The following is a 72089-nucleotide window of genomic DNA, read 5'->3' as shown; positions in this document are numbered from 1 at the left end:
ATGAATTGGACAGTTGTGGCTTATTATAATATACATTTTTCATAAATTGGACAATTGTGCCGGATCAAATTTGTTGACTATGCATTTTTAACTTATAAAATTTTCTAGTCAAATTTTAATAAACAACCCGAAACGTGGGAACGTTATTCACGTTGTTTGAGTATGATAAGGTTTCTTTGTTATTACATATAACTCGAGCGGTAAATGCAGAAGCGTCTCCATGAATTCTAGGGGCAGATATTTATTACATTTGATTGATCCGTTCAGGAGGAACGCCAAAACCCGGTGTTCGCTACCTACATTTGATGAACGGATTTTAGAAAACAATAAAGCTATGGAAGGTGGACTGGAGAATACTCATTCTCTACAAACCAAGAAGGAAATAAACATGAGTAAAGCTTAAGCCAAAAAAAATAATGATCGGAATGCTGACATACACAAAAGGATTAGCCAACTACAATGGCTCTGAGTGGCTTTGAAAAAGGAAGTTCTTCAACTAAGAAACTAAAGAAAGAGAAAAATGGGCATACTAACTATAAACCTAAAGATTGTAGTCATAAAGAAAAAGACGTTACACCAGAAAGAAAGCAGGTGAGGCAAATCTTATACGCCTACTCAGCAGATGAGGAAGAACTAGCCAGAGAAATAGATTGGATCCTAAAGCAAAAGAGATCATCTCGGGAAGGGGTCCAGGTGACGATCAACGCTGAGAAAGCGGATGTTCCTGATTCTAAGAATCGAGGCGATGTCACGAAAAACTCTAGGCATCCAGTAGTCATAAGTAATGTGGTTGATTATAATCAAAAAAAGTCAACATTAAAAAAAAAGGACGTCAATTATAAGGTTAAATAAGGTCAATTATAAAGTTATGATGAATAACAATCAATTTAAGGTCAATGTAAATTCCGAAATGAATTATAGAAACCATACCAGGACCATGAATACCTATGAAAACAAACAGGCCATGATCAATAAAGGTAATGGCAAGAAATCTTCAAGCTGTAAACCGGAAGATATAAAAGAAGACTTAAGCTCTAATAAAATTTTAGGTGTACTGTGGCTCTACCGTTGTTCGTGTTTACGTTCTGAAATGACAAGGAGATGAAAAAACTTTATGAAATCGATCACATAAACAGGATAAAAGTTAAATAGGGACACTTCGGAAAGATAAGACCATTCCGCAGTGTAAAAGGCCTCAAAAATTTTGCCAGAGAGAACCAAATTGTGTTAAATATGGAGGTAGGCACTTAGCCGCAGATTGCAGAAAGCCAAGGAGTACTGCAACAAAGTGTTTCATTTGCTTGGAGGCCCACCTCCCGGCCGGCCGCCGATGACGTTCTGACCGGCCACCGATGACAGTGGCACAAGCAATAAAGCAAGGGCTAGTGACCTAAGTGTTTTGTATAAAATGCAAAATATGATGCAAAGCATGCTAGATATAGGACAAAATTTCACAGAGGTTGAACATTTTGGAGAGCAAAAGAAAAAAATCGAATACCAAAAAACATAGTAAATGATGGTATGAGATTATTTTAAAATAGCGGCATGAATTTGCAATGGTATTGCAAATAAAAAGGACATGCTTGAAATTTTTCTACATACACAGAGTATAAACGTATGCCTCGTAACTCAAACACATATTACTTTAAGAAGCAGGATTTAGTTTCTAGGTTGTAGAATTTACAACTCGAACGGCCAGCGATAATAATAAAAGAAAATATATTTTATTGTGATATGCACCAGATGCAAGTCGAGGGAACGTAAATGACGGCGGTCTAGATCACTTTGACTAAGCAAAGTTCAGAGTGGCTGCATTGTTACCCCATATTTAAAATAACGATAGAAATGTTTCAAAGTATTCTGGGCGACCCAGGCGATATTTTGGGGTGATTTTAACGCCAAACACACTGATTGGTGTTTAAGGCATACTTCAACTGGAGGAAGAGATCTGAGACAGCAATTGGCGGCCTTTTTCACTATACTGCGAAACTAATGTATTGGCCAATCGATGTTAATAAGTGTTCAGATTTAACAGATTTCTTTATAACAAAACGGATTGCGAAAAACTTCTTTGAGGCACATGACAACTAAGATCTGAACTCCGATCATTCGGTGGTTATTCTTAAACTTAACGGAAATTTTGTAATGAAAAGAGCGAAATCTTCGCTGACAAATGGAACTACAGATTGGTCGAGATTTCATTTGAAGATTGAACGACAAATGGATCTAAGGAAAAGAATAGGAACGACTCAGCAGATAAATTAGGGGGATTAATTTGACGGCGTGTGAGAAAACCAATTACTCACTGTGGAGGGCAACAAAGAAAATGAAGCAACCTATCAAACATCTTGCTAAGAAAATAATTAAAAATAAAGATGGAACTTGGGCAAAAACTGAGAAAGAAAAGGAAAAGGTACTTGCGGATCATTTGACCGATATACTCTGTGCGCATGACAGTCAAGGCGTGCTTTAATGGCCGATAATTTGAAAAAGTACCTAAAAGAGGTATTACGATGCTTGCGCACCTAATAAATGCGTGTATGAGGTTTAATAACGTGCCTAATATTTGGAAAGTTGCAGAGACAATTATGCTGCGCAAACCTGGCAAACTTATAGACAAGGCGACTTCTTATAGACCGATCTCATTGTTGCTGACAAATTCCAAATTGCTACAAAAATTTTTATTTAGAAGGCTTCAGCCAATAATTAAAAGTAAAAAGTTAATCCCGAATCATCAATTTAGTTTTCGCCAGAATCACTCAACCATAAATCAGATTCATTGAATAATTGACCTAATAGAAAATTCACTGGAAGAAAAATCAATATGTTCTATAATATTTTTGGACGTAGTCCAGGCCTTCGATAAGGTTATTATTGTGGTAATAAATAAATATAAACTTCGATAAATTGTGGATTAATAAAAAAACTAAGAAAATTACTACCAAGGCAGTATGTTATTCTGCTCGAATCCTACCTGATTAACAGGGTATTGCGAGTTAAGCAGGAAGAGAAGTACTCTTCGCTTAAGGATATCAGATCGGGGGTACCATAAGGGAGTATATTCGGCCAGATATTACAAGTTATACAAGTGTGGTATTCCTGAATCGGGAAAGGAGTGACAACAGTTACATTTGCGGATGATACAGTAGCTATCGCAATAGGACGAAATGAAAATGAATCTACACAAAAATTACAAAAGCCCAGTGAGGAGATCTCAAAATGGACTAGAAAGTTGAAGATAAAACTTAACGGGGTGAAATTTCACTAATAGGAAAATTGACAATTTATTTTCAGTACGGATAAATGGCGTCTTGATTCCGTTCGCAAACACGGCAATGTATTTGGTAATGACGTTGGACACGAAGCTCAGATGGAAGGAGCACATAAATAAAAATAGAGCTCAACTCGAGGAGGAATACAGGAAGATTAAATGGCTTTTGGAAAGGCGTTCCTCGTTATAAAGTGATATATAATCAAATATTTAAGCCTGTCTGGCCTTACGATATTCAATTATGGGGCTTCCCTGTGCAGACTCATATTCAATCTATTCAAAGATTTTAAAATAAAGTGTTACGGGACATTGTAAACACCCCCTGGTGTGCCCGTAATGCCGATATAAACAGAGATCTCACAATTCTAAGTGTCACAGATGAAATTAAAGAGCAAGCAACTAATCATAAAATGCGTTTATCCAATCATGTCAACATTGATGCAGCTTGAGTGGTTGACAATCAAAACTCTGTTAGGAGACTAAAACGTACGAGAGCTCTCGAGTTAGTTTAATGTTTTTTATTTGGAACAATGAGTACTTAGTTCGCTTATTTGTCAGATCAAAAACTGGTTAGTAACCAAAAGAGTTTTACAAAATTAATAGTTAGTCACTTCCGACTAATTTTATAATTTATTTTTTGGGGAGGCTGTTTTTTAGTGGATTGAAGTTCCATACTATTGCCTTTCGTCTGGCAGTGTCTTTCGAGATTTTGCACCCTTCCTCCCGATAAAAAAAAAATCTGATGTGGTCAGCACATAACCGACCGCATTGTGCATTGTCTAGTTAAGTGAAAGTGTTACAGAATATTATAAAAATGCCTGTTAATTACCTCTTTCCAATTTTTAGGACATTAATAAGCTTATAGTTAACATACCTATAAAAATGTAAATTTGGCTCTTAGTAGAGTTTCGCTTTGTGCCACCCGAATTCCCTGAAATGCTCGTCAATTAGTTTCGGTAACAACCAGAACTCAAATATCAAATTTCAAGAAATTCTATCAATTAGTTCCGTAGATATAGTGAAAAATGTAAAATCGGCCCGCAGATCAGTTTTCGAGCCCTGATCTTTCCAAAAAATTTATATGTTCATTATTTTAATACGAGGAATTCATATATTAAATTTCAATGAAATCGGTTGATTATTTCTCTTTATATACACAAAAATGTATATTTGGCCCGTAGTAAACGTCCAGTTGCCGATGCCTGATTTCTTCCAAAACATAGGAATTTTCCCGGCCGGTCAAGCGAAGCTTATATATGAAATTTCAAGCAAATCGGTTGAATAGTTTCTTTAAAATGGTGAAAAATGTAAAACCGGCCCGCTAAAAAGTGCAGTTCCCGAGGCCTGATATATCCCAAAAGTTGATCGATCCGTGCCATGGTGGAAATAAACTTACATATAAAATTTCATAAAAATCGGTTCAGTAGAACTTGAGATACACGCGTGCACACACAGACCGACAGACCGACAGACCGACAGGTTGCTAAAAATAGTTTATTTACACTTCCCTACTATGGAGAAGTGCATTCCCACCGAAAACTCGATATGCAAAATTTGTTGCCATCACATAACCTACCTATTGTATACACAATACGGTCGGTAAAAAGAAATATAAAGGTATTTAAATTTCGCTGAAAATATTTACATTCGTTTAATTCGACTCCTATTTCATTTCCTCAAAATGTATTTCAGTTTTACTTAAATTTTAATTGTAATATATTGATATTGAAAAGAAAAAAAGAGAAAAGAAAAATATTGCACGTAAAAATAATACATATAAGACATATAAGTTGTTTTGTAACTTTCAATTTCAAATGAAGAAATTTAAGATTTTATCGAAATATACGAACGATATTTTCAAAACCCTAAAAAAATATAGTTAAATAATTAAGCAAAAAAGAATAGAAATGCATTTATGGATCTATAATAAACTTGACATTTTTCTTCAAGGAAATAACACCATGTGACGTAATATATAGTTTGTAGATCTACATATAAATATAGTATATAAATATAATTCATAAATTATTATATAATTTTTGTAAAATGAAATTAATCTAAACAAAAAGAAAAAAAAAAAAAAAAACAAAAATGCAAAATCGATTTACCTTACAAATCTAAATTATCTATATTATATGCATTTTTATATAAATAAAAAAAAAAATCTGATGTGGCCAGCAAATAAACGACCGCATTGTGTATTGACTAGTTAAGTGAAAGTGTTACAGAATATTATAAAAATATCTGTTAAATACTTTTTAATATCTGTTAAATTTTTAGGAAATTAGTAACCTTATAGTTAACTTACCTAGAATAATGTAAATTTTCCTCTTAGTAGAGTTTCGCAATTTGCTACCCGAATTCCCTGAAATGCTCGCCAGTTAGTTCGGATAACAACCAGAACTCGAATATCAGATAACAAGAAATTCATTATTATTAACATTATTAAACAAAACGGGTTTACTTTATATCACGATTCTTCTTGAATGCATAATTGTATTACTTTTCATTTTGTGTATACAAATGTATCATAATAAGTTTCAATTAATTAATGAAAAATGATATATAAAATGTTCAAAATGATTATGAATTATTAAAAACAAAACAGGTCCTTCAAAAGGCTGCAATGTTCTTCGGAATTCGATTGTAAAAATGAACTAAATATTTGTTTTGTAATAAACTTTTTTTAATATTTAAACAAACTTCAGTTTCAAAAGTATAAAATAACACAAACTCTTTATTCCACAATAATAATTTTTTTAAAATTAATTTTAATTTCAAAACAATTTCTAATTTTAATTTCTAATTATTAAGATTAATCTTAATTTCTAATTTTATAAAAATTACAAATTTTTAAATTAGAAATAATAGATTTTAATAAAAATTATTATTGGGACTGCCAAGTCTCATGAATCTGACTTTATTAAATATTTAAAATATGTTTTTGGATAAGTTTTTGTATGATAACTAGTCGAACCCATTGTCCGAAGTGGTCCAATTACAATAGCAACCGTCCTTGGGTGAAAAGAAACAACTTTAACCATGTGAAAGTTTGGTGTGAAGTGCATTATTCATTTTTGAGTTATCGTGCGATCGGACTTCCGAACATGTCTAAATCAATGTAAAATTTTGCGCTGAGCAAGAATATATATACGTGTCCATACCGAAGACGGCTCATTCAAGTGCTTACAAACTCCATACCAAAGTTATACCAAATATACCCTTCACGAAGGTTCACGAATAAAAAAGGTTTTAAAAGCCTAATTCGAAGAAGAACGTGAAAATTTTTACGATTTTCACGTTCTTCTTCGACGCTGAAATCTGGATCCTTTTGTATATCGTCCAAATCAAACTCATCTTTAAAAAAATGTTTTTTCATTTAACAAAAAATGTCAATGGCTTTAATATATTCGTATTTATCCAGTAATACTAACCATTAGATCTTGAACTTAGTTCAATTTCTTTACCCATTCTGAATAAAAGAATGTGAAATTGAAGTTAAATTGAATTAACTTGAATCATTGTCATGTGGTGATACCACAGCACAACAACAATTTCAAACACGTACAACAAAATGTATGCTCTGTCGGGCTATTATTATTATGTTGTATACAATACTATTTCTATGCAAGTACAAGACAATAAAAGTTAATAAATTTAATATTATTATGTTGTTTATTAACGTACGTTAAAATATCTGCTTAAATTTAAAACGCTATTTTTATATGAAATTTTTGTTGTACATCCATAAATTTAGATACAACAGAATAACACAAGTTCAACGTACTCATCTTATCTTTACGACAAAAAGACGCAAAAATATCTGAGACACGCATAGAGTTAGGACCGCGAGAGCGGCAGGGATGGATGGAGTTTCAAAAAATATTAAAGGTGGCATTTTTATTTTTTCTCATTTTGCGTTGTACGACAGTATAATTGCGGGGTGACGATATGGTGCGATAGGAAAATATACATAAGAGGACCACACATAAATGTTTATGCAATAGTGTAAACTTGAAAACAAATGAACGAAATAATTAAATAAATAAAATTTATACAAATTCAATAGAGAAAAGAAAAAATTCCTTTTTATTTAAAATATGTAAAATAATAATTTACTATTAAAAAGTGCTTATTAATTTTACTCTGTCCGTCCGTCCGTCCGTCAATCCGTGTGTCTGTTTAAAAAACATCTATTCCCTTGAAGATGAAAACCTGAAATTTTATTTGTACATAGATCTTTACTAAAACTAATTTTCGTAGAACATAATTTTTATGTGTTTCCCCCTTTCTAAAAATTATACCCCCCTAAAACCCTAAAAATGTCATTTTTTAACTATTTATTGCAGTGAAACAATAATTTTAATATTTTGAAAACGCAAAAAGGAGGTAGCTGGCTTCTTCTACTGCAGCTAACTATATTTGAACTTTAAAAAAATAAAATGACCGTTAAAATTTACCGCTATATAAAATCCGATTTTTTCAAATTTTTGATGTCGTTTTTCTCCTAAACCCCAAGTTGTAAAAGTCTGAAATAGATTTTAATGAATACTTCATTTCGTTAGAAGAGAGTGTTTTTCCATCTCCACCCCTTCTCAAGCTATGAAATTTGTGAAATTTGAATATTTGGCACCTTACGTGTTTAAGCAAAACCGCAAGGTTTTCAAATTTTTATGAATGCAGAGAGGTAATGGTAAATTCTATGTTATTAAAAAATGTAATTATTTTTCTTAATTTACACAATAAAATCGAGTATTATGTTAACTCCTCTTAAAATTAATTACTGCTTTATTCCAAAGACTACATAAACGTTCATCCTAAATATATGCAATTCTTGAAAGAGTTTCGTTTATGAATAAAAATAATTTTTAATAGTGTGCGCAATGGCAAACTGAAGTTCTTACTGTTCAGACGTATAATCAGTGTTATAAAAAAAAAAATTTTTTTAACCAGTGAAAACCAAAGAAAAAAAAAATAAATTGGCAATCCTTTTTTTTTTTTTCATTGTAAAAAAAACGAGGTGTATCCTTCGAGCAATCATGCCGCCAAAAAAAGAAAAACAGAAGGCAATGCTAAAACACACAATCAGCGAAAAGCTCTGCAATCTAATTGACGATAGTGTTATATCTAAAAAACGCAAAATAAATGCGGAAGATGACGACTTGAAAAAAGAATTACTTAAACTTAAAAAATAAAATGAGGAGCTAAAAGAATTATTAAAAAAGTTCTTGCCATCTACATCACAGAAAAATTCTAATGAAAATGAAAATTACTTTTCACCACTAATGGATTTAACCAACACAGAAGATGATATGACTGATGTGGATACTATTGATAATATAAACAGTGAATTAGACCCGTACAATATAAAAAAAACCTTCAAAAAGCAACAAAGAAAACAAAAACACAACTCAACACGAAACAAGTATTTCAGTCCACGTGGTATCATCAGACAGAACAAACAAAATACAAAAAAAATGCCCCCTATAAATTTATTCAACACTGAAATCAATAAATTAAAAAATCTAATTAAAAATAAGTTAAGTATAACAAACTTTCTTGTTAAGGAGCACAATGATACACATGCTACTGTGTGCACATATAATATTGAAGAGTTTAACAAAACACTTCCTAAAATATTCCCTAAAAAGTGATACAAAGCTACCACATTATATAGTCCAAGCTGCACCAGGCAGTTTGGTTAACGAAATAGAAAAAATACGTGGCATTGATTATCAAGCCGTTAATTGTTCTATGCAATTTCGTTGCGTAAAATGCGGAAAAAATCATCCAATTGGACAATGCGAAGTTAAACCAAATGACCCAAGAGAAAAACTATATTGTGTCTTATGCGAAAATTATGGCCACCCCGCTTCTTACAGGAACTGTCCCATACTTAAAAAGAAAATTGAAATCCAACAAAAAATAATTCAAAATATGCAGCAAAAAATTGTAAGTAAATACAATATGACACAAAATTTTATTAATAAGAACGTTTCATTTGCTAATACTGTAAAATCTAACTTAATTAATGCTAACACTTCTACACAGGATAAAAATAATTTTTTTAATAATAATATTACTAACAACGATTTATATAATAATGATGTACCTAAACAATGTTTACAATTTGACGTCAATCAATGTCGATTCTCTTATCTCCAACAGCAAAAGACTTTCTCTTACCCACTTTCTCAATAATAATGAACCTGACTTTTTATGTGTAAGCGAGGCAAAGCTAAAACAAAATAATAATGTTATTTTTGATAATTATAATGTATTGAACCATGTGTACTATTTTTGGAATTGAGAGGCAACAAAAAGTTATATATAATTTCAATTTATGCACCAAACCAAAATTCTTGCAATTTTTTCTATGAATTAGATAAAATTTTTGAAACATTAAATCTTGCCGCTGAAAATAATTTTTTTATAGTAAGTGGTGATTTCAATGCCAAACACCGTAATTGGTGCAATTTGTACAATGATTACAGAGGAATACAATTAAATAATTGGCTAAAAAACAAATGCACTCCGTACAGGTTACAATTGCACAATACAGATGGACCTACATCTACAAGGTCTGACGCATACATTGACCTTATGTTTAGCGATAAAAGGTTATATGTAAAATATCCGAATGTTGATAACAAATTGGTAACAATAATACCTTATGATAGCGACCACAATGCCATTAAAATCGAATTATCTTTAACAAATAATGATATACTCTTAAGAGAATTGCCAGATAACAATAACTTTATGTTTAAATGTACAAATTGGAAAAAATTTAAAAGAAAATTAGATCAAAATTTTGAGCTACAATATTTAAATGATAACAACAAAATATTTGACAATCTTAATCTTAGTAGAGAAAATATTGAATACCACTTAGAAAAAATAGATAGTATAATTATAAAAACAGTGAAAGAAGTGGTCTCAAAAAGGGAAATTCGAAATAATGTCGCTAAATTTTATTCCACGACTCTAAAGAAACTGTTAAAGAAAAAAAGTAGTTTGATGAATGACAAACAAAAAATTAGAAAGAGAAATTTAAATTTCTCGCCACAACAAGTTTAGCTCCTAAAAAGTCTTTTAAATATTGTTAATATTTTGATAAAAGAACAATTAAAAAATGAAACTAATAAATATTGGCAAAATAGACTAAGCAAAATATCACCAAAAAACTCTAACATGTTCCTAGAAATAAATAAAATATTCAAACCAAAAAACCTTTCAAACATAAATAAAACATAATTTACATGTGGATTCTTATGCAATTGTAACAGCTAACGGTATCGACCATTCTATGTTAAAAAAACTAATGATAACAAATATATTATAAAAAATCAGAAAGACATGTACAATATACTTAGTTCATACATTGAGAACACACATGCCTTACCACCGTGCCTTACAACAGTTTTCATATAAGAGTAAAAAACAGAATTAATGAATTTACAAATCGCACCGAAACAAGTAATGCATACACTCTCACAAACTTTAATGAAAATAATAAGGCTTCTCAACAAAATAATACAAATAGCTACTTCACACATTTAAAAAAGATCAAAAATATAACAAAAAACCTCAAAAATAAAACATCATTTGGAGCAAACGGTATTCCTAATATAGTAATAAAAAACTTAAGTAACAAGATCATAAATAAATATGTAATAATTTTTAACAATGTGCTTAAACACTCGTCTTTCCAAATCTGTGGAAAAAAACGTGAGTTATATTGATTAAAAAGCCAGGTAAGGATCCCACCGATCCTAACAGCTACCGTCCAATAAGCTTATTGCCAAGTATACACGAAATTATAATCAATGAAAAAATTAATAACTTCATCATTGAGAACAATATAATGCCCGAAAACCAATTTGGCTCTAGGCATAAGCATAGTACAAAACATGCAATCACAAAAGTGACCTCTGACATATGTTGGTATATCAACGACGATTTTGCTGTTGGATGCAACTTCCAACCTGGAAAAAGCTTTTAACTCTGTGTGGATTGATGGTTTGATTTATAAGTTGCTAAAATTGCATTTTCCTCAACATTTAATAAGTTTAATACATAGTATGACAGAAAACAACATATTTTTCATATCATCAAATAATAAAGAAAACGTTTCTAATAAGAAAAACGTATCCAACGGCCTAAAACAAGGAGCAGTGAATTCTCCAATATTGTTTTCGATCTATATATTGGAACTACTAGAATTATATATAACGAAAGGTGCAAACTATACAGTTGCTTTTGCTGATGATATAATAATATATTCGGCAAACGATAAATTGCAAGATATACAATCAAACATTCAAAAAATGCTAAATATAATCATAGATTATTGTAAAATCTGGCTTCTCAAAATAAATTATGAAAAATGTCAAACGATTCTCTTTCGTAATACCTACGACCATTTAAACTCCAACTTAAAAATAATTGGAAAAACTTTAAAATAAAGTGTCCAAATGACATAACAATAAAAAATGAAGAAACTGTAAAATATCTGGGTGTTTACTTACAAAGAAATTTAAAGTACATTGAGCACGTCAGTAGTAATGGGGTCACCTGAGCATGGGAAAATAATTATGCAAATGAGGCGCGTGCCACCTAGGTGCATGGCCTTTTTATTGCATATTTAATTATGACTGCATTTTTGCATGCTTGAATAGTTATTTATAACTGGATTCCTGCATATTAAACGAGATGAATGACTTAACAGCCGGTGGCGTCAGGTGCACATGCATGACCCCGGAAGTGCACATGGTATATAAATGACTAAATGCAATGATTCAGATGAATGAATGAATAATTGCACATATGAGGTCACGACATAGGAAGGTCATCCAGATGCAAGAGCGCACACCTAAGCCGGTTTGTTTTTGTTTGTTATTGCACGAAAGCTTTTTTTTTACCTGTTATTGTTATAATAGAATAGTGGTTATTTTCAAGTGTAAGAAGAAAATATGTACATACATGTGTACATGTTTTAAAGCTTTTTTTTATTGAGAAAGAAAAATCAAGTTCAAGAATAAGAACTCAGGTGTGGTATGTTAAGATTAATTTTTATTTTTCTAATAAAAATGAAATACAAATAAAATGACACGATTTATGTAAATTTGTCTACTGGTGCAAATAATATTTCAGAAGAAAAATTAAATTGTACAATATAAATTGAAGACGTGGGGGCAAAAACGAGATAACTAACAATTTTTAAATTTTTCAGGAGAGACAAAAAACTATTTTAAAAAGTAACCCATAATATTTATTGGAAAATGTGTCAATATATTTTGAAATGCTAATAAAACTCAATATTTTTTATAACGAAAAGATAAATAAATCGTTTATTCAAACATAAAAAAACAAAAACAAAAAAATCCATTGTCTGGTTCTTGCACAAAAATTAAAAATTTGAGGTGACATACTAATAAAATGTTAATCAAATTCATTTTTAATCGCCAAATTCACTAGATGTGGATTGAGCAGAAGATTTTAAATTTAAATAAAATTCCATATCATCTCGGGGAACATATTTTTCTGCTAATTGCATCACATCTGTGTACTTCTTTGAGTTGATTGGCAAGGTTTCTTCACGTAATAGTAGCGGTGAAAATGGGTTTCCATTAATGTTAACTAGTTTTGCTAGCTGGAAGTAAATAGCATCTGCACCAGAATGGCTAATAGAAGCTGTAACACCACGAGGTTCCTTTTTGGAATAAGCAAAAACTCTATATTTAGAAATAGTCCATTTTTCTTTTTTATCTGCTCTATACACTTTATTGTAATACATATCCAAAGTCGATTTAAAATCGTACAAATCGTTTATCTTCACATTGATTACTTTAAATTTTGTGGAACACTTTGCCACCATAGTTTGCCAATGCGAAGGTAAATACAGTCTTTCAACTTTCCGCTTTTGTTTTTCTATCACTCCGAAAGATCGATCGCAAGGCATATAGCTATGACCCGGTTCTGGCAAATGGTGAACTACACGATCTAGTTGACCAAATCTTACGAGTGAGTTCAAATATTGAACCATAACATTGTTTTTATTTTGTGCGCTGCAGTTATCCGAAAAAATGTAAAGTTCTTTTACGTTTTTTCCTAGAATATTATTTACAAAATGATGCAGACAGCTTATTACTTCATTTTGACCTTTTCTGCCGATGGTTTCGTCGTACATATACATATGACTAGTAGAGTTGCTGCATTGGTAAATACAAAAATTAAATACCCATAGTTGCCTTTTATAAAATACGTCACTTGATGGCACATGAGGTAAAGGCATATTTTGTTGAAAATCAAAGGTAATGCATTCTATTGTTGTGTCAGTTTTAGATTTATCAGCCTTATCTTTAAGATCAGTGTAGAATGCTTTGGCTTTCTTTTCATGCAAGTCTAGTTCCAATTTAAAATTTTTTTTCTCATCCTCTATTTTACAGCCTTCAATATTTTTAGCCAATTGGTCACACTTTGAACAAGTATCTGATTTTGGTGTAGCAAAAGAAAGTTTGAAATTCTTTAAGAAAAAATTTCTATAAAAGTGATATGACACTAAAGGTTTTATAGTCTTATCTGTCAATAGTTTGTTGAAAACAGATCCTTCAAATTTTTCCAAGTAAAGTTCATACATCTTTTTCATATTTAATTCTGAACTTAAATATTTGCAATCAGAATGACTGTAATGCGCAGATCGGCAAGGGAAACTTTGTATATGCTTTCGAATTTGTTCGATAATATTTTCAGGAATTTTGTTAGGTCTATGAGCATGACGACCTCGCATATCAACTGGAAATGTTACATTTTTGCCAATAAAAGATGCTAAACGTTCAGTTCGACTCTTATTTATACCATGTACAGCACAAAATGTTTTTTTACATACCTGAACGATGGTTAATGATGTTGTTTTAACATAATATTTATTCGACTGTTTCCTAACAGGTCCAGTTTTTAAACAACTTCGTTTTATTTCTTCAGCTTTCATTAACCCGCAAAGATAAGCGTCTTGTTTTTCTTTATCACCTATTTTATTGAATTCTTGGAAAATTAATTTTCTATCACTCTCATTTAACGTAGTACAGCATTTTAAACGATATTTTGCTTCTTCACAAAAATTTCCCATCATACGTTTAGAAACAGTATTCCCTTTGTAGTTAACATATGCCTTGCCTTCTGCTTTCTTTCTCTTTCTAATATTTCTTTGCCATTGCTTCTTATTACGTATTTTTCTTTTGCCTTATAAATATTATTAAATCTAGTATTAGTATCATTAAGTCTAGTATTCAACACTGTTTCAAATAGTTCAATAAAATAAATACTTTACCTTTCTGCACCTGTAAATTAGATAATATATCACTTTCCTCTGATGATTTAGAGGGCTCATATTCAGATTCTGAAACACTAAAATCGTCAAGTTCACTCATAATCTATGTTCATACATTAAAAACATAACACAAAACCAACATTAGATGTTATTACATCGAAAAACCACCTGCAACTGATCATTTACTACAAAAACATTATTAAGAATATGTTTCAAAACAGACAACGCAAAAACATGTAGTGACATGTCTTTAGTGTATAAATAAGACAATTGCACATTTTATCTGGTTTTTGCAGTAAAAGTATTAGGCAGACAACTACAAAATTGATAGAAAACATGTAAGAATTCACATTTTATGTCTGGTTTTAGCTTAGAACGATGGGTTATTTTATTTTTATTCTAAATAATCGAAAAAAGCAATTGCGCTAAATTCGTAGTTATCTGGTTTTTGCCCCCACGTCTTCAATTTCCAATTCAATCAAGGAAGTCGAGATTTGCAAAATGTATAAAATACTATTGCAAATAAATTATTAATAGAGTTCTTACTACTTTGTGTGATGCAAATTATATACATTAAATAAATAATAAAAATAAAACAAAATTTACAATATATCATTTTTATTTATTAAGTTATTTTTTTATTTCAAAATAGACATTTTATATTATTCTTTGTATACTTTTTTTATATCAAAACGGAAAAGAACTATAATTTTCAAAAAATTTCCGTTTTTCTGACACTTGCCTGTATGTTTTTATTTGTGGAGCTGTTATAACGTTGTGTTGATTATTTCTTACGAAATTTGAAGTTATAATTTTGACACCTTCCTTATCATTATTTAAAACAAGATCTTTAATTTTTTCAAAGTTAATAATTTCAGAATTTTCGTAAGTCATTTTTATTCCTTTAACTTTACATGTTGCTACCTGACTTTGACTTTTTGTTGAATACACTGCGTACTCGTAATTTTTTGGTCCTCCAGAAGCAAATTCAGTTATAAAACTACCATCGCCATATGACGTGAGCTCATCTGTCATGTCCCCGATGAAGTTACCTAACCGTGGTTCGTATTCACCTTCTTTTGAAATAAATATAATAGAATCAGTATCGTAATACAACACTCGGTTTTCCAGCTTTTCTAAATAACTATAGAGCTTCAATCGTGCTTGTGCAGTGGTGTAGCTTGCTACGCATACATTTACAGTTTTCAATGGTTTTATTTCATCATGCTCAAACTTCCAATTAACAACCAAAGTCTCATCGTTTATAATCAATATATGATGAACTTCTTTGTTTGGATCAGTCATTAGTGTATAAAATACATGTTTTAAAGCTTTTTTTTTATTGAGAAAGAAAAATCAAGTTCAAGAATAAGAACTCAGGTGTGGTATGTTAAGATTAATTTTTATTTTTCTAATAAAAATGAAATACAAATAAAATGACACGATTTATGTAAATTTGTCTACTGGTGCAAATAATATTTCAGAAGAAAAATTAAATTGTACAATGTAAATTTCCAATTCAATCAAGGAAGTCGAGATTTGCAAAATGTATAAAATACTATTGCAAATAAATTATTAATAGAGTTCTTACTACTTTGTGTGATGCAAATTATATACATTAAATAAATAATAAAAATAAAACAAAATTTACAATATATCATTTTTATTTATTAAGTTATTTTTTTATTTCAAAATAGACATTTTATATTCTTTGTATACTTTTTTTATATCCAAACGGAAAAGAACTATAATTTTCAAAAAATTTCCGTTTTTCTGACACTTGCCTGTATGTTTTTATTTGTGGAGCTGTTATAACGTTGTGTTGATTATTTCTTACGAAATTTGAAGTTATAATTTTGACACCTTCCTTATCATTATTTAAAACAAGATCTTTAATTTTTTCAAAGTTAATAATTTCAGAATTTTCGTAAGTCATTTTTATTCCTTTAACTTTACATGTTGCTACCTGACTTTGACTTTTTGTTGAATACACTGCGTACCCGTAATTTTTTGGTCCTCCAGAAGCAAATTCAGTTATAAAACTACCATCGCCATATGACGTGAGCTCATCTGTCATGTCCCCGATGAAGTTACCTAACGGTGGTTCGTATTCACCTTCTTTTGAAATAAATATAATAGAATCAGTATCGTAATACAACACTCGGTTTTCCAGCTTTTCTAAATAACTATAGAGCTTCAATCGTGCTTGTGCAGTGGTGTAGCTTGCTACGCATACATTTACAGTTTTCAATGGTTTTATTCATCATGCTTAAACTTCCAATTAACAACCAAAGTCTCATCGTTTATAATCAATATATGATGAACTTCCTTGTTTGGATCAGTCATTAGTGTATAAAAATTAGCTGGAGTCTTAATTATTTCTGTCTGTGTTTGGTTTTCTTTTTGTCCAAATTTACCCCAAAATGAATTTAATATAAGTTTTGCAACTGATCTTTTTCCAGGATTTGCACATATTTTATTTTCGTCTAATTTTATGTTTTCCCTTTCGAAGAAGTCTTCTATGTATTGCTGTTTCAATTCTTTATTAACACACGTTTTAGGCCAGTCTGATGATTCTTGTTTTATTTTTAAAAATTTATCCATTATATCAGTAAATAACCCAGGTTTAGATGAAGTTTTATCATATTGCTGGACTGAATATTTCCAAATCTCGTGAATTTCTATTATTTTGTATCCCTTTGTTAAAGCTTTCACCACTTCATCTATAACCCAAGTACCATTCAATGTCCTTTTGTTGTCAGCATGTGTACAATCGTCCATATTTTTTTCTTCACTACATGTAAAGCAAAGAGTAAAGATTAGTTTATTGTTTTGTTTTATTGGAAGTACTGGGATAAATAAGTCTGTTGGAGGAAGAATGGAGCACTTTATTAATCCGTCTGTAGTTTTCAAATTTTGTTTCATGCATTCATCGTTTCCAACAATAAACTCTGGGTGTCCGATGGGAAATTTACCATATTTACAAACATAAGGATAAAGAGAACAAACGTCAATATATTTAATTTTTTCATTTTCCATAGCTTTGTAGTAAGTAACTATATTTTCAGTTCGTCCACCAAAGAAAGAGTCCCGAGGATCAAGTTTAAGATTTATTAAAATAGGATGATCGTTTAAATAAAACATATCTGGGTTATCAATCAATTGTTCTCTAAATTCGCACTCCCATTTTTCAATGACTTCATAAACAAATAAACGCAGTCGGGCTGACTTTGAAATTGTAGCTTCATATCTTGAATTTAGCTTTGATCACTTTCCAAAAACACTTTGGATGTCCATGATAGTAGCATCCATGAAATTCAAAAACTTGATTGGTCTCTTCACAAAATCCATCTACTTTTAAATTATTTATGATAGCTTCTTTTTGTTTACCGGCATGTTGGATATTAATTTTTCGCTGGTCTTCTTCCCAAATTAACCATTGTAAAGCTATTTTTGATTGGATATCTGTAAATCTATATCCATTTTTTGGTATTAGTCCTATTGTTTCAGCTTTAAGAAAGTTCCGTCGAAAAATCAAATTGCAAGTTGATGCAATGGTTGTAGCCTCAGTAAACGGACATACATTGTTATCTTTTAGCATAATATTTCTAAACTTTAAACAAGCTTTCGTTAAAATAATTACGTCGTTTTTACAGTATTCTACAATCTCCTTTCGCATGTTAAATTCGGTATTTTTATTTTCATCGTACCATTTAAAGAAAATTAATCGTTCTGGTTTTGACATTAAGTTTGGATTGTAGTATTCATGTGGTGGTAATGGTCCAACGTATTCTTTGTTTTTTTCTGTATTGAATAAGTGAGGAAAATATCCTTTCTTTAAATTAACAAAATTATCTATGTTAGGTTTTTGTTTGTTAACTGTAATGTAGCAAACATGATTTTGTTCTACTTGTTTTAGGCAATTCTTGCATACTTTTGTGTTGCATTTATGTGTTCCATATTTAGTAGAATAATTCTTAAAGCATGTTAAGCATTTACGCAAATTTATACAAATATTTTTAGTTACATGATTTTCAAAACATCTTAAACCTTTAAATGTCCGTTTACATGTTAAACAGGATATATTTTCAATAACGTTTTTGCAAGCAGGTGATTGCTGACAACATTTACAGCGTCCTCCACACATATGTCTATCTATAGTGTTATATCCGATATTACATTTTTCACAATAATAAGTTCTACAAAAAGCTGAGGTAAGAGAGGTAATGACGTTGTAATGCCTATTATAATAAAGAAGATTTATTCGTTTGCCCTCAGTTTTTCCTTCAAATATTATATTTTTGTTGTTGCTATAGTCATAAACCACTATGTTGTATTTATCACCAAAGTAATCTTGAATTTTCTTCAATTCAGGTATTCCAGAGCCACTTTCTTTGATATTTAAATTAGTATCTTTGGCAAGTGTTAAAGCCAATTGTTTTTGAATTTTTTTGACGTCCATGCAAATTTTTTTATAATTGGGCTCTTTGTCAACAAAAGCTTTTCCTACCATAATAGCACGTGGTAGGCAAAGACTGTCTTTATTTTTTATGGTAGCAATGCCTTTTCGTTTTAGACATTCTTCTTCAAAAGTAAGATATTTTTTTACCCTTCCTTTTCCTGAAGGTAAGCGAACAGTTGTAATTGTTATTTCGAAAGAATCAGGGTTAATTCCTTCTGTATTGCTTTGAAATATTTTGAATATCAGTTCCCAGATATCGTCAAACTTTACTTCACTTGCCTCTTTAAAGTTCATCCATCCTGGTATACGCTCTTGAAAGTTGTTGCCGTAAAACGTTATCCCAATTAGGTCCGTTGGAAGAACGTTTTTTACTGCATATTCAATTACTTCATTGACTCCTTCTTTGATTTTTAACAAACAATCTTCTTCTTCTGGTGAAGCTTTTAATTTGAAAATAACTTTGTTTGCCGTTACACCAAATTTTTTGATATATTGAGTTTTTTCAGCAATTATATCAAATTTTGGGGTGTTTTCTTTTAAAAATTTATTTAACATCATTTTTTTTGCCATGTTGTTAGTTACTTTAAAGTTATAATTATTCTAATAATATTTTAAAACATTATCAATTTTATATGTTAAAAAATACTTTGTGGAATGCGGATCTTGTTTATATTTTTATTAATCTAGATAACTGCAGCTATAATTGCAAGATCAGGTGTTTCCATTTTTATAAAATTTACATAAAAAATTAAAACACAATTAAAAATTCTTAGTATAACACTTTTTTGGAATGCGGATCCTTGTCTTATAAAACATTATCAATTTATATATGGTTCTCTGTGAAGTGGAGAGTCCGGACGATAATTCTCGGTGCACCATATTCATGCCGGACAGGTTTTCAAAAAAAGTAAGAAATCAAGAAGAATTAGATTACTTGAATACCAACCCTATGAACATCAAGTATATTGGTCGAGACGCCGACCGATGGAATATGCTTTTATTCGAGCTTATTCCTGTACTGCACTGTACTGAACAAAAACCAGCAAAAATACGAAAAGTTTAAATAAAAACAAAAAAAATAAAAATGTTTTTTTCTTTGCCATTGTTAAATTACAGCATTCTTCTTCTTTCATATGACTACAAAAAAGGCGCCGCCTCGGGCCGAGCGGCGTACGCGCGTAAGCGATGCGAGCCGGAAGGAACCTGGCCGCTTAAGTTTTAGCCTTCTAGCCGCTCAAGTTTTCACCCTCTGGCCACTTAAGGCCCGGCTCGCATCGCTTACGCGCGTACGCCGCTCGGCCCGAGGCGGCGCCTTTTTTGTAGTCATATGAAAGAAGAAGAATGCTGTAATTTAACAATGGCAAAGAAAAAAACATTTTTATTTTTTTTGTTTTTATTTAAACTTTTCGTATTTTTGCTGGTTTTTGTTCAGTACAGTGCAGTACAGGAATAAGCTCGAATAAAAGCATATTCCATCGGTCGGCGTCTCGACCAATATACTTGATGTTCATAGGGTTGGTATTCAAGTAATCTAATTCTTCTTGATTTCTTACTTTTTTTGAAAACCTGTCCGGCATGAATATGGTGCACCGAGAATTATCGTCCGGACTCTCCACTTCACAGAGAACCATATATAAATTGATAATGTTTTATAAGACAAGGATCCGCATTCCAAAAAAGTGTTATACTAAGAATTTTTAATTGTGTTTTAATTTTTTATGTAAATTTTATAAAAATGGAAACACCTGATCTTGCAATTATAGCTGCAGTTATCTAGATTAATAAAAATATAAACAAGATCCGCATTCCACAAAGTATTTTTTAACATATAAAATTGATAATGTTTTAAAATATTATTAGAATAATTATAACTTTAAAGTAACTAACAACATGGCAAAAAAAATGATGTTAAATAAATTTTTAAAAGAAAACACCCCAAAATTTGATATAATTGCTGAAAAAACTCAATATATCAAAAAATTTGGTGTAACGGCAAACAAAGTTATTTTCAAATTAAAAGCTTCACCAGAAGAAGAAGATTGTTTGTTAAAAATCAAAGAAGGAGTCAATGAAGTAATTGAATATGCAGTAAAAAACGTTCTTCCAACGGACCTAATTGGGATAACGTTTTACGGCAACAACTTTCAATAGCGTATACCAGGATGGATGAACTTTAAAGAGGCAAGTGAAGTAAAGTTTGACGATATCTGGGAACTGATATTCAAAATATTTCAAAGCAATACAGAAGGAATTAACCCTGATTCTTTCGAAATAACAATTACAACTGTTCGCTTACCTTCAGGAAAAGGAAGGGTAAAAAAATATCTTACTTTTGAAGAAGAATGTCTAAAACGAAAAGGCATTGTTACCATAAAAAATAAAGACAGTCTTTGCCTACCACGTGCTATTATGGTAGGAAAAGCTTTTGTTGACAAAGAGCCCAATTATAAAAAAATTTGCATGGACGTCAAAAAAATTCAAAAACAATTGGCTTTAACACTTGTCAAGGATACTAATTTAAATATCAAAGAAAGTGGCTCTGGAATACCTGAATTGAAGAAAATTCAAGATTACTTTGGTGATAAATACAACATAGTGGTTTATGACTATAGCAACAACAAAAATATAATATTTGAAGGAAAAACTGAGGGCAAACGAATAAATCTTCTTTATTATAATAGGCATTACAACGTCATTACCTCTCTTACCTCAGCTTTTTGTAGAACTTATTATTGTGAAAAATGTAATATCGGATATAACACTATAGATAGACATATGTGTGGAGGACGCTGTAAATGTTGTCAGCAATCACCTGCTTGCAAAAACGTTATTGAAAATATATCCTGTTTAACATGTAAACGGACATTTAAAGGTTTAAGATGTTTTGAAAATCATGTAACTAAAAATATTTGTATAAATTTGCGTAAATGCTTAACATGCTTTAAGAATTATTCTACTAAATATGGAACACATAAATGCAACACAAAAGTATGCAAGAATTGCCTAAAACAAGTAGAACAAAATCATGTTTGCTACATTACAGTTAACAAACAAAAACCTAACATAGATAATTTTGTTAATTTAAAGAAAGGATATTTTCCTCACTTATTCAATACAGAAAAAAACAAAGAATACGTTGGACCATTACCACCACATGAATACTACAATCCAAACTTAATGTCAAAACCAGAACGATTAATTTTCTTTAAATGGTACGATGAAAATAAAAATACCGAATTTAACATGCGAAAGGAGATTGTAGAATACTGTAAAAACGACGTAATTATTTTAACGAAAGCTTGTTTAAAGTTTAGAAATATTATGCTAAAAGATAACAATGTATGTCCGTTTACTGAGGCTACAACCATTGCATCAACTTGCAATTTGATTTTTCGACGGAACTTTCTTAAAGCTGAAACAATAGGACTAATACCAAAAAATGGATATAGATTTACAGATATCCAATCAAAAATAGCTTTACAATGGTTAATTTGGGAAGAAGACCAGCGAAAAATTAATATCCAACATGCCGGTAAACAAAAAGAAGCTATCATAAATAATTTAAAAGTAGATGGATTTTGTGAAGAGACCAATCAAGTTTTTGAATTTCATGGATGCTACTATCATGGACATCCAAAGTGTTTTTCTTACAGGCATGACGAACCATTAGAAAAAAACGCAACAGACACGCTAAATTCAAGATATGAAGCTACAATTTCAAAGTCAGCCCGACTGCGTTTATTTGTTTATGAAGTCATTGAAAAATGGGAGTGCGAATTTAGAGAACAATTGATTGATAACCCAGATATGTTTTATTTAAACGATCATCCTATTTTAATAAATCTTCCACTTGATCCTCGGGACTCTTTCTTTGGTGGACGAACTGAAAATATAGTTACTTACTACAAAGCTATGGAAAATGAAAAAATTAAATATATTGACGTTTGTTCTCTTTATCCTTATGTTTGTAAATATGGTAAATTTCCCATCGGACACCCAGAGATTATTGTTGGAAACGATGAATGCATGAAACAAAATTTGAAAACTACAGACGGATTAATAAAGTGCTCCATTCTTCCTCCAACAGACTTATTTATCCCAGTACTTCCAATAAAACAAAACAATAAACTAATCTTTACTCTTTGCTTTACATGTAGTGAAGAAAAAAATATGGACGATTGTACACATGCTGACAACAAAAGGACATTGAATGGTACTTGGGTTATAGATGAAGTGGTGAAAGCTTTAACAAAGGGATACAAAATAATAGAAATTCACGAGATTTGGAAATATTCAGTCCAGCAATATGATAAAACTTCATCTAAACCTGGGTTATTTACTGATATAATGGATAAATTTTTAAAAATAAAACAAGAATCATCAGACTGGCCTAAAACGTGTGTTAATAAAGAATTGAAACAGCAATACATAGAAGACTTCTTCGAAAGGGAAAACATAAAATTAGACGAAAATAAAATATGTGCAAATCCTGGAAAAAGATCAGTTGCAAAACTTATATTAAATTCATTTTGGGGTAAATTTGGACAAAAAGAAAACCAAACACAGACAGAAATAATTAAGACTCCAGCTAATTTTTATACACTAATGACTGATCCAAACAAGGAAGTTCATCATATATTGATTATAAACGATGAGACTTTGGTTGTTAATTGGAAGTTTAAGCATGATGAATAAAACCATTGAAAACTGTAAATGTATGCGTAGCAAGCTACACCACTGCACAAGCACGATTGAAGCTCTATAGTTATTTAGAAAAGCTGGAAAACCGAGTGTTGTATTACGATACTGATTCTATTATATTTATTTCAAAAGAAGGTGAATACGAACCACCGTTAGGTAACATCATCGGGGACATGACAGATGAGCTCACGTCATATGGCGATGGTAGTTTTATAACTGAATTTGCTTCTGGAGGACCAAAAAATTACGGGTACGCAGTGTATTCAACAAAAAGTCAAAGTCAGGTAGCAACATGTAAAGTTAAAGGAATAAAAATGACTTACGAAAATTCTGAAATTATTAACTTTGAAAAAATTAAAGATCTTGTTTTAAATAATGATAAGGAAGGTGTCAAAATTATAACTTCAAATTTCGTAAGAAATAATCAACACAACGTTATAACAGCTCCACAAATAAAAACAAAATTATAGTTCTTTTTTTGAAAATTATAGTTCTTTTCCGTTTGGATATAAAAAAAGTATACAAAGAATATAAAATGTCTATTTTGAAATAAAAAAATAACTTAATAAATAAAAATGATATATTGTAAATTTTGTTTTATTTTTATTATTTATTTAATGTATATAATTTGCATCACACAAAGTAGTAAGAACTCTATTAATAATTTATTTGCAATAGTATTTTATACATTTTGCAAATCTCGACTTCCTTGATTGAATTGGAAATTTACATTGTACAATTTAATTTTTCTTCTGAAATATTATTTGCACCAGTAGACAAATTTACATAAATCGTGTCATTTTATTTGTATTTCATTTTTATTAGAAAAATAAAAATTAATCTTAACATACCACACCTGAGTTCTTATTCTTGAACTTGATTTTTCTTTCTCAATAAAAAAAAAGCTTTAAAACATGTATTTTATACACTAATGACTGATCCAAACAAAGAAGTTCATCATATATTGATTATAAACGATGAGACTTTGGTTGTTAATTGGAAGTTTAAGCATGATGAAATAAAACCATTGAAAACTGTAAATGTATGCGTAGCAAGCTACACCACTGCACAAGCACGATTGAAGCTCTATAGTTATTTAGAAAAGCTGGAAAACCGAGTGTTGTATTACGATACTGATTCTATTATATTTATTTCAAAAGAAGGTGAATACGAACCACCGTTAGGTAACTTCATCGGGGACATGACAGATGAGCTCACGTCATATGGCGATGGTAGTTTTATAACTGAATTTGCTTCTGGAGGACCAAAAAATTACGAGTACGCAGTGTATTCAACAAAAAGTCAAAGTCAGGTAGCAACATGTAAAGTTAAAGGAATAAAAATGACTTACGAAAATTCTGAAATTATTAACTTTGAAAAAATTAAAGATCTTGTTTTAAATAATGATAAGGAAGGTGTCAAAATTATAACTTCAAATTTCGTAAGAAATAATCAACACAACGTTATAACAGCTCCACAAATAAAAACATACAGGCAAGTGTCAGAAAAACGGAAATTTTTTGAAAATTATAGTTCTTTTCCGTTTTGATATAAAAAAAGTATACAAAGAATATCCGTGGAAATTTTCCAAAACCCGATAAGTCGATTTTTGGCAAAATCGAGATATTAATGAAAATGGAATGGTATATATGAGATCTTTGCTGTGACGAAGTCTCATAATTCAATGGAAGAGGTAAAGCGTTCGTTGGTGCATAAAACCATAACCCGGTAAAGTTTAAGAAAATCATTTATCAACATCATACCGTTGCCAAAACCCGATATTTATCATATCGTTCTTTCGAATAAACCGTAAAATCATTTAACAGTCTTATACAAGTATGCCAAAACCCGATATGTCCCGTACCGTAACGGTAAGAGATTGTTGTAACCAGCAAACAGAATGTTATATGTGGAACGAAACTGTGGCTGGACGGGGATCCAATAAACATGCTTCGTGCTTGTTTAAAAAAGTTATCTCATTACCCGAAACAATCAAGTATAATGTACTCTGATACATGTGGTGGCCAGAATAGAAATTTAAACATGACGGCCGTGTTAATGACGGTAATACAAAAAACGAATGTTGAATACATCGAACAAAAATTCCTTGTACCTGGCCATACACATTTAGAATGCGACTCTGATCTCGCTCGTATTGAAAGGACCAAAAACCTGTGACGTGAGTATATAATGTTATATGATTGGTGCAATTTTGTTCGTACCGTCACAGCTAAAATTCCATTGAATGTGTCTCAAATGACACAAAACGATTTCAAGATATTTTCACATTTTTGTAAAACAATTCTTATAAAAAGGAAAAAGGATACCGACGATAATCCTGTTAATTGGTTTAAAATTAGGTGAATAAGAATCACCAAAAACTTGGGTTATGTTTATTTTAAATACCACTTGAAGGACGAAACGAACCTTAAAATAATAGATTTCTCAAGGATAATAATCTCATAAATTCAAAAAAAAGACAGATTTATTGTCAATTTTACATTTAGTTGATATTTAATTTCTTGCCATAAATTTTGTAAAAATTTTAAAGCCACTAATGATGCTAGTTACAGATACTTGTCTGAAAAAGATGTTTATTTCCATGCATAGTATAAAAATATATTATAAAAAAAGACTAATAATTGATAGCTTACTATAATTTTGGTAAAGAAATAAGTAATTTCATATTAACTTTTATAATGACTATTTTCGTATTTCCTATAATACTAATACGATAGCTGGTTATTACCTAATCTGGTTAAGATAATGCAAAAATTTTATGATAAATCATTATATTAAAATTTTTGAACTTCATATAAATTTTTGTTTGTTATTTTATGTTTTAAAAAATATTATGGAAAGAATAAATTTATGTTTTTTAATAAAAAATTTTTCTTGAACAATATCTTTTACAATGGCGAAAAATACAAGAAAGAAATAGTTCTGAATTTGTACAACTTGTTTAAAAACAATTTTTTTTCTTTTTGTGGTCATTTTTAAAAATATGAAATATAAAAACACAAACATAACGCTATAAAGACTATTGTTTCTTTGAAAATCGTTTTTTGGCAGAGTATACTATTAAAATGGCCCACGTTACTTATAATTTGCGAAAACCCGATTGAGTTTTCCACCCCCCAATTTTATATTCCCAAAAGGTTGAAGCAACCTGAACACTATTTTAATATATTACTCTAATACTATATTACTCTAATAAAAAACCCCAGCTTACTAGCTCACTATTTTGTTTGAAAAATAAACATGAACGAAAAAGGGTTTTTTCTTAAAACTTTAAAATTGCGATACTGTAAAATTGCAAAAAAAATACTTATCGGGTTTTGGATAATTTCCACAGATATAAAATGTCTATTTTGAAATAAAAAAATAACTTAATAAATAAAAATGATATATTGTAAATTTTGTTTTATTTTTATTATTTATTTAATGTATATAATTTGCATCACACAAAGTAGTAAGAACTCTATTAATAATTTATTTGCAATAGTATTTTATACATTTTGCAAATCTCGACTTCCTTGATTGAATTGGAAATTTACATTGTACAATTTAATTTTTCTTCTGAAATATTATTTGCACCAGTAGACAAATTTACATAAATCGTGTCATTTTATTTGTATTTCATTTTTATTAGAAAAATAAAAATTAATCTTAACATACCTGAGTTCTTATTCTTGAACTTGATTTTTCTTTCTCAATAAAAAAAAGCTTTAAAACATGTACACATGTATGTACATATTTTCTTCTTACACTTGAAAATAACCACTATTCTATTATAACAATAACAGGTAAAAAAAAAGCTTTCGTGCAATAACAAACAAAAACAAACCGGCTTAGGTGTGCGCTCTTGCATCTGGATGACCTTCCTATGTCGTGACCTCATATGTGCAATTATTCATTCATTCATCTGAATCATTGCATTTAGTCATTTATATACCATGTGCACTTCCGGGGTCATGCATGTGCACCTGACGCCACCGGCTGTTAAGTCATTCATCTCGTTTAATATGCAGGAATCCAGTTATAAATAACTATTCAAGCATGCAAAAATGCAGTCATAATTAAATATGCAATAAAAAGGCCATGCACCTAGGTGGCACGCGCCTCATTTGCATAATTATTTTCCCATGCTCAGGTGACCCCATTACTACTCACGTCAAAAAAAACACTAAAAAAGGGTAATAAGCCATTTTTCGCATGTCAGAGATTATTTTATACACTTGACATCAGGGTTAAAATTATTATAGCTTACCAGAGTCTAGTAAAACTAACATTAACGTATGGCGTACCGGTGTGGTTCAATATAAGATCTAGCTTGATGGAAAAACTTAGGGCATTTGGGAGAAAGTGTATAGGAGCATGTATTAATAAATCAAGAAAACCGGAAACTGATTACAAACATTTTTACTCTAATAAATATTTGTCTAACATAAACAGGATCGATAGTTTTATAACAAAACTAATTCGAAAACACTATGAAAGAGCATTAAATACTTAAGAAAATGGTTTAATATCACTTATATTCTACCACAATGAAGAACACATTAAAAAGACGCTACTCACGGGGTTTATAGCCCCTGAGCATTTTATATACTTAGATAAATATGGTTTTATATAAAACTAGGAGCATGTCCCTCTTCCATATCATTATAGAAGACGGGCTACATGCAAAATAATTGATTATAGTCCGGCGATAATTAACGGAGGAAATCTCAAATAGAATGTGAACATTCCGGTTAAGGACAGGCTATCTCCCGGGGATTCTGGTGGTTAGACGAGTTATGACAGGTATTTTGTGAAGAGGGTTAAATAGTGTTAGTTATTATCTAAAACTAGTTGTAGGATAGGTTAGGATAGGTTAAGTAATTTTATCTAAGTAAAGAGTTAATTATTGTTTTGCCTGCATATTTTCAATAATTTAAATATAACATTAAGTAAATCCTCAAAAAAGGAAATTATGTATTATGTAATCTATAAAACAACTATTTCATAAATTTAACAAAAAAATTTTTTCTATTTTAAATGTTAAAAACTGAAATAAACCCTGTTTTTGTTAACTTTACACTAGGTTAAGTTAAAATTAGAATTTTAAATGCCATAAAAGAAAAGTTATAAACAAAAAAAAAATTTTAATTTTGTGGGAGGCATACATAGATTGTTTTTCAAAGCAGTATTCTCACTTGTTGAGGGAAAAGTGGTACAATACAAACCATTGGTTTGACCCAACTTTATTTGTTTTTATTTTTAATGACACTTTTTTTACTGCAACTTTTTAAATTTTTATTTCAATAAGTTGCATTTAAGTGGTTACACAAATAATAACCATAAATCTAAATAAAAATGGAATTTAAATAATTCAATGAGAGACTAGAATTTTTTCGTTATATCTTTTAATTTTCTGTAATCCACTACGATTCTCTATTTTTGTGTGCCGAATTGATATAATCTTTTAACTACTATCCAAATAGATACCTAAATACTACATTTTGTTTAAATCAATAGGTATGTAGATAGTTCTAAGAAGAATTAATATATTGTATAATACCTTGATATAGCATCTCCTTTACTTGAGTTTTTACTTCCTGTTCGTGGATTTTGAGAAATCCGTAAATATTTGAATAAACAGGCAGATGTCTTGGCAAAACAAATCTTTATTGGTGCAAACAATTCTTTTTAATAATTTATGCTCCTCGTCGTTTAGATGGATTGTTTTTATATACAGAGCAGAAAATGCTACAAGATTAATGGATTTAATTTAAAGCACCATTATATATACATATTTTTTTAGTATGGAGGATGAAGATCTCGAAAGAAACAGCTACACGAAAGAGCAGTAGTGTGAGACCCTAATCCACTAAAAACGCACTCCACATTTAATCAATAAAACAGTCGAAAACGACTAACCGTTAATTTTCGTCTGACTTTTTTAAAATTTTTTTCGTTTTTGATTTGCCACAACGTCGTTGTAATGTAACGCTAACTCGATATGTCTTGTACGTTTTAGTCTCCTAACAAAGTTTTGATTGTCATGATTTTTCTTGCTTTTTAATTTTGTCTTTCACACTAGGGTTCCTGAGATCTCTGTGTACATCATCGTTACGGATATACCACTGAGCGTTGATGATGTCTCATTATGACATTAATAACACAAGAACGTAAGCTCAGATTGGCTCAAATATTTGATTATATGTAAAAACTTTGTTATAAAATAACAATGATGAGCCCCTTCCGAGAAGCCATTTGAATTATTTATATCTTACTTCTTGATGATAGATTTTCTTCCTTATGTGCTCCTTCCATTTGAGATTGGCATCTAACGCCATACTCAGCTATTTCGCTGAATTTTCATCTGGGATTACGATACCATTGATTGAGACTGAAATTAAATTATAAATTTTTCTATTAGTGAAATACACGTGGATCGATTTCACCCCATTAAGTTCCATGTTCCATTTTTTAGTCCATCTCGTGATTGCATTACCGGATCTCTGTAATTTTTTGGTTGACTCATTTACTTTTTTTCCTATTGCAACTATTGCAGTATCGTGTGCAAATGTTGCCGTTGTCACAAACTCTATTTGTGGAATATCTCAAGTATACAATAAGTATAATATTGCTTCCTGTGGTACACCGGAGCTAATATTCTAGCCGAAGAATATTTATAAGATCGAAGAGATTTGATATCCACAACAACCTTTCTTTCACTCATAATTAGAATAGCCTTGGGTAATGAAATTTGTTTCCTCACTCTCCAACAAACCTTGATTAGCATGTAAGATAAATATGTCAGTCAAATGATCAGCAAACGCATTTGCCTTGTTTTTGTCATTCTTTTCCTAAGTACCATTTTTATTTTTAATAGGCGCAAGATGCATGCCAGGCTGTTTTATTTTCTTGGTAGCCTTCCACACAGAGTAGTTTGTTTTATCGCATGCCTTCAAATTCTGAATGTATCTGGAAATCGAATCCTGTTTATGTTTGTGGATACTATGTTAAAGTTCTTGAGATTAGGTTCGCGCGTTTGTTACCATCCTTTTCTAGCTCTTCTGCTTTTTTCCAATTTATGCGGAGAATAATTGACACCCTTCCTTTTGGTGGCATTAATGCTGGAACTATCCCAAACTATATTCTGGATAATTTATTAAAATTTATTAAAAATTAATGTATCTGAAATTATTCTGGATTCTTATATTTATTATCATTTCTATTTCTGCTCGAAAATTTGGCCATTACGTTGATTAAATTGACAATGCAGATTCCACTTTTTTTTTCACAACACTTTTTTGTAATTTTTATATAACTGCAGAATGATCGGAATTAAGATTGTAGTTGTCATAGACGTCAATGAAGTGTTCTGCAAAATTTTGGTAACAAAAAAGTCTATTAGATCTGGACATTTATTCGGATCGGTGGGTTAATATGTGGGCGTGGAAATTCTAACGCAAATCTGTCATAAAGTCGTCTTAGTATATTCCTAAAAGATTATTTGGTTATTTGGAACTTTTGGGTGACAGTATAGTCCAGGCACTTTGAACTTTTGTTTTGACGAAGTGATTTCAACTGTAGTCATTTGCATCTCTTCTGACTGCATCTGGTGCAGATCACAATGTGTAACACTTTCCTTAATTATGATCGTAGCCCCTTCTTTTCCAATACTGTTGGGATGAGGTGTACTATAAGTTTTATAGGCGCGAATTTGAAGATTACCCACGACCTGAAACACCTCTAACGTTAGCATTAATTTATTTAAATTAAGTATAAATAGAAATTATAGTCCTGCATTGCTTGAACCAAATAAAATGAGAGTATAAAGTTTGAAAATTTACAAAAATTAATTTACCATACTATATTGTACAGGCATCACCTAATAGCTTAATAAATGCAATTAAAAATATAAAATATAAAAATATAAAAATATAAAGATTCTCTCACACAGCATCTAACTGCCACATGGACTATAGGTGTTAAATGCGGAAAAATTTTTTGAAAAAAGTTCTTATTAGTTTCACTCTGTCCGTCCGTCCGTCCGTGGACACTTTTTTGTTTGCAAAACTTCTACACCTTTGAAGATAGAAACCCGAAATTTAATACGTACATGGATCTTCACTAGAAACTTATTTCCGTAGAACAAAATTTTTACCTATCTCCCCCCCTCTAGAAGTTATACCCCCCCAAAACCCTAAAAACGGCCTTTTTTTTAATATTTATTGCAATGAAACCATAAGCATTTTTGAAATTTTGCAAACGCAGAAAGGCAGTGGCTTGCTTTCCCTTGTGCGGTATACTATAGTTAAACTTTAGAAAAACAAAATGGCCGTTCAAATTTACCGTTATCTATAGTCCTTTTTTCCAAATTTTTGATGCCGTTTTTCTTCTAGACCCCAGACTTAGAAGCTTCAAATTTTAGGAGCTTTTAGGCATTAACAAATAGTTCATTTTGTTAGAAGAAAATTTTTTCCCATCTCCACCCCCTCTCAAGTTATCACCTCTTGAAATTCGTAAAATTTGAATTTTTGACACCTTATATTTCCGAAACCGCAAGCTTTTCCAAATTATTTTTATTAACTCACACAATTAACCCTTAAAATCGAGAATTATGTTAACCCATTTTTATATTAATTTTTGCTTTATTTCAAAGACTGCATATATGCGTTTCCTAAATATATGCAATCCTAGAATTAGTTTTGTATATGAATGAAAATAATTTTAATAGTGTGATAGGCAGGCCCGGATTTATCATACATGCAAAGTATGCATTTACAATGGGCGATAAAAAATAGGGGCGCCATTGAAAACTTAAAAAACCCCTGACTTTAAAAAAAAAATTGTCACCCAAAAAAAGGATTCCAAATTTTTTTTTATACATCAATTTATAGCGAAATTAACTTAATAAAATCTACCTACATGCAAACATAATATTTTGTTCCTACACATATTTTCTATTTGCACCATAAAACAAAAAATGTTCATAGAATTAAAATTACATTTCTTTACTCTACACTACTCTTTCATTCTTATTTTTTATACGAATGCAGAACATATTTTTTTGAATGATATGAATCATCAGATTACAAATATTAATATTATTACTTTTATATACATTATAGAATGAATTTGTATATGCCTATAAACACAGAATATTATTTCACACAGCTGTATACATTCAATCGTTCATATATATAAGTGAAATCGTCTCATATAATATACATACATATATAGAAGCAATGTACGCAACAAATAAAAATATTCTAAAATACACATGCACACATAATTTATATTGCCTAATATGTATAAGATCAACATTCAAGCGTACACATATAATTATCTCATAAAGCAAAATTTTTATTTTGCTGAGATTGCTCCCTATCAACACTCGCTCGTACACATATAATTATATTACAAAGCAAGGTTTTTATTATGCTTAGTGATCTGCCTGGCTACACTCGTTCGTACACATTATATTTAGATTGTTTCATACATGCAAAATTTTATTTTTGCTTAGTTGTCGCCCACTCACCAAACAAACACATTATTATAATGTGTTACTTTTTCTGTATACTATTGCATTAGTAAACAACAAGAACAAAAATTAAGAATGAGAATAGAAAGAAATTAGAAAAAGAGAATGAGAGCAATATTCTTAAATAATGGAATGCATAGCTTGATATTGAGATTGTGTATACCAATATTTTCTTTTTGTTTAACAACAAAAAATTTGAATGAATTTCGAAATTACATGATCGTTATGAATTTCTAGTACTATGTTTTGCTTTCGTTTTTGAGAAAACTGTTCATTCACAGAATTAAATATTAATTGGTAATGTCTACTGCTTATATTGAATTGAAAAAATGTTGTTTAATAAAAAGCTTATTTTTTAAGTCACATGTTTTAGAACGAAACTTTGATTTTCCTTAAATTTTTGAATGCAAGTCGAAACTTTTTTTATACGCTGCTTCATTTCTCAGGCGATTTGTGAAATAAAAAGCTAAATTTTATTCGTAAATTTAAAATTACGAATAAAGTTTCGCTATGTACAATCTAATTTAAGTATATAAGTAAATAAATTTTTACTTTTTTTCATATTCAAATAAGCTTTCAAAAAGTTTATTTGATATAATTTTCATAGAACCTTTTACAATAAGTTTCACTTACGTCGAAACGTAAATTTATTGGTTGTTAAAATCAAAAAATCAAGTTTAAATGATTGATATAAATCTGATCATAACTTCATAAAAAAACATACAGTTAAATAAATTACCTTGTTTTTGAATTTATAAAACAAAAAATTGAAAGTTTAGTTCCAGACTTTAATTCTATAATTCAGCATAATAAGGTTACAAGAAAGTGCTTTATGATGCACAATGTGGAATGGCTATTAAATTTTGTTCACATTAATAAAATAGTTGAAACGGTTGAAGGGTGGGCGCACTTTTTAGGAATCGCTTAGGGCGACGAATACGGTAGTGAAAGCGAAGTAGTCACGATGTAGGAATGGTGGTAGACAAGAAAATAAAGAATAGGTTGATAAGCTGGAAAGCAACATCAGATTGACTATTTTTAGTCAGATTCCACACAAAAAAAAGAAAATATTAGTTATTCAATGCTACGTCCCAACTGAGGCTGTGGACGATGAGATCAAGGATAGCTTCTGTCATCGGCTAGCTGCGGCCAGTATCTCCAAGGCCGACATCGTAATAGTTCTGGGGGACCGCAATGCCAAGGTTGGCGTTCCTCAAGAGTAAAGCGTATTAATTACTTAGGCACCATTAATAATAATGGGGAGCATAGAACTTCTGCATAGAATGCAACATGGTTTTCGGTGGGACTCTCTTCCCTTACAAAAAAATGCACAAATACACATGGGAATCTCCAGATTGAAGAACTAAGAACCAGATAGATCATAGTTACAAGTTAGCAGTAGAGAAAAAGAAGCAGGAATTCGTAGCAAAAGTACAACAAATAAGCGAAAATACTGACATTAACAGTATACAAGATAGTTATAGACAAATAGCAGTTGAGGACTTGGAAGCAAACGAAAATACAAGAAAAGTATGATTATAAGACCAAATTGGGTCCAAAATCACACTTAGAAGAGAACTGAGAGCAAGAGTCCTCACGCATCCAACCGATGAGATAAAAGCACAAAACAGTGAAGTTCCGAGAGAGGTGAAGAGATAAAAGAAGATACTATAACACTATAGCAACAGAAGCAAAAAACAGGAGCCGAACAAAATAACATGCGCCTCCTATGTAGCAAGATCAAAACTCTACCCTCACTTAGTGGCACTGAGGCCATGCTTAAATATATGTAATTTTTTAAAATGATTCATAAAAACAGAAATAACAAAAAAAAGGTGGTTCAAACCAATGGTTTGCATTGTAACACTTTTCCCGTCAACAAAAGAAAATACTGTTCTTAAATGAATCCTTCACAATCTACTTTTACCTACTACACTATTGAAATTACTTTCGTTCATATACGAACCTATTTCCAGGATTGCATATGTTTTGAATGCAGCAAAAATGTAATACAGCAAAAATAAATTTAAATAAAGTTGGGTCAAACCAATGGTTTGTATTGCAGCACTTTTCCCTTTTATTGTAGCGCTTTTAAATACAGTCTATGTATATTTACCACACTATTAAAAATATTTTCATTCATATGCGATACTATTTCTAGGATTGCATATATTTAGGATGAACGATTTATGCAGTCTTTGCAAAAAAGCAAAAATTAGTATAAAGCGGGGTTAACATAATGCTCGATTTTATGGTTTAATTGTGTGAGTTAACAAAAATAATTAAATTTTTTAATGTCATGGAATTTACCGTTAGCTTCTTGCATTTATAGAAATTTAAAAAAGCTTGCCGTTTCGGAGATATAAGGGGTCAAAAATTCAAGTTTTACAAATTTCAAGAGGCGATAACTTGAGAGAGAGTAGAGATGGAAAAAAATTTTCTTCTAATAAAATAAACTATGTGTTCATGTCTAAAAGCTTCTACAGGCTGGGGTCTAGAAGAAAAACGAAATCAAAAATTTGGAAAGAAAGAACTTTAGATAACGATAAATTTGAACGGCCATTTTGTTTTTTTAAAGTTTAACTATAATATACCGCGCTAGGCGAAGCAAGCCACTGCCTTTGTGCGTTTGCAAAATTTCAAAAGTGTTTATGGTTTCATTGCAACAAATAGTTAAAAAAGGCCATTTTTAGGGCCTTTTACTTTTTTTCAAAAAATTTTTGGAAATGTGCTAAAAAGGATTAATGTAATGCTCGAACTTAAGTGTTATTTCCGTGAGTTAAGCTCGAAGTTAGGGGTTATTTGCGTGAATTAAGAAAAATAATTATGTTTTTTAATGGCATGGAATTTACTGTTAGCTTTCTGCATTCATAGAAATTTCAAAAAGTTTGCCGTTTCGCAATTACAAGGTGAAAAAAAATCAGATTTTACAAATTTTGAAACGCGTTAACTTGAGAGGGAGTGGAGATGGAAAAAAAATTTTCTTCTAATGAAAAAAACTGTTAATGAATATCTAAGAACAGGTAAAATTTCAGACTCCTGCAACGTACGGTGTAGAAGAAAAGCGGTGTAAAAATTTTAGAAGAAACGGGGTTAAGATAATGGTAAATTTTAACAGATATTTTATTTTTTAAAGATTAAATAAAGTATGCCGTTGTAGAAGAAGCCATTCTATATTTCTACGTTTGCAAAATTTTAAAAATGCCCATGGTGTAATTGCAATAAATAGTTAAAAAATGTTGTATTTAGGATTTTGCGGGGCCTTTGGAGTAGGGGAGATAGGTAAAAATTTTCTTCTATAGAAATAAGTTTTTAGTAAGGATCTATGTATATATAAAATTTCAGCTTTTTGTCTTCAACGGTTTAGAAGTTTTCCAAACAGACACACAGACAAACGGACGAACAGACGGTCCAACGGACGAACGATCGGACGGATAGGCAGACTGAAACTAATAAACGCTCTTTCAATAATTATTTGGAAAAGTGCCAAAAGCTAGAGGTCGCTTCTAATTTTTAGCACTTGCTTTAGTAATCAGTGGTCTTTTACGAATCATCTAGAGAGTCTTAACTAGTCAGATGACATAGCCCTATTATCGCAGGGGTTCGAAGTCATAAATGCAAAACTGGCCAAACTTAGTAAGAAAGTTGAAAGAGTAAGTATCAATCACACGAAAACAAGGTCACTGCGCATCAACGCAAATAACACAGGCAGCTTTATAGTAAACACGTTCCCAATAGAAGATGTTACCCACTTCAACTTCCTTGGTGGTGTCAGTAGTACAATTGGAGCAACGGATGAAGATATTATGAATAGAATCAAGATGACATCATCACACCTAACCAGATCAACAAAGCTGCGAATGTTCAACAACAGCGTTAAGTCAGTCCTGCTATATGAGAGAGAGATCTGGCTCGTCCGAAGAAATAATACAGAGAAGCTGCAACGATTGGTAAATAAATGCCTACGAATAATTCGTAACATTTATTTAGCCAGATGAATCACAAATATAAAACTCTGGGAAATCACGACCCAAGAGTTAATAGAGTTCACTATGAAAAGACGAAAATGAAGATGGATTGGACACACACTCCAAACAGCTCCGGGATACATAGCAGTACAGGCAATGGAGTGGAACCCACAAGGCAGAAGGGGTGTGGGAAGATAAAGGCTAATATGGAGAAGGACAATAGTAAATAAATTTGGCGACAACTGATAAGACATGGGCAGAAATAAAAGTGTTGGTACAAAATAGAGTTTGATGGAAAAGCTTTGTGTATGCCCTATGCTCTCAAGGGAAATGAAGCTGGAAGAAAAAAAAAACTTTTAGAGGAGAGGAGTTATGTAAAAATTTTATTCTACGGAAATAAGTCTCTAGTAAAAGATTTATGTACATATAAAATTTCCGCTTTCTATCTTTAGGAGCTGTAAAAGTTTTGTAAACATGTCCACGGACGGACGGATGGACGGACAAAGTGAAAGTTATAAGCGCAATTTATTTAAACATTTTTTGGAAAAATGATAAAAACGAAGATAGGAAACACCTAGTGAAAAGAAGGGAACCTGCGAATTTTTAAAATGTTTATGAGTAGTATCATATTACGTTTTCCATGAGAAAATACTGCTGTTAAACATTATATATATATAGCTACTTCTCAGGTGGTAAAAAGTACGAATACTTCTAGAAGGGCTAGAGACATGGGACAAAAGGCATTAGGTAGAGTTTTGCCTCTAGGGTCCAATCTGACATTTGAAGTTTTTAGCTCCGAAATAGCTCTATTTTAAGATTTTCTGAAAAAATTTTTGTATAACAAAAGCACGTTTTTCTTTTATACTTCTTATAATTAGAAACACAAACCGAGAAATAAATAATATTTGAAAATATAATGATCTCACATATTTTTGGTTCGCATAATCGAATTAATCTTAACGTAAATAAATGTCAGCTTTTATCAGACATCAGATGTTTTGTGGCATCTGAATATCAATATTTCATTTGTTGTTGTTTTGAACATTATGTTTCGTCAGCAAGCTTTAAAAAAATATACATACAGAATATATGTACGTATGTAGTTAGAATTTTATTATTACTGTTCCAAACGAAAAACTGTAAAATGCTAAATTTTAATACATTCATATGTACATACATATATTTGAATAAAATTATTATTTTGTTTTTGCCTAAACCTTTTCTTTATTTGAAAAATTACATTCATATGTACATACATTCATATGTTGGAACGAAAAATATTAAAATCTTCAATTCTAAAACTTTCATATAAACATACATACATATATTCATATACACATACATACATATTTGAATAAAATTATTATTTTGTTTTTGACTAAACCTTTTCTTTATTTGAGAAATTAATTTTTGTAAGTTTACCCCCATGATATAATAATTATGCGTTTAAAATTTATTTCTATATAGCAAATCACAGTTTTGAATATTATTCAATTCATATAGAAAGCTTAAAAAAATTACTCAGGCAGCTTTAAAAAAAAATATACATACATACATATTTATGTACTTAAAATTTTTGCGAATTTTTCCAAACTATTATAAGAATATTTTTTTTGAAATTTTCTTTAAACTTTTATAATAGCATTTATATGTTATATATTAAAAAAAAAAATAAAACACAAAATTTAAACAAAATAAAAAAAAAAATTTTTAACATAATCCAAAAAAATAAAAATACGAAAACATCCAGGCAAGCATTGATCCAATAACCTTCTGGCTATGAGACTACCACGCTAAGCACTAGGCTACGCAGTACCTTGAATTTCCCTTAATAATTCTATATTTTATTCATATTTCGTATAACTCATCAAAAACCATCATATTTTACATTATATATATATAGCTACTTCTCAGGTGGTAAAAAGTACAGGTACTTCTAGAAGGGCTAGAGACATGGGACAAAAGGCATTAGGTAGAGTTTTTCCTCTAGGGTCCCAGAAAAAGCAAGAATTCCAACCGCCCTCCCCCTTCACCCCCTCCCAAAATGCTATGTAACCGTTTTTTACAAAATGGTACTACATCCTGTAGGGGTAATTTTTAACACTTTTCCAAAAAATTTTTTGAAAAAAGTGCTTATTAGTTTCACTCTGTCCGTCCGTCCGTCTGTGGACACTTTTTTGTTTACAAAACTTCTACACCCTTTAAGATAGAAAGCTGAAATTTCATACGTACATAGATCTTCACTAGAAACTTATTTCCGTAGAACAAAATTCTTACCTATCTCCCCCCCTCTAGAAGTTATACCCCCCCAAAACCCTAAAAACGGCCTTTTTTAAATATTTGTTGCAATGAAACCATAAGCATTTTTGAAATTTTGCAAACGCAGAAAGGCAGTGGCTTGCTTCCCCTGGCGCGATATACTATAGGTAAACTATAGAAAAACAAAATGGCCGTTCAAATTTACCGTTATCTAAAGTCCTTTTTTTCCAAATTTTTGATGTCATTTTTCTTCTAGACCGCAGCTTCTAGAAGCTTGAAATTTTAGGAGCTTTTAGACATTAACAAATAGTTCATTTCGTTAGAAGAAAATTGTTTTCCATCTCCACCCCCTCTCAAGTTATCACCTCTTGAAATTTGTAAAATTTGAATTTTTGACACCTTATATTTCCGAAACCGCAAGCTTTTCCAAATTTTTTTAAACGCAAAAAGCTAACAGTAAATTCCATGAAATTAAAAAATATAATTATTTCTCTTAACTCACACAATTAACACTTAAAATCGAGCATTATGTTAACCCCTTTTTATATTAATTTTTGCTTTATTTCAAACACTGCATATATGCGTCATCCTAAATATATGCAATTCTAGAAATAGTTTTGTATATGAATGAAAATAATTTTTATAGTGTGGTAAATATACATAGACTGTATTTAAAAGCAGAATTTTCACTTGTTGAAGGGAAAAGTGCTACAATACAAACCATTAGTTTGACCCAACTTTATTTACTTACTTTTATAAGTATTAATATTGTATATAAATTCATTTTTGGAAGTGTGAGTTATAACAAAAAGTGTAAACTTTCTTAAGAAAATTGTAGAGTTTAAATTATCAATAAAAAAAGTTCATCTGGCAAATCGCATTTTTCAGGGTTGAACCTGGGACTTTTTGCATAGAAATCGTATGCTACACGCATTACCCTATATACGTTAGTATTGATGGTAACTCATTTCACAAACACGCGTTTTATTTGCATGTATTAAAACTGCAAATACACACATGCATGCATTTTAATAGCGAATTATTTTATACGTATACAGTAATTCATCGCTTAGAGTGCTTATTGTAAAAAGTATTTTAAGATTTTATGCGATATAACTCAAATCGAGGTTCTAAAATAAATTACTTAAAGGTATTAGATCTCAAAGGAACTAATTATTTGCTTAGTTATGTATTTTTTGGTAATTATTTTTCAGAACTTTTCTTATTTTAGGTTTTATCTTATTATTTATTAGAAAAAAGCATATCTATATGTATCTATATTACGGGTGTGTTTTTGAAGAAATAAAGTAAACTTAAAATATCTCAGCCACAGAATGGAACACAATTTCAAAACTACAGGCATAATACTTGCAAGGCTTGCAATGCAAACACACACGACTAGTTATATATATATAGCTATTTTTCAGGTGTCAAAAAGTACGGGTACTTCTAGAAGGGTTAGAGACATGGGACAAAAGGCATTAGATAGAGTTTTGCCTCCAGGGTCCCAGAAAAATCTGACATTGGAACTTTTTAGTCCCGAAATAGCTCTATTTTAAGATATTCTGAAAAAAATTTTGTATAACAAAAGCACGTTTTTCTTTTATACTTTTTATAATTAGAAACACAAACCAAGAAATAAATGATACGTTTTACGTTATTATTAGAAACACAAACCGAGAAATAAGTAATATTTGAAAATATAATGATCTTACATATTTTTGGTTCGGAAAATCGAAATAATTTTAAAGTAAATAAATGTCAGCTTTTGTCAAAGACATCAGATGTTTTGTGGCATCTGAATAATAATGCTTCATTTGTTGTTGTTTTCAATATTATGTTTTGTCAGCAAGCTTTAAAAAAAAATACATACAGAATATATGTACGTATGTAGTTAGAATTTTATTCTTATTGTTCCAAGCGAAAAACTGTAAAATGCTAAATTTTAATACATTCATATGTACATACATATATTTGAATACAATTATTATTTTACTAGGCACCCCTGTGGTTTGCTTATAAGCAGCATTATCTGTTGTAAAAACAGGATTGTGGCAATCAATTTTAAAATAAGTTTAGAAAAATTTGTACATATTATGGCATACATATGCAGGTATATACTTGTATATGCATAAATATCATATTGGTTTGAATACTAATGATAAATAAAAGTAATGGAAATATTTTTAATTTAATAAATTTTAAGATGTAATATGTGTCACTGTTAATTACATAGATATGATTAAAATTCAATTTAAGAATTAGTTAACAATTAAGAACGAAAAATTTCCTATAAACAACGTTATCTGTTAAAATATTTCCATCATTTGTTTGTTATCCATTTTTTAAAAAGAAAAGAATCCGCAATTGGAAATAGTACCTACCTTTCACGTTAAACTTTAAAACCAAAGTGAATGTGAATTAATAAAAAATCAATGCCTCTTTTCTTAATACAGGGCTTGGCTACTTACTCAATTGAAATTTCGCAAGCACACGAAGAATAATTGCCTTAGTACGTAACGTAACGTTATTCGTGTTCTTATATCTCTCACAATTTTTAGTTTTATTTTTTTAATTCCATTCCATGTTAAATACAACAACAAAAAATTATTTGACTCTTACTTAACTCATTTAAAATATTTCGCTTCCTTTTGCTTTTTATTTTTGTTTATGGTAGTAAAGCAAAAAAAACAAAAAAAATATTACTACTCTTTTTTTATTCTCTTTCGCTTTTCGCTTTTCATTTTTTGTTTTTGTTTTACAGTATGTATAATCAATTGAGTAATGTATCTACCCAGTATTCTCTTTTGCTATTCTCATTTTTTTGTTTTTGTTATTTATTAGATTATATGTATACCTGTTCATGAACTGGAAAAATCTTGTAAAATATAATATAGATTTTTGCCTAAATCTTTTCTTTATTTGAAAAAGGTATGTCTATATGTTCACCCGCAGTTTTAAAAAAATAGGTATACATTCATAATTATGTATGTTTATGCTTAAAATTTTATTTGTAATTTTTTGAACAAAAAATTTTAAAATGTTCAATTCTAATACATTCATATACATACATATATTTAAATAAAAATATTATTTTATTTATGCTTAAACCTTTTTTTTATTTGAAAAATTTATTTATGCATATTACCCCCATGATTTAATAATTATTATGTGTTTCTATCTGCCAAATCACAGTTTTGAGTATTATTCAATTCATATAGGAAGCTTAAAAAAAAATTAGATGGGAAGCTCTAAAAAAAATATATATACATGTATATGTACTTAACTATTATAACAATATTTTTTTGACTTTTATAATAATATTTATCTGTTATATATTAAAAAAAAATAACACAAATTGACTGCCTTGGGGGGAGAACTTCCTTATATAAAATTGCAATCCAAAGGAAAGCCACTAAAATTTATTGTGGATTCTGGTGCTACAATGAGCATCATTAATACTGAAATTTGCAACCCCATGTATAAATCAAAAATTAAACCACTTAATATAAAAACTGTATGTAAAACTTTTATCTGCGATACTAAAGTAACAATAGATGCTTTAATTGAGTTTGATTCTGACAGTACACTTAATCTCCTTGAAATAAATTTTCACGATAAATTTGATGGTTTATTAGGCAATAATATCCTAAAACCATTAGGGGCCATAATTAATTACACAAACAATAGTATTTTATATTAGAATTGAATAGAGGTAATGTACTTCCTCTATATTTCAATCAAAATGAAGAAAATGAATACCATATTCCGGTCCCAGTTAACAAACTAAGCGTTTTCCAAAATGAAATTTTCTCAGGCGAAACTAATGTCAGATGTGATCATTTGGACCCTATTACAAAAAAAGAACTTTTAACTATTTTAAGAAAGTTCGATAAGGCCTTTTATCATGAGGGTGATAATTTATCTTTCACTCATCACATTAATCATAAAATCAATAAGGTCAACGAAATTCCCATCTATACTAAAACTTATAGGTACCCTGAAATTCATAGAAAAGAAGTAAATGAACAAATTGAAGAAATGCTAAAGCAAGGCATAATAAAACATAGTGAGTGACCTTATGTGGCTCCTTTGTGGGTTGTCCTATAGTCAATACGATTCTCCAAAAATGGAGAATCGCATTGACTATAGAAAACTTAATAATGTTACTATAGATGACAAGTATCCAAACCCAATGTACTTCACTACTCTCGATTTAGCAAAGGGTTTCCATCAAATTGAGATGGCAAAAGAAGATGCACAAAAGACGGCTCATGAATTCTGTTCTAAAGGAATTCATTGGAAAATGTTGTTTTGTTTATCTCGATGACATTATTATCTTTAGTACAAGATTGGAAGAACATCTACTCGTTTTGCAAAAAATTTTACAAAAACTTTTAGAAGCTAATCTTAAAATACAGCTCGATAAAGTGCATTTTTAAAACAAGAGACTAAGTTTCTTGGCCATATTATTACTACTAATGGTATCAAACCAAATCCAAATAAAATTTATGCAATTAATAGGTTTTCAATACCCAGAACTCCAAAACAAATTAAGACATTTTTAGGTCTAGTTGGGTATTATAGAAAATTCATTAAAGATTTCGCCAAAATTTCCAAACCACTCACACTCTTTTTAAAGAAAGGAAAACGCATTGACGTCACTAATTACGATTATAAAGAAGCATTTAACAAGTTAAAGTTCCTAATTACAACTGATCCTGTCCTCATTTACCCTGATTTTTCCAAAACATTCATCTTAACAACAGATGTAATATATCAGGATAATCACCTTTTTTGTTGTGCTTCGCCCACACTAAATGAGCACGAATGTAAATACTCTACAATTGAAAAAGAATTGTTGGCAATAATTTGGGCAACGAAATACTTCCGCCCACATCTCTTTGGTCGTAAATTTACTATAAGGACAGATCCTAAACCACTTCAGTGGCTTCATAATTTAAAAGAGCCAAACTCGAAGCTAAAAAGATGGAAAATTAAATTGGAAGAATTTAATTTTGACATCGAATATCTGTATGGTAAAGAAAACAAAGTGGCAGACGCACTTTCACGTGCAAAAATTCTTTTAAATGAAAGTACACTACTCAATTCGAATTCAAAAGATAATGACTCTCCTATTTCAAACGACAATGAAATACGATCAACTGATGTCACTACACATTCTGCTGATGAAGATAATTCTGAATACATCCCAATTTCATTTTCCCCACTAAACTAATTTTATTAGTGCCGATAACTCTAATTCGTCGCACATAAAAAAAATTAATGGTAGAACAAGAAAAACAATCGTTTCTACAAATCCGGACCAAAACTTTTTTGTGGACGTATTTAAAAAACATATTCCAACTAAAGGAATCGTGGGAGTAATGATCGACGATATTGTAGTTTATAATGCTCTTCAAAACACTTATTTAAAGTATTTTTCTAAAAATAAAAATTTAAAATTAAACAAATCTTCGTCACTATTAAAAGATGTGTCAAATAGAAGTGAACTACATGAAAGAATAATGAACCAACACATTCAAACAAACCATAGGGGTATTAATAATGTGTATTTAAATGTTAAAAATTGAAATTTATTATCCTAAATTAAAAATCGAAATACAAAAAATAATTATTAACTGTCATATTTGTAATATCGCGAAATATGAACGACATCCATTAAAACTACATTTTGAAATTACTGAAACAACTGAAAGACCTCTACAAATTTACAAAACTGACAAATTGACAAATTTACAAAACATGCGCAAATAATCCTCTTAAGCTCACGAAATTTGAATGATTTAAAAACTGCTTTAATGCAGTATATCTCCTCTTGTGGTAAACCGGAAAAAATTATTACTGATAGAAAAAAAGGTTTTACCAGTTTAAATTTTAAAAACTTTTTAGATAATGAGGGTATACGAATTCATTTTACTACTCCAAACAATAAAAGTAATAATGCCGACATCGAACGTTTTCATAACACCTTAAACGAACACCTAAGGGTTCTTAAAATTATAGAAAAAGAACAGGGTATTCCCAACGATGTCGACCCAATAATTCAAATAGTTAAAACTTATAATGAAACTATTCATTCATCTACAGGAAAAAGACCTATAGATTTTGTTAATGGTTTAATAAAACCAGAAGACTTTTCTTTAATATCAAGAAAAATTAACAAAACAAAAGAAAAAGCCATTAACAAATTAAACTTCAAAAGAAAATTGAAGCAACCCTCTGACTACTTAAAATTAAACAGAGTTACAAAACTTCAACCATATCACTAAAAGTTGATATTGTTAAAACTGACGAAACTCATGTTAAAATTAGTAAAGAAACCAGGTATGGAAGCCTTGCCCAGGTATAAAAGCCAATTTAAAAAGAGATTTAAATATCAAAAGTAATTACCTTTTCAGTCTTATAACTGTAAATTTTTTTCAGGAATAATTAAAATCTTTAAATTTTTTATATTAACAACACATGCTCTTGCTCAATCCTCAATATATCTCAACGAAGTATCTAAAGGCAATGGCTACATATTACTCCATGATACTGAAATTAAAATAATACGTAGTTATAAAAGAATATTGCACATAATTGATCTCTCAAAATATGAAGAAAATATCACTAAATTAGAAACTAACATAATTAAACTGCATGAAAATACTAACACTTTACTAAACCCCTTAAATCATAAATTAACAAAACTAAAATTAGAGTTTAACAGCATAGTCCCCCATAATTAATATAGCTGGCAACGCATTAAAATTTCTAACTGGCACTATGGATAATGAAGATAGGTCAGAAATAGCAAATCATCTCGCGGTAATAGAAAAAAACAACTGAAAAATAATTGACAATCTCAATGATCAGGTAACAATTAAAAAACAAATTTCAGAGCAGATTGAAAAAGTAACATCTCATATTAATGTAGCACAAGAAAATATAACCAATGTAATAAATAAATTTCAAAATAATATTCACCAAATAAATGAAGAAATTAATCTATTTAATGTAAAATTTGAAATAAACGAAAATATTAATTTGCTACAAAACCAAATATCTAATATAAAGGACATAATTCTATCTAGTAAATTAGAAATATTGTCAACAAATATCCTAACAGAGGAGGAAACAACAAAATATAATATAACCATTGAAATGTTTCCGTATATAAAAGATTGTATTTTATTTAATAAAAATACTATTGTTTTTGTAATATCTATACCAATTTTTACAAAAGAAAAATGTTTTAAAAATATTTTAGAAAAAATACCGAATAAGGTATTTACCACATAAAGCAATGACCACATGCAATGCAATTTCCATAAGAACCTCTCAACAGAAATAAAACCATTATCTGATTCTGTTGTTATAACAAAAAATCTAAATGAAACTCTACTGTTTAATAATTGTGGAAAAAATCCACATCCAATTAAAATTAAAGGCAACAACATAATCAAATTTTCCAACTGTAAAATTTTAATAAATAAATTTCGTCAAGAATATTTTGAAGAAGAATATAGTGAAATAGTTCACCTTTTTGAACGCAATATAATCGTTGATAAAATTCATTTAACAGATTTGTATTACAACCATTTCAATAATACTAAATACATAGAAGAGTTAAAATATGACAATACTCAGAGATGGTATACAAATCTCACTGTTAATTCACTGATACTTATTCTTGTTTTTATTGGCTTGTTCATATGTTGTTTTATTTTCATTATGAAATAAAAGCAAAACCTCTCAAATCAAAGGTGATATTAAAATGTGTTCGACAGGAGTCGAATCATAAGGAGGGAGGAGTTATATCATCAACATCAAATGATGATAATATTCTAAAAGATTTTCCTCTTGAAATAATCAACTAAAATATTATTTCAATACAATAAATTAAGCAAAACAAACGACACTTTTATTTTTTTATTTTTCTCTTTTATTTTAATAAATTCTTTTTTATCGTAAGTTTTTTGTACTTATCATATTTCAAAACAAATAAAATCAATTACAATTTTAACTTAACTAAACTGACCTATGTTTTTATTAAAACATAGTGTGAACGAACGACCCACTTAAAAATGTTTATGTTGCATTTTTACCGACCGTATTGTGTAAACAATAGGCAGGTTATGTGATGGTAACAAATTTTGCATATCGAGTTTTCGGTGGGAACGTACTTCTCCATAGTAGGGAAGTGTAAATAAACTATTTTTAGCAACCTGTCGGTCTGTGTGTGCACGGGTGTATCTCAAGTTCGGCTGAACCGATTTTGATGAAATTTTATATGTAAGTTTGTTTCCACCATGGCACGGATTGATCAACTTTTGGTATATATCAGGCCTCGGGAACTGCACTTTTTAGCGGGCCTGTTTTACATTTTTGAACATTTTGAAGAAAATATTCAACCGATTTACTTGAGCTTTTATATATGAGCTCAGCTCGACCGTACGCGAAAATTCCTATGTTTTGGAAGAAATCAGGCATCGGCAACTAGACGTTTACTACGGGCCAAATATACGTATTTGTGTATATAAAGAGAAATAATCAACCTATTTCATTGAAATTTAATATATGAATTCCTCGTATTAAAACAATGAACATGTAAATTTTTTGGAAAGATCAGGGCTCGAAAACGGATTTGCGGGCTGATTTTACATTTTTCACCATTTTGAAGAAAGTATTCAACCGATTTACTTGAAATTTCATATATAAGCTTTGCTCGATCCTACGCAAAAATTCCTAACTTTTGGAAGAAATCAGGCATCAGCAACTGGGCGTTTACTACGGGCCAAATATACATTTTTGTGTATATAAAGAGAAATAATCAACCGATTTCATTGAAATTTAATATATGTATTCCCCGTATTAAAACAATGAACATGTAAATTTTTTGGAAAGATCAGGGCTCGAGAACTGATTTGCGGGCCGATTTTACATTTTTCACCATATCCACAGAACAAACTGATGGAATTTCTTGAAATTTGATATTTGAGTTCTGGTTGTTACTGAAACTAACTGACGAGCATTTCAGGGAATTCTGGTAGCACAAAGCGAAACTCTACTAAGAGCCAAATTTACATTTTTCTAAGTATGTTAACTATAAGCTTACTAATGTCCTAAAAATTGGAAAGAAGTATTTAACAGACATTTTTATAATATTCTGTAACACTTTCATTTTACTAGACAATACACAATGCGGTCGGTTATGTGCTGATCTTTTATGTTGCATTATTCATTTATTTTCGTTTAACGTATTATTATAACGTTAATATGGTATAATGGTAATTTTGTAATAAACATGTGGCTTGCATATTGAGAATTTCAAATCGATTTTTTTAAGAAATTATTGTAAGTAATTATAAGATAAGCAAATTTAATGATAATTTTGTAATGTGTCCCAAATTAGAAAAAAGAATTTTTTTTAATATTATTTTTGTAATTTTAAGAACATTTTTGTATTTTGTAAAATTAATAAAACTTAGTTCATTTGTTACCAATAAAGCAATCGGTCGAATCGACCAAAAATTAAAAATAAAAGGTGTTTAATTCAGTTTTATGATCAAAGTCACATTTGAACATATCTTCTATATTATATTTTACAAGATTTTTCCAGTTCATGAACAGGTATACATATAATTTAATAAATAACAAAAACAAAAAATGAAAATAGCAAAAGAGAATACTGGATAGAAACATTACTCAATTGATTATACATACTGTAAAGCAAAAACAAAAAATGAAAAGCGAAAAGCGAAAGAGAATAAAAAAAGAGTAGTAATAGGAAGCATAAAAAAAATATACATATGTGTATATTTATGTACTTAAAATTTCAGCGAATTTTTCCAAACTATTATAACAATATTTTTTATTAAATTTTCTTTAAACTTTTATAATAATATTTATCTGTTATATATTTAAAAAAAATAAAACAAAATAAAAAAATATAATTTTTATAATAATCCAAAAATAGTAAAACACGACAATATCCAGGTTAGCATCTATCCAATAACCTTCTGTTTATGAGACTAGCAAGAATTCCACCCGCCCTCCCCCTTCACCCGTCCCAAGATGCTTTGTAACTGTTTTTTGCAAAATGGTATTACATCCTCTAGGGGTAATTTTTTATTTACTTTTGGTGGTATAAATATTGTATGTAAATTCATATTTGGAAGTGTGAGTTATAACAAAAAGTGAGCACCTTCTTTAGAAAATTCTACAGATTTAATAAAATCTACATTGTTTTACATCTTCATCTACATCTTGACAATATATTTTTATAGAAATCGTATGCTATACGCATACCTATATAATATTACACTATATAGTATTAGTATTAACTAATTATACATTCATGCGTCTTTTTCACGCATATATTATAAAATCCAAATTCATACTTGCATGGATTTTAGTAATGAATTATTTTGTGCGTATACGGTAATATATCGCTTAAAGTGCTTATTGTCAGAGGTATTTTACGATCTTATGCGACATAACTCAAAGCGAGATTCTTAAATAAATTGCTCAAAGATATTAGATCTCAAAGGATCTAATTATTTGTTTAATTATGTACTTTTTGGTAATTATTTTTAAGAGCATATCTTACTTTAAGTTTTATCATATAAAATATTAGGAAAAAACATACCTATATATATATTGCGGGTGTGTTTTTGAAGAAAAAAAGTAAACTTAAAATATCTCACACAGAATGAAACACAATTTTAAAACTACAGACATAATACTTGCAGGGCTTGCAACGCAAGCACACACGACTAGTTATATATATATAGCTACTTCTCAGGTGGTAAAAAGTACGGGTACTTCTAGAAGAGCTAGAGACATGGGACAAAAGGCATTAGGTAGAGTTTTGCCTCTAGGGTCCCAGAAAAATCTGATATTGGAACTTTTTAGCCCCGAAATAGCTCTATTTTAAGATTTTCTGAAAAAATTTTTGCATAACAAAAGCACGTTTTTTTTATACTTTTTATAATTAGAAACACAAACCAAGAAATAAATGATAATTTTACGTTATTATTAGAAAGACAAACCGAGAAATAAATAATATTTGAAAATATAATGATCTCACATATTTTTGGTTCGGAAAATCGAAATAATTTTAAAGTAAATAAATGTCAGCTTTTGTCAAAGACATCAGATGTTTTGTGGCATCTGAATAATAATGCTTCATTTGTTGTTGTTTTCAATATTATGTTTCGTCAGCAAGCTTTAAAAAAATATACATACAAAATATATATACGTATGTAGTTAAAATTTTATTTTTATTGTTCCAAGCGAAAAACTGTAATATGCTAAATTTTCATACATTCATATGTACATACATACATATTTTTGAATAAAATTATTATTTTGTTTTTGCTTAAACCTTTTCTTTATTTGAAAAATTACATTCATATGTACATACATACATATGATTGAATACAATTATTATTTTATTTTTGACTAAACCTTTTCTTTATTTGAAAAATTTATTTCTATATGTTCACCAGTTTATTTCTATATGTTCGCAGTTTTAAAAAAAATAGGTATACATTCATAATTATGTATTTTTATGCTTAAAATTTTATTTCTAATTTTTTGAACAAAAAATTTTAAAATGTTCAATTCTAATACATTCATGTACATACATATATTTGAATAAAAATATTATTTTATTTATGCCTAGATCTTTTCTTTATTTGAAAAATTTATTTATGTATATTACTCATTACATGATATATTACTTACATGATTTAATTATTATTATGTGTTTCTATATGCCAGACCACAGTTTTGAATATTATTCAATTCATAGGAAGCTTAAAAAAATTAGATGGGAAGCTTTAAAAAAAAATATACATACATATTTATGTATTTAACTATTATAACAATATTTTTTTGGAAATTTTCTTTAAACTTTCATAATAATATTTATCTGTTAACATATATATTAAAAAAAAAATAAAACAAAAAATTTAAACAAAATAAAAAAAAAATTTTAAAATAATCCAAAAAAAGAAAAATACTACAACATCCCAGGCAAGCACTGATCCAATAACCTTCTGGCTATCAGACCACGCAGTACCTTAAATTTACCTTTATAATTCTATATTTTGTTCATATTTCGTATAACTCTTCAAAAACCATCCTATTTTACATTATATATATAGCTACTTCTCAGGTACCAAAAAGTACGGGTACTTCTAGAAGGGCTAGAGACAAGGGACAAAAGGCATTAGATAGGGTTTTGCCTCTAGGGTCCCAGAAAAAGCAAGCATTCCACCCGCCCTAAAAATTCAAAAATATTTAGAACGGAAACTCGCTGGTATTGAATTGTAAGGGAGAAGCTTTAATCTCGTTTTAAACAAAAATAAAATTATCAATAAATTATCAATAAAAAAATGTTCATCTAGGAAATCGCATTTTTCAGGGTTCGAACCTGGGACTTTTTGCATAGAAATCGTATTCTATACACATAACACTATACACGTTAGCATTGGTGTTAACTCATTCTACAGTCATGCGTTTTATTCGCATGTATTATAAACTCCAAATACATACATGCATGCATTTGAGGAGCGAATTATTTTATACGTATACAGTAATTCATCGCTTAGAGTGCTTATTGTAAAAGGTATTTTACAATTTTATGCGACATAACTCAAAGCGAGGTTCTAAAATAAATTACTCAAAAGGTATTAGATCTTAAAGAACCTAATTATTTGTTTAATTATGTATTTTTTGGTAATTATTTTTCAGAACTTTTTTTATTTTAGGTTTTATCTTATTATTTATTAAGAAAAATCATGTATGTATATTACGGGTGTGTTTTTGAAGAAATAAAGTAAAGTTAAAATATCTCAGCCACAGGATGGAACACAATTTCAAAACTACAGACATAACACTTGCAAGGCTTGCATTGCAAATACAAGCACACACGACTAGTATGTATATATTCTTGCTCAGCGTAAAATTCTGCGTTAATTTAGATATGCCCGTGCGTCCGTCCGTCCATCCGGTCGCACGATACAAGTTTTTTCTTTTGTACCAACGACGGCTGCTATTGTAATTGATCCAATTCGGACAACGGGTTCGGGTAGCTGCCATACAACTCAAAGAGCTTTCTTTAAATATTTCTAAAACTAATAAAGATATTAATATCAAATTCTGTAAAAGTGCGTCCAATTACGTTCTACATATATTTTAAAAATTTTAATGGAACGGCTGCACTGGTTCGGGTAGCTGCCATACAACTCCGAAAGTTAATTTTGAATATTTGGAAAAATAATAAAGATAGATTCACGAAACTCGGCAGTTGTGTGTCCAATTTCAGGTCAGATATAACACTGAAGTTTTGCTGAAATGGCTTGTTAAGTTCGGGTAGCTGCCATACAACTCCGAAAGTTAATTTTGAATATTTGGAAAAATAATAAAGGTAGATTCATGAAACTCGGCAATTGTGTGTCCACTTATACGTCAGACATTCGTGATTCTATTGAGTGGTTTGACAGATTCAAGCAATTACCTTTTAGCAAGCAAAGTTAATTCTGAATATTTCAAAAACAAAATTTTAAACTCAGATTGTCGAAGTGCAGGGTATTATTCGTTCGGTTTACACCGACTGAAACGTTTTCACTTGTTTTATTTTTTTTCATTTTATTTCTCAATTTATTGTTGTTATTGTTTTGTTTAATAATATTTCAAAATAACGCAATTATTGAATACTGATATATGTATGCAGAGATAACAGGGTGAGCGGGTTGAAAAAAGTCGAATCGAAAAAATTCTGTCTCATTAATAACCATTCCAGCTCTGAAGTTGTTGATGCCAAAAAAATGAGTTGTTTAGGAGATTTTTTCTTAATTGATACCTACACATTTATATACCGATGGTTGTTGTGAGACTTACCTTCAGAATTATTTAATTAATAAAATTTGAAAACTAAATAATACAGCTTTTAGAAGAAGGTGTAATTAGATCATCCAAAAGTCCTTGAAATTCAACAGGTAAATTGCGTAAACGAAAATGGGGCATCTGGAGATAAAACAAACCGCGACTGATTTCAAAAGGTTAAATAATATGACAACACCAAATGCAAATTCAACACAAGATATTTAAAACATTACAGTTAGCCTCGGAATTGCAAGATTTTTCACTACTATAAATTTGACATTCGGACGTCACCAAATAAAAATGAAAAAAGTAACATCTAACAACGCAGCATTTTAATTATTAACGTTAAATATGAATTCACCTATTCCCATTTGGACTTGAAAATACAGCGCTCATCTTTCGAAAGATGATTGATAATGCATTAGACAAGAAATTAAGAACATATTTGGAGGAAAAAGGAGGAAGAAACAGTATTTGTAGGAAACTGATAGAAGAAAGAATATTGCAAATTTGAGGAGGCGAAGCTTAATGCTAGACTGAACAAAACCCTGTTTTTATAGAAAGAATTGGATACTGGAATATATTATTACTAGTAATGGTATAAAACCAGATCAAAACCAAATCGTTGCAATCAAAAACTTTACGGTACATAAAAATCTGAAAGATCTCAAAGAATTCTCAAAATTAACTTCTGGCGATTTATAAACGACTTTACGAAAGCGACAAAGCCGCTTAAAAACCTTACAAGAGGTAAGGTAGGTAGATAAAGCGAATCAATTGTAAAATAATAAAATCTGATGTGGTCAGGACATAACCGACCAAATTTATGTGTTTTATCCAATGTATTTTCCATTTATGTGAAAGTGTTACGGAATATTATAAAAATGCCTGTTAAATACTTCTTTCCAATTTTTAGGGTATTATCAAGCTTATAGTTATCTAGAAATATGTTAATTTGGCTCTTAGTAGAGTTTCGCTTTATACTACCCGAAATCTCTGAAAAGGCTCGCCTGTTAGTTTCTGTAACAACCAGAACTTAAACATCAAATTTCAAGAAATTCCATCAATTCGTTCCGTAGATATGGTGAAAAATGTAAAATCGGCCCGCAGATCAGTTTTCGACTCCTGATCTTTTCAAAAAATTTATATGTTCATTGTTTTAATACGAGGAATTCAAATATTAAATTTCAATGAAATCGGTCAATTATTTCTCTTTATATACACAAAAATGTATATTTGGCCTGTAGTAAACGTCCAGTTGCTGACATATGATTTCTGCCAAAAGTTAGGAGGTTTCACGGATGATCAAGCAAAGCTTATATATGAATGAAGTACATCGGTTGAATATCTTCTTCAAAATGGTCAAAAATGTACAACAGGCACGCTAAAAAGTGCTGTTCCCGAGGCCTGATATATCCCAAAAGTTGATCAATCCATGCCATGGGCGAAATAAACTTACACGTTGCTAAAAAATGTTTATTTACATTTCCCTTCTATGGAGAAGTGCATTCCCATCGAAAACTCGATATGCAAAATTTGTTGCCATTACATAAGCTACCTATTGTATACACAATTGAGAATTGGCTTAATTGAGAAATTCTATTGGCTTAATTGAGAATATGTATTTGCTTTTTCCGATTTCGAAAAAATCAAGTTATTGGAGCTGTTCTACCAGGGGAAATAAAGATTATTGGTCCAATGAACAACGTGTTCAGGTTATTGAAAAAAATTGTGTCACAAAAGAAAAGCGAAATTATAACAATTGTAGGGCAGAGCTTGAAAGAAGACAAATTCCGCCATACGCCACAAAATAATTAATAACTTATGCGAAAATAATCTAAATCTTTCATTATTTAACTTCGCCGAATATATTCATCACAGATAACGAGAAACCTTTTATTAGTCCTGTAATAACAAACTGTTTAAAAATACTAGGCACTGAAATCTATTTAACGCTATCATAAAGAAGTATTAAATGCGACTGTGTTCTTGTATTTTATTCTTCTTTTTCCTGAAGTACAATATTGAGTACATTACAATGGAGCAAATAGTAAACATATAGCTATGCATCGATACAACAAAACAGTGTACTCCATCACAAAAATCAATCTAGCAAAATTTTTTAAGAAGAATACAGCGTATAACTTACAAAACTTTGATCGACTTCAAAGAAGATAATGAAAATCTTGTAGAAGGTACAAAAAGAAATGCATTTTTTTTATTCCGTCCGTCCGTCCGTCAGATGGAAATGTTTACAAAACTTCTACCTTCGAAGATAGAAAACTAAAATTTTACATGCACATAGATCTTTACTAGAAACTTATTTCCGCAGAAGAAAATTTTTACTTCTCCTATTGCGGCTCATCTCCTATAGTTAAACTTTAAAAAAAACAAAGAGGCCGTTAAAATTTACCGTTATATAAAATCCGTTTTTTTCGAATTTTGATGTCGTTTTTCTTCTAGATCCAAGGTTAAAGAGGTCTAAATTTTAGCAGCTTTTATACAATAGCAAATAGTTTATTTCGCTAAAAGAAAATTTTTTCCATCTCCACCATCTTTCAAGTTATCGCCTCTTGAAATTTGTAAGATTTGAATTTTTGACACTTTATATTTCCGAAAGCGTAAGCTTTTTAAAATTTCTATAAACGCAAAAAACGAACGGTAAATTCCATGCCATTTAAAAAATATAATTATTTTTCGTAACTCACGCAGTTAAGCCTTAAAATTGAGCATTATGTTAACCCCTTTTTTAATTCATTTTTGCTTTATTTCAAAAACTGCATAAATGGTTCATCGTAAATATATGCCATCTTAGAAGTTGTTTTTTATATGAATGAAAATAATTTTAATAGTGTTGAAGGTATACATAGATTGTATATAAAAGCAGTAATTTTACTTGTTGAAGGGAAAAGTGCTACAATACAAACCATTGGTTTGACCCAGGTTTGTTTTTGTTTATAGTAAAGTTAAAGTTTTTGTAAAAAGACCTTGTAATACAAAAACAAACAAAAAAAACCAATGATGTTTTGGTTTTAAATGTTATTGGGAAATTTTCTTTTTGAAAAATAATCAAAATTATGTTTTAAATAGAAAGGTAATAAAGTAATGACTTTTAAATGTTTTTAATTTTTTTCTTCTCTTATATATACAGCGTGATTCAGAAATATATAAAACAACATATACCACTGGTTAGAAGGTCGAAAATGGGTAAAACTTTTGTTACGGATTAGGTGCTAAATCATTTTCTTGAAATTTCTGCTTGTCCAAGTTTTGTTGCTTATAACTTCGTTCCGAAAGACTTCAATTAAACTGTTTCAGAAAGGGCTGGTCAAGAGCTTAAAATCAACATGTTACTTGATTTTTTATTTTATGCACTTTCGGAATACCAAGTATTCGAACTTTTAGAAAAATCAAGTTTTTCCCCTTGTTTTATTTTTTTAGTTTTCTCTAATCTCACAACTTTCTGTGAAATTTTTAAAAACTTTAAAATTTTTTACTCAAATTTCTTTAACTTTAAAAAAGCTTTATAGTAAAGGACATAAGGCACAAAAACCATTTCTATGTCAAAACTTTAAAGGCCTTTATAAAATGTAGAAACCCACAAAAAATTTACTATTTTTTATTTTTATTGATTCGATTCGAAATTAATAATAACTGACTTTAATAGTCAATTATTATTAATTTTGAATCACTATTTTCATTTTAAAAGCTATTTAAATTTTAAGAACCTTGATTTTGTTAAAAGAAGTAAATTTTTAGATTTTTGCTGAAATATAATAAATTTAAGAACCGTTATTTAGTTTACAAATTTTTGTTGACCTTCATTCGCAAAAAACCAAAGGTTCAGGCCGTAATATTTTTGTTATATTAAGGTTTTAAATAATAAAAGATAAAAATTGAATTCGTGCCGAACGTTTTGGATATGAAAATAGATTGTTCTATTTAATATAAAGTTATGTTTTAACTTATCATTTATTACTTTATTAATTCATCACTTATTATTGTATGATTAATTCTTTTATGAAATTTTGATTTTCGCTTCCTCGTACAAATTCCATATCAACAATAAATATTTAAATACTTTTACGAGCCGTGTTTCAAATGAATGAAAAAGGCTGAAAGACCCAGATTTATCCACCTTACTCTTTATATAGTTATATTAGATTGTCCACCTTACTCCTTATATAGTTTTTCGAAACTTTTCTTATTTTAAGTTTTATCTTATTATTTATTAAGAAAAATCATGTATGTATATTACGGGTGTGTTTTGAAGAAATAAAGTAAAGTTAAAATATCTCAGCCACAGGATGGAACACAATTTCAAAACTACAGACATAATACTTGCAAGGCTTGCATTGCAAATGCAAGCACACACGACTAGTATGTATATATTCTTGCTCAGCGTAAAATTCTGCGTTGATTTAGATGTGCCCGTCCGTCCGTCCATCCGATCGCACGATACAAGTTTTTTCTTTTGTACCAACGACGGCTGCTATTGTAATTGATTCGATTCGGACAACGGGTTCGGGTAGCTGCCATACAACTCAAAGAGCTTTCTTTAAATATTTCTAAAACTAATAAAGATATTAATATCAAATTCTGTAAAAGTGCGTCCAATTACGTTCTACATATATTTTAAAAATTTTAATGGAACGGCTGCACTGGTTCGGGTAGCTGCCATACAACTCCGAAAGTTAATTTTGAATATTTGGAAAAATAATAAAGATAGATTCACGAAACTCGGCAGTCGTGTGTCCAATTTCAGGTCAGATATAACACTGAAGTTTTGCTGAAATGGCTTGTTAAGTTCGGGTAGCTGCCATACAACTCCGAAAGTTAATTTTGAATATTTGGAAAAATAATAAAGGTAGATTCATGAAACTCGGCAATTGTGTGTCCACTTATACGTCAGACATTCGTGATTCTATTGAGTGGTTTGACAGATTCAAGCAATTACCTTTTAGCAAGCAAAGTTAATTGTGAATATTTCAAAAACAAAATTTTAAACTCAGATTGTCGAAGTGCAGGGTATTATTCGTTCGGTTTACACCGACTGAAACGTTTTCACTTGTTTTATTTTTTTTCATTTTATTTCTCAATTTATTGTTGTTATTGTTTTGTTTAATAATATTTCAAAATAACGCAATTATTGAATACTGATATATGTATGCAGAGATAACAGGGTGAGCGGGTTGAAAAAAGTCGAATCGAAAAAATTCTGTCTCATTAATAACCATTCCAGCTCTGAAGTTGTTGATGCCAAAAGAATGAGTTGTTTAGAAGATTTTTTCTTAATTGGTACCTACACATTTATATACCGATGGTTGTTGTGAGACTTACCTTCAGAATTATTTAATTAATAAAATTTGGGGCTAAACTTCTGAAAATTTTTCAAGCATGCGATTAGACGTCGCAAACTAAATAATAAAACTTTTAGAAATAGGTGTAATTAGATCATCCAAAAGTCCTTGCAATTCAACAGGTAAATTGTGCAAACGAATATGGGGCATCTGGAGATAAAACAAACCGCGACTGGTTTCAAAAGGTTAAATAATATGACAACACCAAATGCAAATTCAACACAAGATATTTAAAACATTACAGTTAGCCTCGGAATTGCAAGATTTTTCACTACTATAAATTTGACATTCGGACGTCACCAAATAAAAATTAAAAAAGTAACATCTAACAACGCAGCATTTTTAATTATTAACGTTAAATATGAATTCACCTATTCCCATTTGGACTTGAAAATATAGCGCTCATCTTTCAAAAGATGATTGATAATGCATTAGACAAGACATTAAGAACATATTTGGAGGAAAAAAGAGGAAGAAACAGTATTTGTAGGAAACTGATAGAAGAAATAATATTTGCAAATTTGAGGAGGCGAAGCTTAATGCTAGACTGAACAAAACCCTGTTTTTATAGAAAGAATTGGATACTACAATATATTATTACTAGTAATGGTATAAAACCAGATCAAAACCAAATCGTTGCAATCAAAAACTTTACGGTACATAAAAATCTGAAGATCTCAAAGAATTCTCAAAATTAACTTCTGGCGATTTATAAACGACTTTACGAAAGCGACAAAGCCGCTTAAAAACCTTACAAGAGGTAAGAGTGGGTAGATAAAGCGAATCAATTGTAAAATAATAAAATCTGATGTGGTCAGGACATAACCGACCAAATGTGTATTGTATATTTATGTGAAAGTGTTACGGAATATTATAAAAATGCCTGTTAAACACTTCTTCCCAATTTTTAGGGCATTAGCAAGCTTATAGTTACCTAGAAATATGTAAATTTGGCTCTTAGTAGAGTTTCGCTTTATACTACCCGAAATCCCTGAAAATGCTCGCCTGTTAGTTTCTTTAACAACCAGAACTTAAACATCAAATTTCAAGAAATTCCATCTATTCGTTCCGTAGATATGGTGAAAAATGTAGAATCGGCCCGCAGATCAGTTTTCGACTCCTGATCTTTCCAAAAAATTTATATGTTCATTGTTTTAATACGAGGAATTTATATATTAAATTTCAATGAAATCGGTCAATTATTTCTCTTTATATACACAAAAATGTATATTTGGCCTCTAGTAAACATCTAGTTGCTGACATATGATTTCTGCCAAAAGTTAGGAGGTTTCACGGACGATCGAGCAAAGCTTATATATGAATGAAGTACTTCGGTTGAATATCTTCTTCAAAATGGTCAAAAATGTAAAACAGGCCCGCTAAAAAGTGCTGTCCCCGAGGCCTGATATATCCCAAAAGTTGATCAATCCATGCCATGGTCGAAATAAACTTACACGTTGCTAAAAAAAGTTTATTTACATTTTCCTTCTATGGAGAAGTGCATTCCCACCGAAAACTCGATATGCAAAATTTGTTGACATCACATAAGCTACCTATTGTATACACAAAACGATCGGTTAAATTTGTTTCAACAAAGAACAATTCAAAAATTTGAAAAATCTATTGACTTAATTGAGAATATGTATTTGCTTTTTCCGATTTCGAAAAAATCAAGTTATTGGAGCTGTTCTACCAGGGGAAATAAAGATTATTGGTCCAATGAACAACGTGTTCAGGTTATTGAAAAAAATTGTGTCACAAAAGAAAAGCGAAATTATAACAATTGTAGGGCAGAGCTTGAAAGAAGACAAATTCCGCCATACGCCACAAAATAATTAATAACTTATGCGAAAATAATCTAAATCTTTCATTATTTAACTTCGCCGAATATATTCATCACAGATAACGAGAAACCTTTTATTAGTCCTGTAATAACAAACTGTTTAAAAATACTAGGCACTGAAATCTATTTAACGCTATCATAAAGAAGTATTAAATGCGACTGTGTTCTTGTATTTTATTCTTCTTTTTCCTGAAGAACAATAATGAGTACATTACAATGGAGCAACTAGTAAACATATAGCTATGCATCGATACAACAAAACAGTGTACTCCATCACAAAAATCAATCTAGCAAAATTTTTTAAGAAGAATACAGCGTATAACTTACAAAACTTTGATCGACTTCAAAGAAGATAATGAAAATCTTGTAGAAGGTACAAAAAGAAATGCATTTTTTTATTCCGTCCGTCCGTCCGTCAGATGGAAATGTTTACAAAACTTCTACCTTTGAAGATAGAAAACTAAAATTTTACATGCACATAGATCTTTACTAGAAACTTATTTCCGCAGAAGAAAATTTTTATTTCTCTTATTGCGGCTCATCTCCTATAGTTAAACTTTTAAAAAAAAACAAAGAGGCCGTTAAAATTTACCGTTATCTAAAATCCGTTTTTTTCCGAATTTTGATGTCGTTTTTCTTCTAGACCCAAGGTTAAAGAGGTCTAAATTTTAGCAGCTTTTATACAATAGCAAATAATTTATTTCGCTAAAAGAAAATTTTTTCCATCTCCACCATCTTTCAAGTTATCGCCTCTTGAAATTTGTAAGATTTGAATTTTTGACACTTTATATTTCCGAAAGCGTAAGCTTTTTAAAATTTCTATAAACGCAAAAAACGAACGGTAAATTCCATGCCATTTAAAAAATATAATTATTTTTCTTAACTCACGCAGTTAAGCCTTAAAATTGAGCATTATGTTAACCCCTTTTTAAATTCATTTTTGCTTTATTTCAAAAACTGCATAAATGGTTCATCGTAAATATATGCCATCTTAGATGTTGTTTCTTATATGAATGAAAATAATTTTAATAGTGTTCTAGGTATAAAAGCAGTATTTTTACTTGTTGAAGGGAAAAGTGCTACAATACAAACCATTGGTTTGACCCAGGTTTGTTTTTGTTTATAGTAAATTTAAAGTTTTTGTAAGAAGACCTTGTAATACAAAAACAAACAATAAAAACCAATGATGTTTTGGTTTTAAATGTTATTGGGAAATTTTCTTTTTGAAAAATAATCAAAATTATGTTTTAAATAGAAAGGTAATAAAGTAATGACTTTTAAATGTTTTTAATTTTTTTCTTCTCTTATATATACAGCGTGATTCAGAAATATATAAAACAACATATACCACTGGTTAGAAGGTCGAAAATGGGTAAAACTTTTGTTATGGACTAGGTGCTAAATCATTTTCTTGAAATTTCTGCTTGTCCAAGTTTTGTTGCTTATAACTCCGTTCTGAAAGACTTCAATTAAACTGTTTCAGAAAAGGCTGGTCAAGAGCTTAAAATCAACATGTTACTTGATTTTCTATTTTATGCACTTTCGGAATACCAAGTACTCGAACCTTTGGAAAAATCAAGTTTTTCCCCTTGTTTTATTACCGACCGTATTGTGTAAACAATAGGTAGGTTATGTGATGGCAACAAATTTTGCATATCGAGTTTTCGGTGGGAATGCACTTCTCCATAGTAGGGAAGTGTAAGTAAACTTTTTTTAGCAACCTGTCGGTCCGTCGGTCTGTCGGTCTGTCGGTCTGTCGGTCTGTCGGTCTGTCGGTATGTCGGTTTGTCGGTCTGTTTGTGCACGCGTGTATCTCAAGTTCTGCTGAACCGATTTTGTTGAAATTTTATATGTAAGTTTATTTCCACCATGGCATGGATTGATCAACTTTTGAGATATATCCGGCCTCGGGAACTGCACTTTTTAGCGGGCCTGTTTTACATTTTTGAACATTTTGAAGAAAGTATTCAACCGATTTACTTGAAATTTCATATATAAGCTTTCTCGACCGTCCGCAAAAATCCTAACTTTTGGAAGAAACCAGGCATCAGCAACTGGACGTTTACTACGGGCCAAATATACATTTTTGCGTATATAAAGGGATACAATTGACCGATTTAATTGAAATTTAATACTTGAATTCCTCGTATTAAAACAATGATTATATAAATTTTTTGGAAAGGCCAGGGCTCGAAAACTGATTTGCGGGCCGATTTTACATTTTTCGCCATATCTACGGAACGAATTGATGGAATTTCTTGAAGTTTAATATTTGAGTTCTGGTTAACTGGCAAGCATTTCTGCTCTAGCGAGAATTCGGGTAGCACAAAGCGAAACTCTACTAAGAGACAAATTTACATTTTTTTAGGTATGTTAACTATAAGCTTCCTAATGTCCTAAAAATTGGAAAGAAGTATTTAAAAGACATTTTTATAATATTAACTTAACTAGGCAATATACATGTCGCGGTCGGTTATGTGCTGACATCACCAGATTTTTTTTTAGTTTTCTCTAATCCCACAACTTTTTGTGAAATTTTTAAAAACTTTAAAATTTTTTACTCAAATTTCTTTAGCTTTAAAAAACCTTTTATAGTAAAGGAGATAAGGCACAAAAACCAATTCTATGTCAAAACTTTAAAGGCCTTTATAAAATGTAGAAACCCACAAAAAATTTACTATTTTTTATTTTTATTGATTCGATTCGAAATTAATAATAACTGACTTTAATAGTCAATTATTATTAATTTTGAATCACTATTTTCATTTTAAAAGCTATTTAAATTTTAAGAACCTTGATTTTGTTAATAAAAGTAAATTTTTAGATTTTTGCTGAAATATAATAAATTTAAGAGCCGTTATTTAGTTTACAACTTTTCGTTGACCTTCATTCACAAAATTCCAGGCCGTAATATTTTTGTTATATCAAGGTTTTAAATAATAAAAGATAAAAATTAAATTTGTGCCGAACGTTTTGGTTATGAAAATAGATTGTTCTATTTAATACAAAGTTATGTTTTAACTTACCATTTATTACTTTATTAATTCATCACTTATTATTTTATGGTTAATTCTTTTATGAAATTTTGATTTTCGCTTCCTCGTACAAATTCCATATCAATAATAAATATTAAAATACTTTTACGAGCCGTGTTTCAAATGAATGAAAAAGGCTGAATGACCCAGATTTATCCACCTCACTCTTTATATAGTTACATCGCCATTCCCTCAAAATACTGAAAACGGTACAAATATGGGTCATACTGAAAACCCTAATAAAAATAACAACAATACAATAATATTGTTCTTTTAGATTAAACCATTAAATTGCAACAAAATCAATCAAGATTAATCATTACTTTCTTTCATTTTATTTTGTTTTCTTTTCTTTTAATAATTTTTCTTATATCATATTTCCAAACAAAATTTATAAAATTTATTGCTTAGAACAATTGCATTATCGTGAACGAATGACCCTTTTAAAATTGTTTATGTTGTATTTCATTTTTTCTTATTTTACATTGTGTTTAAACCTGATGTGACGCAATGCATAATGACTAATTATTAACATTTGGTTTGCATATTGAGAAGAATTTTTAAATATTTTACAATTATTAAAGACAAGCAAAATTAACAATAATTTTGTAATGTGTTCTAAATTAAGAAAAGTATTTTTGTTTTGTATAATTTTTGTAATATTAAGAACGTTTTACATTTTTATAAAATCAATAAAGTTCAGTTTACTTGTTACCAATAAAGTGATCAGTAGATCGAGTTAAAATTAAAAGGAAACCGTTTGTTTTTTATTAAATTTTATTATTATTTTTTTCGGTGCAGCGCCTTTTTGTACATTATTGGAGCAGTCGGTAGGATAAATAAAAAAGGTGTTAAAGATTAAAATAAACAACTGAGTAATAAAGGTTTCATTATAGGTTTCATATACGTGTTTAAATCATAGCAAAAAGTAAAATTAAAAAGAAAACCGTTAACATTTAAAATAACTTTACTGACATTTCCGTATTAGAATTTTTGGAAAATAGTAACAAAAATAAAAAAAAAAAATTTTTTCTGTGACTGTTAAGAATAAAGAAATAAAAATAACAACGCAATAATAAACTTTATAAACATAATTATAAAAATAAAAAAAAAAAATTAGAAAAAATTAATCAAAACAACAAAAAAAAATAAACAAAATAATAAGCAACATGGAACAAAACAATAGCATATTGTCTAGCAACAACACTTCCACCACGAGCGGTAACAGTACCTCCAGTATACAGACTCTAACCCCTCGAGCAAGACCGAGTACACCAGAATTAACACTAACTAGCGGACCTCCCTGATTTTAATGGTAAGTTAGAAGAATTATATAAGTTTTTGGATTTAGTAGAAAATATAATACCACTAATAGCAAAGTATGATCAAAACAGTCAAATTATTTTGATCAAAAGAATTAAAACCAAATTAAAAGATAGAGCTAGAGAAGTTATTGAAATAAACTACCATGTTATAAACTGGCTTAAAATAAAAAAAATTCTGATAGATAATTTTGGTGAAAGAAAACCAGCTTTGCTCAAAGAATTGCAAAGTGTAAAATTTAAAACAACGAGCGTAGACCTCTATAATGAAATAAAAGCAGTGTTACGTAGATTAAGCAACAAAATAAAAGATGAGCCAAATGCAGAGGCCATTATCCGAGCCAATATTTAAACTGAGTTGCGAATATATAAGGAAAAATTACCTGAACCAATGCTTTCAATAATTTTTAGCCGCAACCCAGCCTCATTAGAAGATGCTATTGAAGTCCTCTATGAAGGAAATTATGCGGATTTTAAACACGTATAATTCAAATTATAATAAAAATTCTAACACAAATAAAACTTTTTTCAAAAATAACAGATCATATTACAATAATACTAACACTAATACTACTAACAACAATAGTAAACATAATACTAATCCTAGTAATAACAACTCAATAAATAATTATAGAATAAAGCCGAATTACTCTTCTAACTAAAGAAATTTTAATTTTAATAATAACACTGGAAATAATTTACGTTATAATAATAGCCGTGAAAATTATTTTCCAAACAACAGTCACAATTTGAACGGTTCTATTAACCGTAATTTTAGTTATAAAAATTATAATAATAATTCAAGAAGAAACGTTGTTTCGCGGCCTAACCAATGGATGTAGATCCATCACCGTCTACCATTCAGCGAGCGAACAATTTTGAAATAAAAGATGCAGATTGTTCAAACGCTTATAATTGTGCCGAAATTAACAAACAAAATAGTTTGGAAAATTTTCAAATATCTGCCTCGGGATCAAAACCCAACCCAACTTACCTTATATAAAAATTCAATCAAAACTTAGGCCCTTACGGTTCGTGATATATACTGGTGCTTCTATGAGCATCATCAATTCCAAAATTTGTAATCCTATTTTTAAAACTAAAATTATCGTAATTAAAATTAAGATATTAAGTGACACTATTAGTTGCGATACGAAAGTTACGATAGACAGTTTCCTCGGGTTTGACTCACAAAATGGAGATTTTAGAATTTGACTTCCATGACAGATTTGACGGGCTAATAGGGAACAACATACTTATACCTTTACAATACCAAATTGATTTTAAAAATAAAGATTGGGGACTGGAAATTAAATCCCACTTTACTTCAGCGTAAATGAAGAAAGTGATCATCATGTTCCTGTACCTATTGGTGAATTGAATATTTTTAATAATGAAGTATTTCAGGGTGAAGTTAGTATTAATTGTGATCACCTTGATCATAAAACTAGAAAAAAACTCTTCAAAATTTTAAAAAGATTCGGTTAAGCCTTTTATCAGGAAGGTAATGATCTAACATTAACTCATGAAATAAAACACAAAATAAATACGATAAATGAAATTCCTATTTACAGAAAAATTTACCGTTACCCTGAAGTATATCGCCAAGAGGTAAATAAACAAATCGAGGACATGTTACAACGGGGTATAATTAGACAAAGCGATTCGGTATATTCGGCTCCAATATGGGTGGTCCCTAAGAAGCTGGATTCCTCCGGCGAACAAAAATGGCGTATCGTCATTGATTATAGGAAACTTAATAACGTCACTGTAGATGACAGGCTTCCTATACCTAAAGTAGACGACATCTTAGATAAATTAGGTCGTTCTACGTACTTTACAACCCTTGATTTAGCTAAGGGATGCCATCAAATAGAAATAGAAAAAGAGGACATAAAAAAACCGCATTTAGCGCAAATGGTGGACATTATGAATTTTTAAGAATGCCATTCGGTCCCAAAAATGCCACTGCGACTTTTCAGAGGCTTATGAACTCTATTTTAAAAGATTTTATAGGTAAACAATGCTATGTTTTCCTCGACGATATGATTATTTTTAGTACGAGTAAAGAGGAACACTTTGACTACTTACAAAAAATTTTAAAAAGACTTCAAGACGCTAATTTGAAAATACAGTTAAATAAATGTGAGTTTATGAAACAGGAAACGGAATTTTTGGGACATATAGTAACACCAGGGGGAGTAAAACCCAATCCCAATAAAATAGAAGCAATTAACAAATTTACGATTGCTAAGACCACCAAACAAGTAAAAAGTTTTCTCGGTTTGGTGGGTTACTATAAAAAATTTATAAGAGATTTCGCAAAAATTGCCAAACCTATTTACTTGAAGAAGGGGAAATAAATAAATGTTGATAAATTTAAATACAAAGAAGCTTTTAATAAACTAAAACTTTTGATCACTACAGATCCAATTTTAATGTACCCCGATTTTTCCAAAGAATTTACATTAATTAGAGATGCTAGTAATGTTGCTCTTGGAGCAGTACTTTCTCAAGAAAACTGTCCCATATGTTTTGCATCTCATACCCTTTATAAACATGAGACCAAGTATTCAACAATTGAAAAGGAACTACTTGCCATAGTTTGGGCTACCAAATATTTCCGCCCATATCTATACGGTCGCGAATTGCTAATTCGTACTGGTCATAAGCCGCTACAATGGGCTCACAATTTAAGGGAACCTAATAGTAAATCACAGAGATGGAAGATTAAATTATAGGAGTCCAATTTCGATATTGAATATTTACAAGGGAAAGAAAATCACCTCGCTGACGCTTTGTCACGAATGGAAATCAAATCAAATGAAAACGGTGTTGAAGATGCATTTTCTACTCGAGCAACTATTCACTAAGCTGATGAGGATAGCTAGGAGTATATCCCAATATCCGAATTGCCTCTAAATTTCTATAAGATATTACTAACTATAGAAAACAGAAATTCAAAAAATGTAAGACAAACTAAATTGTATGGTAGAACGCGAACAATACTTAAAAATAACAATTTCAACGAGTAAATTTTCATTAACATTTTTAAAGATCACATACCAAGCAGAGGTATTGTAGGTGTGATGATTGGTGACATCAATGTTTCTAATATTTTTCAAAATACTTATCTCAAATATTTTTCAAAAAATAAATTGCTAAGACTAAATAAGTGCTCTAAACTCTTGCAAAATGTAAAAGATAGAAATGAGGCACAAAAAATTATTCTGCGGCAACATTGCAAATTAAACCATAGAAGAATTAATAATGTTTACCTCAATTTAAAAGAAAAATTTTACTATCCTAAGTTTAAAATTGAAATCCAGAAGGTAATAAATAATTGTCATGTATGCAGTCTAGCAAAATATGTGAGAAAACCGTTGAAATTACGTAGCAAAGGCAAACCTTATTTGACATTTATCGATAAGTTTACAAAACATGCCCAAATTATACCTATAGCTTCTAGAAACTGGATTGATTTGAAAAATGGGTTCTTGCAATATACTCGTCATCTGGGCAGAGGCCTATTGATTTCCTCAACGGAACGATCACCCCAGATCAATACCAGACCATTCATAATAAATTAATTAAAGTAAAAGGAATTACAATAAATCAATTTAATCTTGAAAGGAAAAAGGAAAAATCTACTAATTACATAAAACTTAATAGAATAACCAAATTACAGCCCTATTACAAAAAGGTAGATATTACCCATTTTAGTGAAAATCATTTTAAAATAAATAAAGAATCTTTACCACGCTACGTCAATCAATTTAAAAGAAAACTTAAATTTAAAGGTTATTATTAAATATTATTCCGACCATCATTTAATTACTTTATTTTTCTTTTAGATACCTTAAAACTTTTACTTATCCTTATAATACCAGTCTTTACCTTGGCATTGTCTGAAATTGAAGTAACCCCGATACCAATGGTTAATGGTTATATTCTTTTCCAAAAATCAGAAGCACAAATAATCTATAGTTATAAACGAATAATGCATGTGGTATCAACAAAGTAGAATTTAACATTATCCGATTGCATGAACAAACCGATAATCTTCTCTACTTCATAATTTAAAACAACTTAAGAAAGACTTCAATAGTATCATACAATACATGTTGCTAAAAGAGGCTTAATAAATATGGCTGGGAATGGTTTACTCAAATAATAAATAATTTAAATGATCAAGTGTCTATAAATAAACAAATTTCAGACCAAGTTAAAAACATAACTAACCATGTAAATCTAGCCTAAAATCAAATTAACAATGAAACTGATAAAATTAGAAATAGCGTAAACAAAATTAATGAAAATTTAAAATTGTTTAAAATTAAAACAGAAATAAACGAAAATATAAATTTTAAAAATGTCATAACGTAAGAGGAAATTAAAGATCAAAACATTACAATTGAAATGCAACCTTTTATAAGAAATTGTGTAATTTTTAAAGAAAATACGATTATTTTTGTTTTGTCAATACCAAAATCTACTAAAGAAACTTGTTTTAAAACAATTGTTGAACAAATTGCCAATAAGAATAATTTCTTACAACTTAATACTAATATAAATGAAATAATAACATGTAAAAGAGTATTTTTAAAAATGTGGAGAAAAGAGCGATAATGAGAAACGATTTACTATCATTTCAAGATGAGTGTATTTCAAACTTACTTAATACAAACCAAATGAAATGTCACTATCAGGCAAATACTTCACCAAAAATCAAAAAGTTATCAGATACAGTGGTAATTACAAAAAATTTGAATGAAACTTTACTATTTAATAATTGTAAACAAAATCCACAAGAAATTCCTATTAAAGGCAATAATATTATTAAATTTACAAACTGCAAAATTTTCAATAACTATATTCGATTTGAAAATGTCGAAACAGAAATAAAAGCTGATAATACTTGGAGGTGGTATACAAACGTTACCACCAATGCCACAACTAGTATTCTTGTTTTTATAGCATTTTTTATCGTAATAATAATTCTATACAGAATATTCTAAAATAAACGTTGAACTAAAAAGTATTCGCCAGAAGTCGAATCTTAAGATGGGAGGAGTTACATTTCCATCTACTCAAGATAAAAGATACAAATATCGTTCATACTGAAAACCCTAATAAGAATAACAACAATACAAATATTGTTTTTGTAGATTACCCACTAAAATTGTAAAAAATTCAATCAAGTTTAATCATTACTTTCTTTCTTTTTATTTTGTTTCCTTTTCTTTTAATAATTTTTCTTATATCATATTTCCAAACAAAATTTATAAAATTTATTGCTTAGAACAATTGCATTATCGTGAACGAATGACCCACTTAAAATTGTTTATGTTGTATTTCATTTTTTCTTATTTTACATTGTGTTTAAACCTGATGTGACGCAATGCATAATGACTAATTATTAACATTTGGTTTGCATATTGAGAAGAATTTTTAAATATTTTACAATTATTAAAGACAAGCAAAATTAACAATAATTTTGTAATGTGTTCTAAATTAAGAAAAGTATTTTTGTTTTGTATAATTTTTGTAATTTTAAGAACGTTTTACATTTTTATAAAATCAATAAAGTTTAGTTTACTTGTTACCAATAAAGTGATCAGTAGATCGAGTTAAAATTAAAAGGAAACCGTTTGTTTTTTATTAAATTTTATTATTATTTTTTTCGGTGCAGCGCCTTTTTGTACATTATTGGAGCAGTCGGTAGGATAAATAAAAAAGGTGTTAAAGATTAAAATAAACAACTGAGTAATAAAGGTTTCATTATAGGTTTCATATACGTGTTTAAATCATAGCAAAAAGTAAAATTAAAAAGAAAACCGTTAACATTTAAAATAACTTTACTGACATTTCCGTATTAGAATTTTTGGAAAATAGTAACAAAAATAAAAAAAAAAAAATTTTTACTGTGACTGTTAAGAATAAAGAAATAAAAATAACAACGCAATAATAAAGTTTATAAACATAATTATAAAAATAAAAAAAAAAAAATTATAAAAAATTAATCAAAACAACAAAAAAAAATAAACAAAATAATAAGCAACATGGAACAAAACAATAGCATATTGTCTAGCAACAACACTTCCACCACGAGCGGTAACAGTACCTCCAGTATACAGACTCTAACCCCTCGAGCAAGACCGAGTACACCAGAATTAACACTAACTAGCGGACCTCCCTGATTTTAATGGTAAGTTAGAAGAATTATATAAGTTTTTAGATTTAGTAGAAAATATAATACCACTAATAGCAAAGTATGATCAAAACAGTCAAATTATTTTGATCAAAAGAATTAAAACCAAATTAAAAGATAGAGCTAGAGAAGTTATTGAAATAAACTACCATGTTATAAACTGGCTTAAAATAAAAAAAATTCTGATAGATAATTTTGGTGAAAGAAAACCAGCTTTGCTCAAAGAATTGCAAAGTGTAAAATTTAAAACAACGAGCGTAGACCTCTATAATGAAATAAAAGCAGTGTTACGTAGATTAAGCAACAAAATAAAAGATGAGCCAAATGCAGAGGCCATTATCCGAGCCAATATTTAAACTGAGTTGCGAATATATAAGGAAAAATTACCTGAACCAATGCTTTCAATAATTTTTAGCCGCAACCCAGCCTCATTAGAAGATGCTATTGAAGTCCTCTATGAAGGAAATTATGCGGATTTTAAACACGTATAATTCAAATTATAATAAAAATTCTAACACAAATAAAACTTTTTTCAAAAATAACAGATCATATTACAATAATACTAACACTAATACTACTAACAACAATAGTAAACATAATACTAATCCTAGTAATAACAACTCAATAAATAATTATAGAATAAAGCCGAATTACTCTTCTAACTAAAGAAATTTTAATTTTAATAATAACACTGGAAATAATTTACGTTATAATAATAGCCGTGTAAATTATTTTCCAAACAACAGTCACAATTTGAACGGTTCTATTAACCGTAATTTTAGTTATAAAAATTATAATAATAATTCAAGAAGAAACGTTGTTTCGCGGCCTAACCAATGGATGTAGATCCATCACCGTCTACCATTCAGCGAGCGAACAATTTTGAAA

The 72089-nt window shown here is 29.7% G+C and overlaps 2 protein-coding genes across 2 annotated transcripts; one reads left to right on the top strand and one right to left on the bottom strand.

Moving 5' to 3' along the window:
- Positions 1 to 16859: 16859 nt before the first annotated feature.
- Positions 16860 to 18750, bottom strand: LOC129616831 (uncharacterized). Its single transcript, XM_055532378.1, has 2 exons — positions 17888 to 18750; positions 16860 to 17772 (listed from the first exon to the last, which is right to left on the bottom strand). Exons 1-2 carry the CDS (start codon positions 18748 to 18750, stop codon positions 16860 to 16862), a joined length of 1776 nt encoding a protein of 591 aa, XP_055388353.1.
- A 3090-nt stretch (positions 18751 to 21840) lies between these two features.
- Positions 21841 to 23760, top strand: LOC129616830 (uncharacterized). Its single transcript, XM_055532377.1, has one exon. The coding sequence runs from the start codon at positions 21841 to 21843 to the stop codon at positions 23758 to 23760; it is 1920 nt and encodes a 639-aa protein (XP_055388352.1).
- Positions 23761 to 72089: the final 48329 nt, after the last annotated feature.

Source organism: Condylostylus longicornis, unplaced genomic scaffold, assembly GCF_029603195.1.
Source record: "Condylostylus longicornis isolate FDR11 unplaced genomic scaffold, ASM2960319v2 ptg000299l, whole genome shotgun sequence".
Lineage (NCBI taxonomy): Eukaryota > Metazoa > Arthropoda > Insecta > Diptera > Dolichopodidae > Condylostylus > Condylostylus longicornis.
Note: the sequence above shows the minus strand (reverse complement) of the source record. Positions and strands in the feature narration are given on the sequence as shown.

Excerpts from the sequence above, each read along its gene's own strand:
- LOC129616831 (XM_055532378.1), bottom strand. The coding sequence starts at position 18,750 with ATGTGTGGAGGACGCTGTAAATGTTGTCAGCAATCACCTGCTTGCAAA. Across the intron at positions 17,773-17,887 it reads TACTATCATGGACATCCAAA|AGAACAATTGATTGATAACC; the intron begins GTGTTTTTGGAA and ends GTGCGAATTTAG.
- LOC129616830 (XM_055532377.1), top strand. The coding sequence starts at position 21,841 with ATGTGTGGAGGACGCTGTAAATGTTGTCAGCAATCACCTGCTTGCAAA.